General features: G+C 43.7%; 2 pseudogenes; one reads left to right on the plus strand and one right to left on the minus strand.

Moving 5' to 3' along the window:
- Positions 1 to 2,542: 2,542 nt before the first annotated feature.
- Positions 2,543 to 3,428, minus strand: LOC113875327 (annotated as a pseudogene).
- A 21,158-nt stretch (positions 3,429 to 24,586) lies between these two features.
- LOC113875328 lies at positions 24,587 to 25,559 on the plus strand (annotated as a pseudogene).
- Positions 25,560 to 72,089: the final 46,530 nt, after the last annotated feature.

Here is a 72,089-nt window from a genome sequence, read left to right on the forward strand (position 1 = left end):
AAGAAAGGCAATGCCAAAGAATGCTCAAACTACCACACAATGGCACTCATCTCACACGCTTGTAAAGTAATGCTCAAAATTCTCCAAGCCAGGCTTCAGCAATACATGAACAATGAACTTGCAGATGTTCAAAGTGGTTTTAGAAAAGGCAGAGGAACCAGAGACCAAATTGCCAACATCCGCTGGATCATTGAAAAAGCAAGAGAGTTCCAGAAAAACATCTATTTCTGTTTTATTGACTATGCCAAAGCCTTTGACTGTGTGGATCACAATAAACTGGAAAATTCTTCAAGAGATGGGAATACCAGACCATCTGACCTGCCTCTTGAGAAATCTATATGCAGGTCAGGAAGCAACAGTTATAACTGGACATGGAACAACAGACTGGTTCCAAATAGGAAAAGGAGTTCGTCAAGGCTGTATAATGTCTCCCTGCTTATTTAACTTCTATGCAGAGTACATCATGAGAAACCCTGGGCTGGAAGAAGCACAAGCTGGAATCAAGATTGCTGGGAGAAATATCAATAACATCAGATATGCAGATGACACTACTCTTATGGCAGAAAGTGAAGAGGAACTAAAAAGCTTCTTGATGAAAGTGAAAGAGGAGAGTGAAAAAGTTGGCTTAAAGCTCAACATTCAGAAAACAAAGATCATGGCATCTGGTCCCATCACTTCATGGGAAATAGATGGGGAAACAGTGGAAACAGTGTCAGACTTTATATTTTTGGGCTCCAAAATCACTGCAGATGGTGATTGCAGCCATGAAATTAAAAGACGCTTACTCCTTGGAAGAAAAGTTATGACCAACCTAGATAGCATATTGAAAAGCAGAGATATTACTTTGCCAACAAAGGTCCATCTAGTCAAGGCTATGGTTTTTCCTGTGGTCATGTATGGATGTGAGAGTTGGACTGTGAAGAAAGCTGAGTGCCGAAGAATTGATGCTTTTGAACTGTGGTGTTGGAGAAGACTCTTGAGAGTCCCTTGGACTGCAAGGAGATCCAACCAGTCCATTCTGAAGGAGATCAGCCATGGGTGTTCTTTGGAAGGAACGATGCTAAAGCTGAAACTCCAGTACTTTGGCCACCTCATGCAAAGAGTTGACTCATTGGAAAAGACTCTGGTGCTGGGAGGGATTGGGGGCAGAGGGAGAAGGGGACGACAGAGGATGAGATGGCTGGATGGCATCGCTGACTCGATGAACGTGAGTCTGAGTGAACTCTGGGAGTTGGTGATGGACAGACAGGGAGGCCTGGCATGCTGCAATTCATGGGGTTGCAGAGAGTCGGAAACGACTGAGCGACTGAACTGAACTCAACTGATTGATGAGGCACATTCTCTGCATCTGTTATTTGAGATTTATAATTGCAAGCAAAGAAACATACTCCTGCCAATTTAAGTAGGAAGATAACTTATTGGAAACCTATCAGAATCCCTGGAAAGCTAGAGAACTGAATTCAGCAAATAGGAATGAGGGAGGCCAGACAGCCAAAGCATGCTAAAAAACTACTTGTTGGATCTCTACTGTCCTTGCTTCTCTGGGGCAAAGTCTGGGGCAAGTCTGGCGCAGAGGTATCTGGTTGTCAAATATAGGTCAAGTGCCTACATCCACACCAAAGCAGAACCTGGACATGATGAATGACACTCACTTTCTAAAAGAAAAGGATAGTACTGTGATGGTATTTTATTTGGACTAAACTGTGAAATCACTGATTGTTGAAATTAAAGTTTTCTAGTGGTAAAACACATAGGTTGCTAAGTGCCAGGAAAGAGGATCTTGATTTTGGCATTGTGTTCTCCTCCTACCTCACACTACAACTTATTTTCAACTTCTGAGAATTGTTAGTCGCTCAGTTGTATCCGACTCTTTGCGACCCCATGGACTGTAGCCTGCCAGGTTTCTCTGTCCATGGGATTCTCCAGGCAAAAATACTGGAGTTGGTTGCCATTCCCTTTTCCAGGGGATCTTCCCAACCTAGGGGTCAAACCCAGGTCTCCCGCAATGCAGGTAGATTCTTTACCGTCTGAGCCTCAGGGAAGCCCAGAAGAGGAAGGAATTTGGCTTAAAGCTGAAGACTTTCTTGCATCTGCTTGGCTGAGGCTGAGGCAAGTCCTGTGAGCCTCTTTGTCACAGCAAACAGGAGACTGTGTGCCTGGGGCCACCTTCCTTGTTCTGGAGAAGATGTCATCTCTGATCCCTTGTTTGGCAGGATAGACTGAGATTGCCTGCCTCCTCCTTCCTGAAGGGTGTTAGGAGTACACTGTGAGAAGCTAAAGATGGGGGCGGCTCTGGGAACTTACCTTAACCCAGGAACCAGGCCAGCCAAAACCGTGGTTGGTAGTGGGAGGGAGGGAGAGGGGACGGCACTGGGCCTGAATACATTTGGGGAGGTGGTGCTAGGCTTCAACCAGACAGTAAAAGGAAGCAGAGTTACACCTTTTCTGCTAAAACTGGTTTTAATGAAGGATGGCGCCAAGAGGAATACTGAGGCTAGATGAGCACGGCCCCTCTCTGAGCCATTCCTGGAAGCTTTGCTCATCAGTTTTTCTTCTTCGTGACCCTAAATCTATACCAATGTACAGCGTAGACCAAATTCTGCACCTGATTTGACTCCAAATAATTGAGTATTTGACTATCCCACATGTACTCAGGGGAAAGGACCTTGGTGGGTTTGTGATAAAGCAGGTATTTGTTCAGGTGGCTCTCATCATTTCATGTGGCCTCGATGTGATTGGCCTGGTCAACCATCATCGCCTCATGGCAGGCCTTGGCAAGTCTGTAAACCTCTGGCATGGACTCCCCAAATAAGGCCCCTATGTAATAAAAGTCCTCCTTATCTTCAGGAATATGGGCCTGTGATGGAAGCTGGTGTTCATATTCAAAGTATTTCCGAGTCAATCCATGGAAGCCAGGATGGAGGATGCTGAACAAGGAGGACAGGATCTCCACGCCCACATCATCACTAAACTTCATGTCCACATTTGCACACACAAGGTAATCCACTTCCTGGTGGAAGCGCTACTCAATAAAATTGCTGATCACCTTCATGCGGTGTGTGGAAATCTTCTGCCAGTGGGCATACCTCTGGACCTTGAAGATGACCATCTGCCGTCCTCTCTGAAGGCGAATGAGAGGAACGTAGTCTGGCCGATCAGTGAAGATATAGTAGTTCACCCTGTGTCCCACCATAAAGTACATCTCTGCCATCTCCAGGAAGAGCTTCAGGTGGAAAATGTATTTTTTTTACAACAAACACAGTTAATCCAATGGTGATGTTCTGAAGCCGGAACTGCTCATTCAGGATGTCAATGTTGAAAGTCCCATTCCAGATGATGGGAGCCAGCCAGGGGGTCATAAGAAGGACATCTTTCGTAGGTGGTACAAGCACATCTGGTGGGGAATACACCATCCTTGATAATCTTACATTTTGTGGTGTGTGGTGTTCTTTAATAGTTATGCTTGCCTCAGTTGGGATGTTTTCCAGTTTCTGGTTTCTGGGGTTCAAGTAACAATAGCCAAGAAAGGCTATGATGAAAACTGTTAGAAGAAAGTTCACTCAATGAAACAAGCAGCATTTTTGTGTCCCAGCCAATATTTATAGTACCTGAATGTCACCTCTTGTCTTCTCCACCATACGGGGGCACTCATCTCTCCTGACCTTCCACCCTCAGTGTTCTCCCCAGGGCAGGGTGAGGCGGAAAGGCCCCCACTCCCTGCTCACTCCTCCAGCAGCGCAGTCTCCCTTGAGGCCTGACACCAGTGCAAGGGGGCACCTTGACCCAAGGGCATTTTTTGGGGTGCCCTGTGGAGAAAGATGGGATCCTGGCAGGACCTTTATAGACTCAGTTTCTGTCTGAGGTGCTGTCAGAGTAACCAGGTAGCAGGAATTAGTCTACGGACTGCTGGAACTTAATGACCTGTGTGTAGAAGTCTGGGCATGTGAAGCAGATTCAGGGCACTGGCTCAAGGCAGTTCATTGAGTAGGTCAAGGACAGAGATTGTGATGAAAGCGGGGCAGAACAGTAGCCACCAGAGTGCCTGGCCAGGGGGTCAGGGCTTGTGCACTGGCTTACCATTGACACTTACTGTCCATGAGCTAAGCACCGGGTTTCCTAAAGTCTATTAAGTCAAGATCAGACTGTCTTCATGATCACATCCACATAGGCTAACATGGGCCAGCCTTTGGGAGGCCTGACTTGGGACCCACGATTCAGGTGGAGAGGAAAGACGACCTATAGATCAAGGATTGTTTTCCTTTATCCTCTTTATAATGACTTAAAATCCATTGAGTATTTACTTCTTTTTTGATACCTACCTTCCATTAGTGTTAGGATTAGACTACTAAGCTTTATGCACATTATCTTGTTTAATCCTTTCAAGTCTAGAGGATAGATGCTACGTTATCCTCATTGTACCGATGGAGAAATAGGCTCAGGGAGGTGGGTCTTGGTCCACAAATACAAAGCAGCTGTACTCCAAAATATCCTGCATTTTTACCCTCTGACTCATTTGTGCCTTCTCTGAGGTTTCCTTTATTGAGGTGGTTTTTGTTTGTTTTGTTTTTTGTCGGGTTCTTTTGGTTTTCTTCCTTAGGGTTTACATGCAGCTGTCCCTCAGACTTAAGGCCTGAAGACAGTGAAGAGAGGCTAAGACAGTGCTCCGTGCTAACTCAGGGTTCAACACATTACCATTTCACACACCTCCTCCCTCTGATATCCTAGGCAGCTCCAAATATATACCTCCCAGAAAACGAAGCTTCAGACACAGACCCCTCTTACCACACTGTGGAACCAACCACAGGTTAAAAAAAAAAAAAAAATGGTCTCATGGCCAGTGAGGAGTACCTGCCACCTGACCATGGAATGGGCTGGTGCTCCTATATTGTTCTGTGATACCTTGCTCCCACCTTCCTTCAGAAGTGGGTGGCTGGGACTTCCTTGGTTGTCCGGTGGTTAAGAATCCACCTTCCAGTGCAGAGGATATTGGTTCAGTCCCTGGTCCAGGAAGACTCCTCATGCCACGTGGCAATTGAGCCCGAGCTCCTCAACTACTGGAGCCCACGTGCCTAGAGCCTGTCCTCCACAACAAGAGATGACACCTCAACAAGAAGCTTGTGTGCCCCAACTAGAGAGTAGCCCCCACTTGATCAACTAGAGAAAGCCCAGGCTCAGCAAATGAAGACTCAGTGCAGCCAAAAATAAATAATTTTAAAAAATTTAAAAAGAGAAGTAGCTGGTTGGAGATGGGAGTTGTCCGGGCATTATGAAGTCTTCTCAGTAGAGTTATGAGCATATTGGGAGGAAGAGTGTTCTGATTAATGTCTTTTACTGGAGTCATCTCTTTATGATATAGATTGTGCCTTTTGCTTTGCTGTGCATAAAGATATAGCAGATTCCTGATGAGCACTCCTGGCTGGAGGGCCCTCCCTAGGAAGTTTCAAAGAGGGTGCAGTGTGGCTTGTTTCTTTTATCCCTTGAGGCTTTGAAAGGTTGTTGTTGAACCACAACCTCTGGGCTCCAGAGGAGAAGAATTCAATCCAGGGCCAGAGACAAGGCTTGACCGCTCAGAGCTTTTGTGTAATAAAGTTTTATTAAAGTACAAGTGAGATGGAGAAAGCTTTTGACATAGACATCAGAAGGGGGCAGAAAGAATACCTCTCCTGCTAGTCTTTAGCTGGAAGTTATATAGCTACTAGCAGTCTGCTAATTAAAGGAAGGAAATGTCTCAAAACTCAAAACTCAGAGAATGGCACCAGGCCCTTCACCCACAAGATGCATTTTGAGATTATCTTGGCACCAGGTGAGTCGTCCTGGGCCATAAAACAACTGACATGAATCTTGAAGAAAAGCAGATTCCCATACAAATATATAGTTTCATTAACATAGATTAAGAGAACAATGTATGAGTATAACATACTGGTTTGTCAAGTCAGTTCTGAGCCTTTAGGCGAATCCACTTGAAGACAGAGTCTGGGGTAACATTAACATAGCTTAAGAGAAACTTTCCATAAGAAAAATGCATTGATTAGCTCAAAGTTTAAGAATAGTTAAGTTCAGGTGGAACGAGGTGTCATGGCAACATAGAATTTTAAGAGAAACCTCTATCTTTTTTTAGAAGAAAAATTTGCAAAAGATCTTTCCAAAGATAATGTGCCACAGATCTTTTGTTTATTGTTTTCTGTAATGAGGATTCATTGCTGTTTAAAAAAATGTGTAATTGACTTGTTCGTCTTCAGATTCTTTACTTTTCATTAGAGGATCGAGCTGTAAAAAAAAAAAAATTAATAAAAATTTAGAGAAATCAAAAAAATAAAATCTGTATAGAGAAGGGGAAATATATATATATACATATATATATATATATACACACACCACTAGTTTGTTTCCTCCTGCCGCTTAAGAGAGAGATTAAAAAAATGTTTGACACTTGCAGCCTATTTCCTTCGTTTGGAGACCCCTGGCCTTCCTGCCTGTTACCCTCTCAGCTTCACCAGGTTTACTAACCTCCTTTCTGAATAAAAGGTACTGAAGTGCTTTTGTGTTAATGGAGTCATCCTTGCAGGCATCCCAAGGAAACCACTTGACTGAAGAGAAGTAGTCAGCCATGTCCACATATCTGACTGGAGGATTCCAGCAATAAAGCCTTGCAGTTCATTAGGAGAGAGCTTATTCCATGAACTGGAGTTCCAGCATTCTGGAGAGGTATGAGGTACAGTGGGGGTACAGTCTCCACCTGTGATTTTTGACAGGGGCTGGGTTTGAATGTCCTCAGGATGCTGTTTCACCTCTGAACTAGGTGGTGGTCTTATGGCATTGGGAGGAAGACAACACAGCAGCTTGAGTGTCTGCGCGTTTCTGTAGACCATGATCTACAGTCACAAGCATTATCTACCATATTTCAGCCTCCTAGCAACCTTGAGAGATGAGAGTAAAACCTAGCATTATAGATAAGGAAACTGAGGTTCAGTGTGTTACAGTGTATGCTAAAGTCATACAGATGCTGGTCAGCAGAATCTGCTCCCACTGCCCATTGCTGGGGAGACAGGCTTGGCTAATTCACCATGTGCCTGTGTACATATTACAGTCATTTTCCTCTGAATTCCTCTGAATCCTATCTAAGGAATGGGAACAATGCCCCACCCCTTACACATTAAATATAATTATTTTAAATGAAAATGCCACTATCTGAAGTATTTAGGGACTTGATTTTTTCCCTTTTCTTCTGTTGATTCTTGTTCATGGTGCCTTACTTCATTCTGTGTTTTGTGTTTTAAGTTTTTCTGAGCTCCTGCCATTGGAGGATTCCTTGGTAATTCTTGGAGATTTCTCTTGAGGCTGGATTGAGAGAGATTTCTTCCAGATTTTATACATATGCTTCTGTCAGGTGCTTCCAAAACCAGCATCATCTTAAAATGAATTGTTAGCTTGAGGTTTTTTTTTTTTCGGGGGGGGGGGGCGGGTTCCTCTCAGTTAATTTATATTCAGATTCCAAATTCATCTGAAGTCCTACTGATTGAATTTCAAGGGAAATGTTTTCCACTACACTTATTATTACTTATGAAACAAAAGATTGGGGAGTTTTTTGTCTCTTATTTTCTTCATTTTATTCTTAGATTAAGGGTATTGCATGCTGGGATTAGAATTTTATTAGATTTTTATGTTGTTGGATTTTCTACCTTGATGAGGCCCTAAGATGTCTGGTGCTGCCCATACCCCATTAGTTAATGCAAACTAAAGGTCAGTTTCCCTGAAGCTTGACAAATTCCTCCTTGGAAGAAGTTATCCTACCTCTGTGGGTTCCTGCTTTCTTTAGATTTTGGCTTCCTTTCTATACTTCTTATCTTTTTGCAAACTCAGTGATGTACTCAAAACATGGAGAATCTAAATTATTAGCTAAACTAATAGTTAAACTAGATTAATAGTTTTCAATGGGAACGATATTCAAGGTAACCAGATAATCATAGTGCTGAAATCCAAATTCAGCACTGAATACTCGTTTTCACTGTAGATAAGCATAACTTTGTGACTAACACTAGTTTTCTTCCAAGAGTAATTTTATTTTTTATTTTACTGAGCTATTATAATATTGACTATAAATAGTGATGCCAACAACTTACTTTGTTTCTGATTTCAAAAGGACTGCTAACATTTTACCATTAAGTATGAAGTCTGATATAGCTTTTAAATTAATTTATATTTTGTGGTAAAAAACATGTAATGTAAAATTTCCCATATTAACTACTTGTAAGTGTACTGTTTGGTAATGCTGCTGCTGCTGCTGCTGCTGCTAAGTCGCTTCAGTAGTGTCCAACTCTGTGCGACCCCATAGACGGCAGCCCACCAGGCTCCTCCGTCCCTGGGATTCTCCAGGCAAGAACACTGGAGTGGGTTGCCATTTCCTTCTCCAATGCATGAAAGTGAAAAGTGAAAGTGAAGTTGCTCAGTCGTGTCCGACTCTTAGCAACCCCATGCACTGCAGCCTACCAGGCTCCTCCATCCATGGGATTTTCCAGGCAAGAGTACTGGAGTGGGGTGCCATTACCTTGGTAATGCTAAGTCTATTCAAACTATTGTGAAACAGATCTCTATAACTTTTTCATCATATAAAACCAAAATTCTATCCATTGAACAATAAATTCTGATTTCTCCCTCCTTTTGGTCCCCAGATAGCACCATTCTATATTCTGTTTCTATGAGTTTGACTATTGGGTTCATAAAGACTGGGAGAGATGACTGTTTTTTCATTGCCCAAATTTCAACAGAAGGTCACAAAGCATACAAAGAAAATACAGATCCTCGAATTACCTTACAAAGAATTTAAAATAACCACCTTAAAGGTGTTCAATGAATGAAAAGAGAACACAGAAAATTAAATGACATCAGAAAAATCATGCATGAAAAAACAAGAATATCAACAAAGAGAAACTCTAAAAAAGAACTATCAGTAATTCTGGAGCTGAAAAATACAATAACTACAATGAAAAATTCACTAGGGAATTTCAACTGCAAACTTGATAAAGCAGAAGAAAGAATTTGTGAACTTGAAACAAGTCATTTGAAATTATCAAGTCAGGGGAACAAAAGAAAAAACAGTGAAGAAAATAATTGCCTAAGGGATTTAAAAGATACCATCAAGTGGAACAATACATGCATTATGGGAGTCCTAGAAGAAGAAAAGAGAAATAAAGGGGCAGAGAGACTATCTGAAGAAATTTGCTAAAAACTTTCCAAATCTAGGGAAGAAAATAGACATATAAATTCAAGGAGCTCAGCAAATTCCAAGTAGAGTTAATTCCAAAATATATGCACCAACATACATTATAACAAAACTGTCAAAAATCATAGACAAAGAGAGAATCTTCAAAGCAGTATGAAAAATAGTGACTTGTCATGTACATAGGAGCTGCCATAAGATTATCAGTGGATGATGAGAGAAATCAAAGATGACACAAATAGATGAAAAATATACCATGTTCGTGGATTGGAAGAATCAACATAGTGAAATTAAGTATACTACCCAAATCAATCTACAGATTCAACGCAATCCCTATCAAAGCTACCAATGGTATTTTTCACAGAACTAGAACAAATAACTTCACAATTTGTATGGAAATACAAAAAACCTCGAATAGCCAAAGCAATCTTGAGAAAGAAGAATGGAACTGAAGGAATCAACCTGCCTGACTTTGGACTATACTACAAAGATAAGAAAGCCTTCCTCAGCGATCAATGCAAAGAAATAGAGGAAGCAACAGAATGGGAAAGACTAGAGATCTCGTCAAGAAAATTAGAGATACCAAGGGAACATTTCATGCAAAAATGGGCAAAATAAAGGACAGAAATGGTATGGACCTAACAGAAGCAAAAGATATTAAGAAGAGGTGGCAAGAATACACAGAAGAACTGTACAAAAAAGATCTTCACGACCCAGATAATCATGATGGTGTGATCACACACCTAGAGCCAGATATCCTGGAATGTGAAGTCAAGTGGGCCTTAGAAAGCATCACTATGAACAAAACTAGTGGAGGTGATGGAAGTCCAGTGGAGCTATTTCAAATCCTGAAAGATGATGCTGTGAAAGTGCTGCACTCAACATGCCAGCAAATTTGTAAAACTCAGCAGTGGCCACAGGACTGGAAAAGGTCAGTTTTCATTCCAATCCCAAAGAAAGGCAATGCCAAAGAAAGCTCAAACTACCACACAATTGCACTCATCTCACACACTAATAAAGTAATGCTCAAAATTTTCCAAGCCAGGCTTCAGCAATACGTGAACCGTGAACTTCCAGATGTTCAAGCTGGTTTTAGAAAAGGGAGAAGAACCAGAGATCAAATTGCCAACATCCGCTGGATCATCAAAAAAGCAAGAGAGTTCCAGAAAAACATCTATTTCTGCTTTATTGACTATGCCAAAGCCATTAACTGTGTGGATCACAATAAACTGTGGAAAATTCTGAAAGAGATGGGAATACCAGACCACCTGACCTGCCTCTTGAGAAACCTATATGCAGGTCAGGAAGCAACAGTTAGAACTGGACATGGAACAACAGACTGGTTCCAAATAAGAAAAGGAGTACGTCAAGGCTGTATAATGTCATCCTGCTTATTTAACTTATATGCAGAGTACATCATGAGAAACGCTGGGCTGGAAGAAGCACAAGCTGGAATCAAGATTGCCGGGAGAAATATCAATAACCTCAGATATGCAGATGACACCACCCTTATGGCAGAAAGTGAAGAGGAACTAAAAAGCCTCTTGATGAAAGTGAAAGAGGAGAGTGAAAAAGTTGGCTTAAAGCTCAACATTCAGAAAACGAAGATCATGGCATCTGGTCCCATCACTTCATGGGAAATAGATGCAGAAACAGTGGAAACAGTGTCAGACTTTATTTTTTTGGGCTCCAAAATCACTGCAGATGGTGACTGCAGCCATGAAATTAAAAGACACTTACTCCTTGGAAGGAAAGTTATGACCAACCTAGATAGCATATTGAAAAGCAGAGATATTACTTTGCCAACAAAGGTCCATCTAGTCAAGGCTATGGTTTTTTCAGTGGTCATGTATGGATGTGAGAGTTGGGCTGTGAAGAAAGCTGAGCGCCAAAGAATTGATGCTTTTGAACTGTGGTGTTGGAGAAGACTCTTGAGAGTCCCTTGGACTACAAGGAGATCCAACCAGTCCATTCTAAAGGAGATTGGTCCTAGGTGTTCTTTGGAAGGACTGATGTTGAAGCTGAAACTCCAGTACTTTGGCCACCTCATGCAAAGAGTTGACTCATTGGAAAAAAATTCTGATGCTGGGAGGGATTGGGGGCAGGAGCAGAGGGGATGACAGAGGATGAGATGGCTGGATGGCATCACTGACTCGATGGACATGAGTTTGAGTGAACTCTGGGAGTTGGTGATGGACAGGGAGGCCTGGCGTGCTGCAATTCAAGGGGTCGCAGAGTCGGACACGACTGAGCGACTGAACTGAATACTATGGTACTGGCACAAGACAGAAATATAGATCAATGGAACAAAATATAAAGCCCAGAGATAAATTCATGCACCTATGGACACCTTATCTTTGACAAAGGAGGCAAAAAAATACAATGGAGAAAAGACAATATGTGTAACAAGTGGTGCTGGGAAAACTGATCAATCACCTATAAAAGAATGAAACTAGAACACTTTCTAACACCATACACAAAAATAAACTCAGAATGGATTAAAGATCTAAATGTAAGACTAAAAAATATAAAATCTTAGAGGAAAACATAGGCAGAACACTCTCTGACATAAATCACAGCAAGATACTCTATGACCCACCTCTCAGAGTAATGGAAATAAAAACAAAAATAAACACTTGGGACCTAATTAAACTTAAAAGCTTTCACACAACGAAGGAAACTATAAACAAGGTGAAAAGGCTGGCTTCAGAATGGGAGAAAATAATAGCAAATGAAACAACTGACAAAGAATTAATCTCCAAAATTACAAGCAGCTCATGCAGCTAAATAGCAGAAAAATAAACAACTCAATCAAAAAGTGGGCCAAAGAGCTAAACAGACATTTCTCCAAAGAAGACATACAGATGGATAATAAACACATGAAAAGATGCTCAACATCACTCATCATCAGAGAAATACAAATCAAAACCACAATGAGGTACCATTTCACACTGGTCAGAATGGCTGCGATTCAAAAGTCTACAAGCAATAAATGCTGGAGAGGATGTGGAGAAAAGGGAACCCTCTTACACTGTTGGTGGAAATGCAAAATAGTACAGCCACTATGGAGAACAGTGTGGAGATTCCTTAAAAAACTGGAAATAGAACCTCCGTACAACCCAGCAATCCCACTGCTGGGCACACACACCAAGGAAACCAGAATTGAAAAAGACATGTGTACCCCAGTGTTCAATGCAGCACTGTTTTCAATAGCTAGAACATGGAAGCAACCTAGATGTCCATCGGCAGACAAATGGATAAGGAAGTTATGGTATATATACACAATGGACCATTACTCAGCTATAAAAAAGAAAGCATTTGAGTCATTTCTAATGAGGTGGATGAAACTGGAATCTATTGTACAGAGTGAAGTAAGTCAGAATGAGAAACACCAATACTGTATATTAACACATATATATGGAATTTAGAAAGATGGTAATGATGACCCTATATGCAGGACAGTGAAAGAGACACAGATGTAAAGAACAGACTTTTGGACTCTGTGGGAAAAGATGAGGGGGGGGGTGATTTGAGAGAATAGCATTGAAATATGTATATTACCATGTGTAAAATAGATGACCAGTGCAAGTTTGATGCATGAAGCAGGGCACTCAAAGCCAGTGCACTGGGACAACCCAGAGGGATGGGATGGGGAGGGAGGTGGGGGGGGCAGTTCAGGATGGTGGGGGGACATATGTACACCTGTGGATAATTCACGTTGATGTATGGCAAAAACCACCACAATATTTTAAAGAAATTAGCCTCCAATTAAAATAAATAAATTAATTTTTAAAAAAGATTATCAGTGAAAGTCTCAGCAAAAATCTTTCAGATGAGAAGGAAGTGGGATGATATATTCAAAGTGCTGAATAAGAAAATGAACAAAAAAAACCCTGCCAAACACAAAAGTTATATCCAGAAAAACTGTCCTTCAAAACTGAAGGAAAAACTTAGGTGTCATTGATAAACAAAAGCTGAGGAAGTAAATCACACTGGACCTGAACTAAAGAAAAGTAAAGGGGATGTCTTTAAATTGAAAAGAAAGTTGATCACACAGCAATAGAAAACCATACGAAAACATAAAGCTTTCTGATAAATAATAACTCAGACAAATATAGTCTTTTAGTATTATAATGATGTGTAAACAACTTTTAATTTTGGTACAGAATTTAAGGGACAAAAGCATAAAAAACTAAACTTATATTAATAAATATACACTATAAAATATATAATTGTGACCGCAATAACATAAAATGGGGGTGGAGAAGCAAAGGAGTAAAGTTTTTGTGTTCCACTGAGATTGTTATCATTTCAAAATAGATTGTTATAACTTTAAAATGCTCATCTTATCCCTATGGTAGCGAAAAAGAGAGTATCTACAAAAGATACTTGAAAGGAAACAAGAAGGGAATGAAAGCATGTCACTACAAAAAAAAAAAAAATCAATGAAATACAAAAGAAGACACTAAGAGAAGAACACAGGGAAAAAATGGATGGAGATTAACAAAATGGTAATTAAATTCCCTATGAGTAACTAAGTGTAAATGGATCTAACACTCCAATCAGAAGATACAGATTGGCTGAATGAGCTTAAAAATAAAACAAACAATCCAACTATATGCTGCCTACAAGACTCTCTTTAGATCTAAGGAAACATGTAAACTGAAAGTGAAATATTGCAAAAATATATTCTACACATATAACCAATAGAGAGCAGGGTGGCCACACTGTACAACACAAAATAGTTTTTAAGTAATAACAACATGGAGAACAGTGGAGAAATAACTCCAGAAAGAATGAAGAGACAGAGCCAAAGCAAAAACAACACCCAGTTGTGGATGTGATTGGTGATGGAAGTAAAGTCCAAAGCTGTAAAGAACAATATTGCATAGGAACCTGGAATGTTAGGTCCATGAATCAAGGTGAACTGGAAGTGGTCAAGCAGGGGATGGCAAGAGTGAACATCGACATTTTAGGAATCCCTGAACTAAATGGGCTGGAATGGATGAATTTAACTCAGATGACCATTATACCTACTACTGTGGGCAAGAATCCCTGAGAAGAAATAGAGTGTCCCTCATAGCCAACAAAAGAGTCCAAAATACAGTACTTGGGTGCAATCTCAAAAACGACAGAATGATCTCTGTTCATTTCCAAGGCAAACCATTCAATATCACAGTAATCCAAGTCTGTGATACTGTGATATCACAGTATATACTGTGTATCACAGTATACTGTATCACAGTATATATTGTATATATACTGTGATACTGCCCTGACCAGTAATGCTGAAGAAGCTGAAGTTGAACGGTTCTATGAAGACCTACAAGACCTTCTAGAACTAACAGCCAAAAAGATGTCCTTTTCATTATAGGGGACTGGAATGCAAAAGTAGGAAGTCAAGAGATACTTGGAGTAACAGGCAAATTTGGCCTTGGAGTACAGAATGAAGCAGGGCAAAGGCGAATAGAGTTTTGCCAAGAGAACGCATTGGTCATAGCAAACACCCTCTTCCAACAACACAAGAGAAGACTTTACACATGGACATCACCAGATGGTCAATACTGAAATCAGATTGATTATATTCTTTGCAGCCAAAGATAGAGAAGCTCTATACAGTCAGTAAAAGCAAGACTGGGAGCTGACTGTGGCTCAGATCAACTCCTTATTGCCAAATTCAGACTGAAATTGAACAAAGTAGGGAAAACCACTAGACCATTCAGGTATGACCTAAATCAAATCCCTTACGATTATACAGTGGAAGTGAGAAATAGATTCAAGGGTTTAGATCTAATAGACAGAGTGCCTGAAGAACTATGGATGGAGGTTTGTGACATTGTATAGGAGGCAGTGATCAAGACCACTCCCAAGAAAAAGAAATGCAAAAGGCAAAATAGTTGTCTGAGGAGGCCTTATAAATAGCTGAGAAAAGAAGAGAAGTTAAAGGCAAAGGAGAAAAGGAAAGATATACTCATTTGGATGCAGAATTCCAAAGAATAGCAAGGAGAGATCGGAAGTCTTCCTCAGCGATCAATGCAAAGAAATAGAGGAAAACAATAGAATGGCAAAGACTAGAGATCTCTTCAAGAAAATCAGAGATATCAAGGGAACATTTCATGCAACGATGGGCACAATAAAGGATAGAAATGGTATGGACCTAATAGAAGCAGAAGATATTAAGAAGAGGTGGCAAGAATACTCAGAAGAACTATACAAAAAAATCTTCATGACCCAGATAACCACGATGGTGTGATCACACACCTAGAGCCAGACATCCTGGAATGTGAAGTCAAGTGGGCCTTAGAAAGCATCACAAATAACAAAGCTAGTGGAGGTGATGGAATTCCAGTGGAGCTATTTCAAATCCTAAAAGATGATCTTGTGAAAGTGCTGCATTCAATATGCCAGCAAATTTGGAAAATTCAGCAGTGGCCACAGGACTGGAAAAGGTCGGTTTTCATTCCAATCCCAAAGAAAGGCAATGCCAAAGAATGCTCAAACTACCACACCATTGCACTCATCTCATATGCTAGCAAATTAATGCTCAAAATTCTCCAAGCCAGGCTTCAACTGTACATGAACCATGAACTTGCAGATGTTCAAAGTGGTTTTAGAAAAGGCAGAGGAACCAGAGATCAAATTGCCAACATCCTCTGGATCATAGAAAAAGTAAGTGAGTTCCAGAAAAATATATACTTCTGCTTTATTGACTATGCCAAAGCCTTTAACCGTGTGGATCACAACAAACTGGAACATTCTTAAAGAGATGGGACTATCAGACCACCTTAGCTGCCTCCTGAGAAATCTGTATGCAGGTCAGGAAGCAGCAGTTAGAACTGGACATGGAACAACAGACTGGTTCCAAATTGGGAAAGGAGTACATCAAGCCTGTATATTGTCACCCTGCTTATTTAACTTATATGCAGAGAACATCATTCGAAATGCTGGACTGGATGAAGCACAAGATGGAATCAATCTTGCCAGGAGAAATATCAATAACCTCAGATATGCAGATAACACCACCCTTATGGCAGAAAGTGAAGAAGAACTAAAGAGCCTCTTGAAGTTGAAAGAGGTCAGTGAAAAAGTTGGCTTAAAACTCACCATTCAGAAAACTAAGATCATGGCATCCAATCCCATCACTACATGGAAAATAGATGGGGAAACAATGGAAACAGTAACAGACAGTGGAGACAAAAAATAACATAAGGATTAGAAAGTCAACTTACTAGGAAGATATAGCAAATATAAATATGTATGTATCTAATATAAGAGGTCTCTAACTTGAGACAACAGACAGAAATGAAGAGAGAAATAGTAATGCAGTCATAGTGAAAGTTAAGTTAGTTGCTCAGTTGTGTCTGACTCTTTGCAATCCTATGGATTGTAGCCCACCAGGCTCCTCTATCCACAGAATTCTCCAGGCAAGAATACTGGAGTGGGTTGCCATTTCTTCGTCCAGGACATCTTCCTAACTCAGGGATTGAACCTGCATCTCCTGAGTCTCCTGCATTGGTAGGAGGATTCTTTACCACTGAGGCAGCCAGGAAGCCCAAATCAACAGCTAGGGATTGGGTAAAATAACTTGCTTGGACCTCTGGATATTAGTCAAAGATCTATAGCAACCAAGTGAATGCCCTATCAAGAAAAAGTCACTCTCTGGGAATTCCCTGGTGGTCCAATGGTTAGGACTCTGTGCTCCCATCTATGCTCCATTGCAGGGAGCACAGAGTTCGATTCCTGGTCGGGGTAGGAAGTTTTGTGCCATCTGCCTCTGAGTCTTACACCATCTCCTCCCCAGCACATCGCGATGCACTTTGAGGAAGTGATGGTCAGTTCCCAGTTCTCTTGTGTGATGCACAGAGAGTAGAGTGGATCAAATAAGCAACATTTGAACCTATCTGGGAATTGCCTGACAGACTATTTTCTGGGTCACCTAACTCAGACCTCATACAGTCAAAAATGGCATAGCTAATACTTCAGGCTAGAAGAAGCATAGGGAATCAGTGGGCATGGCTTGTGAAAACCACAGGGACTGCAGACCTTCAAACACTTAGGGCAAGAGATTATTAATTGATGGATACAGTAGAATAGATAAGAACCCAAGAAGAAGCAGGAGTGAGAATCTCAGGGAAATTAAGACATTGAGATGCAGCTATGTATATGGAGCAATCAGACAAAAAGCATACAGCTGAGCCTAGAGAGGGTGCAGGCTTTGAAAAGGTCTGAGAAAACCTTAAATTTTTATACCAGGCTGATTGGAGGTCTTACCCAATACCTGACAAACTGCCAACACAAAGGGAGGTGACTATTTTTACAAATTAACGTTTTTCAACAAAAGATCACAAGGCATATATAAAAAATGAGGAAACACAGCTCATTCAAAGGAACAATTTAAATCTCCAGAAACAGTCCCTAAAGAAATACAGGCATCAGACTAACTATTAAAAAGACTTTATAACAATCATTTAAAAAAAATAGAAGAGCTAAAAGAAAGACACAAAAAATTAAAGTATTTTTTTAAATAATACATACATACAATTGGAGTACCAAGAAAGTATAAAAAAAGACCTAAACAAAGTCTTGAGTTAAAAAATAAAGGCATTGAAAAAACGCACAAATGGTTTAATAGTAGACTCCTTTCTAAGGCGGAGAAGGCAATGGCAGCCCACTCCAGTACTCTTGCCTGGAAAATCCCATGGATGGAGGAGCCTGGTAGGCTGCAGTCCATGGGGTCGCCAAGAGTCGGACACGACTGAGCGACTTCACTTTCACTTTTCACTTTCATGCATTGGAGAAGGAAATGGCAACCCACTCCAGTGTTCTTGCCTGGAGAATCCCAGGGACAGCAGAGCCTGGTGGGCTGCCCTCTGTCTATGGGGTCGCACAGAGTCGGACACGACTGAAGCGATTTAGCAGCAGCAGCAGCCTTTCTAAGGAAATAAAGAATCAGCAAACTTGAAGATAGATAATTTGGAATGAATAAGTCTGAGTTATAAAAAGAAATTAAAAAATATTTAAGAAGAAATTAAAAAAGAAAATTTAAATGAACAGAGCCTAAAGGTCTAATGGGACTCTGTCAAGTGGAATCGTGTACACATTATGAAAGTCCTAGAAGGAAACGAGAAAAGGACAGAGGGCTCATTTGAAGAAATAATGGCTAAAAACTTACTAAATGTGATGGAAGTCCTAATCTACAAATTCAAAAAGCACAACATATTCCAAATAGGATAAACCCAAAGAGAATCACACTGTCATTATAATCAATTGTCGCATATTATAATCAATCACACATTATAATTAAGTTGGTAAAAGACAAAGAATTTTGAAAGCAGCAAGACAAAAGAAATTTTTCTTGTACAAGGGATCATTAATAAAATTACAAGAGAATTTCTCAGGAGAAACCTATCCAGCAAGACTGTCCTTCAAAAATGAGAAATAAACACATTCCAAAATAAAGAGAAACTGAGAAAGTTCATTACCACTAGATCTGCTGTATGAGTAATGCTAAAGGGGGTCCTTAAAGTTGAAATATAAGAATGTAAGACTACCTAGAAGACATAAAAAATATAAGGTTCTTCTATAATGATGAACAGACAAATATAAAAGCCAGTATTATTAAAATGAGTGAGTGAGTGAAGTTGCTCAGTCGTGTCTGACTCTTTGCAACCCCGTGGACTGTAGCACCCCAGGCTTCTCCGTCCATGGGATTCTCCAGGCAAGAATACTGGAGTGAGTTGCCATTTCCTTCTCCATTAAAATATTAAATATTAAAATCTCTCTTATTAAAATATTAGATTATAATGCCAGCTTTATTTATTTATGTATTGAAGTGCAATTCATTTACAAAGTTTTATTAATTTCAGGTATACAAAAGAGTGATTCAATATTTTTATAGATCATGCTTCATTTAAAGTTATGAAATATTATATTTCTGTCCTATAACATAACTTCATTTTATCCTATGTATTTTATACCTAATAGTGTGTACCTCTTAATTCCCCTTCCCCTATCTTGCCCCTCCCCACAAACCTCTCTAGACCAGTAACCACTATTTTGTTTTCTGTATCTATAAAGTTGCTTCTGTTTTGTTATATTCATTTGTTTTATTTTTTATATTCCATATTAGCAAAGACAGTGTTTGGCTTTCTCTAACTTAAGTCACTAAGTATAATACTCTTCAGGTATATCCATGATGTTCCAAATGACAAAATTTCATTCTTCCTTATAGCTAAGTAATATTCAATCATGTATGATTGTTATATTTTTCTTATCTATTCGTCTGCTGATGGGCCTGGTTGTCCATATCTTGGCTATTGTAAATAATGTTATGAACGTTGGGGTGCATATATCTTTTTGAATAACTGTTTTTATTTTCTTAGAATATACTCAGGAGTGGAACTGCTGGATCATATGATAATTCTGTTTTTATTTTTTAAGGAACATCCATACTGTTTTCCATAGTGGCTGTACCAATTTACGTTCTCACCAATATTGTTTTCTTCACTGTACAAAAGCTTTTAAGTTTAATTAGGTCCCCTTTGTTTATTTTTGCTTTTCTTTCCCTTGCCTGAGGAAACAGATCTGAAAAAAAAAAAATGTTACTAAGACTTAGGTCAAATAGTATACTGCCTATGTTGGCAGGTAAGTATTGGAGTCACATTCATTAAAACAGCTCCAAATAGTAGCAGATGCTTCTTGTAGTTTATCAGATCATACCTCTTTAGTCTATCAATTCAAGGAAAACATCCCCGTTAACCTTGGGTGATGGGATGGTTGTAGGAGGGTTAGATGCCCAGTATCCCTAAAAGATGATGCTGTTATTATGCTGCACTCAATATGGCAGCAAATTTGGAAAACCTAGCAGTGGCCACAGGATGGGAAAAGGTAAGTTTTCATTCCAGTCTCAAGGAAAGGAAATACCAAAGAATGTACAAACTAACAAACAATTGCACTCATTTCACATGCTAGCAATATTATGCTCAAAATCCTTCAGGCTAGGCTTCAGCAGTATGTGAACCAAGAACTTCCAGATGTACAAACTGGGTTTAGAAAAGGCAGAGGAACCAGATATCAAATTGCCAATGTCTGCTGGATCATAGAAAAAGCAAGAGAGTTCCAGAAAAACATCTACTTCTGTATTACCGAGTAGGCTAAAGTCTTTGACTGTGTGGATCACAACGAACTCTGGGAAATTCTTAGAGATGAGAATACATACCACCTTACCTATCTCCTGAGAAACCTGTATTCAGGTTAAGAAGCAACAGTTAGAACCAGACCTGGGACAACAGACTGGTTCAAAATTGGGACGACAAGGCTGTTTATTGTCGTCGGACTTAGCAACTGAACAACAAAAATCTCCCTCATGGCAGACATTGCACCCAACCACTAGGTGGCAGTACAGCCACACCTCTTCTCATTCCTCTTGAATAAGACAGAAGCTCAGTAATGTGTTTACATCAATGTGTTCACTGCTTGTTTAACACAGTGACTTGACCAAGCCCTTCCTTTCAAACTCCACCCTTACCGAATGCCCCAGTCACATGAACCAAACTCTCAGTGACAAATTAACATACCACACACCTCTATTAATAGATCCCATCCTTGATGTGTCATCCTCTGTGCATTTCTCTTACTTTAGGACTCTTCCTTGGTATGCAGAGCTAATATAAATCCTGCTCTTCTGCAAGATTTAAGTCCCAACCCATCAACCTACTCCCATGTGCCATCACCAACTAGGCTACCAAGGCAAAAAGCATTATGGTTGGCAATGCAGCCATAACACAATTATTGGACCAATAACACATGATAGAACTTTTAACGTATTAATCCTGTAAATGAAAAGTATGAATAAATATTATGGGCTATTTGAGCCCAGGAACGTTTTTTAAGCATGGATATTTTGGACCAAGGACCATTTGGTATACAACAGAGATGCTCATGGACACTTTCAACAGGTCCCACTTCTGGGTATATATCTAAAGGAAATAAAAATAGGATCTTAAAGAGCAACCTCTATTCATGTTGCAGCATTATTCACAGTAGCCACAAAAAACAGCATAAATTGCTCATTACTGTATGAATGGATAAAGAAGATGTGATACACACACACACACACACACACACACATATAATGGGATGTTATTCAGCCATGAAAAAGGGTAGTAGGGTAAAGAAACAGGGTTTGAACAATGACAGTGGCCAGCGGTAATGGCTTGAACAAGATCCAGGTACTTGTGTTGAACAGGCTGGAGTCAGGGAGGTTATAGCCTAGGGCCTGACACATGGGCCAGTGGTGCCATGGAGACAGGAAAGCCTGGAGGTTCTCAAGCTCGTGCCCTGGCAGATCTGTTAAGTAGTCAGGACCTACTTAAGTGGTCAAAAGCTACACTGAGTCTCTCTCCCTGGTTCTATGCCATTGGTGACTACTCCATCCTCTCTACGTCTTCATCTGTAATGTTCTTTAACCTCCAGGATTCCCAGAGAAGTGCTATGAACAAACTCATGGATTCCCTCTTCCACCGCCCTGGGATAAGCATATTTCCCAGACAGTCACCAAAGCCACAAATACAGGGCTAGACCCACAAGCACATGAGGCCCATGCTCCTTATGACTAGAGAGTGTCATAACTAGACAGACTTAGAGACACTACAGAGTGTCATTTCCTCATCAAAGCAGTTGTTCAGTCTTCTGGCATTCACAACATCACAGTGTTGTCTACAGGTCTGCCACTACATCAGCATTATGACTAGGCATGACAATCAAGATCGTACTAACATTCTTATGCACACTGGGCAAATGTCACAATCTGGATCACAAAGGCAATGTGTCAGTCCCTTAAAAGACACTTATTAAAATTCACTCATCTTTGCCTCCTAAAATGCTAAGAACAACCCTGAGAAGGTTTCAGAAACCATGGCTCCAGCCACCTACTTCTATGGGAAGGCAGAAACAAGGTATCACAGAGTAGCACAAGAACACCAGGCAGCTTCAGGGTGCAGACGGCAGATGATCCCTACCCACCATGGGACTTTTATACCCACTGTTAGTCTCATAGCAGGCGGGCAGGAGTGTGTTTTAGAGGAGACATATGCTTGGAGCAGCCTAGGACTGCAAAGCAAAGTACATGTGTTGGCAACACGAGAAGCCAAGAGTCAAAAATGGCATTGGATCAGGTTCCCATACCCATCTTAAGGACTCTGCCTCAACTGCTATTGGAAGCATATGGGAGAGACCCAAAGGCACTTGACTGAGAAAAGAGCCCAGAAAAAGGAAACTGCAAAGAACACACAAATGAAGCCATGGATCAGAACACAGAGTAGCCTGGAGTCTGGCTACTTAGCTGGCTTCAGCACTTAGCAGCGGGTCATGCGGTCATGGGCTAGTTACCCACCTCTCTGAACTTGTCTTACCATCTGGACCATGAGGATAATGTAGCATCCACCTCCCAGGATCACTGTAAGGAGTCAGCAATATAATGTACACAAACTTCAGCAGCATAATCCTAACTGTAACACAAGACCTAGGATCTCCATAGTAAATGTCCAGCGTAATTTTAAATGATTATTAGAGTGATTATTAGAGTAAATCAAGGCTGTATATTGTCACCCTGCTTATTTAACTTATATGCAGAGTACATTAGGCAAAATGCCAGGCTGGATGAATCACAATTTGGAATCAAGATTGCTGGGAGAAGTATCAACAACCTCAGATATGTAGATGATACCACTCTAATGGCAGAAAGTGAAGAGGAACTTAAAGAGCCTCTAGATGAGGGTGAGAGTGCAGAGTTAAAAAGCTGGCTTAAGACTAAACATTCAAAAAACTAAGATCATGTTATCTGGTCCCATCATTTCATGGCAAATAGAAGGGGAAAAAAGTGGAAATGGTGACAGATTTTATTTTCTTAGCCTCCAAAATCACTGTGGATAGTGACTGTAGCCATTAAATTAAAAGACACTTGCTCCTTGGAAGAAAAGCCATGACAAACCTAGACAGTGTATTAAAAAGCAAAGACATCACTTTGCTGACAAAGGTCTATATAGTCAAAGCGCTGGTTTTTCCACTAGTCATGTATGGATGTGAGAATTGGACTGTAAAGAAGGCTGAGTGCCAAAGAATTGATGCTTTCTAACTGTGGTGCTGAAGAAGACTCTTGAGAGTCCCTTGGACTGCAAGGAGATACAACCAGTCAATCCTAAAGGAAATCAACTCTGAATATTCATTGGAAGGACTGATGCTGAAGCTGAAGCTCTAATACTTTGGCCACCTGATGCGAAGAGTGGACTCATTGGAAAAGACCCTGATGCTGAGAAAGGTTGAGGGCAGGAGGAGAAGGAGGTGACAGAGAATGAGATGGTTGGATGGCATCACCAGTTCAATGGACATGAGTTTGGGAAAACTCCGAGAGATAGTGAAGGGCAGGGAAGCCTGTTGTGCTTCAGTCCATGGGGTTGCAAAGAGTCAGACACGACTTACTGACAGAACAACAAAGAGTAATACAGGAAAACAATCCTTGATCTAAAGATCTTTTATCTCTTCCACTACAATTACCATATAAAGCCTCCTGAATGATTGCCCACAACAGCCTGTATGCATGTGACCTTGAAGACAGTCTGTTCTCAACTTTATTGACTTTTCAGGAAATTAGTGCTTATGTAAATTTCTCACAGTCAGTAAGTATCAAGAGAAGGCCAGAGCACAAGCCCTCTGAGGTCCTGGTCAGGTCCTCTGGTGGCTGCTGCCCTGATCTGCTTTCATCACAATCTCTGTCCTTGACCTGCTCAGTGGCTGCCCTTCGGCTAGTCTCCTGAGCCTGTTTCAGGAGCCCTGCCTTTTCTCCTACAAGCTGGCCTGGAAGTTCTAGTAGACAGTTGACCGAATCCTACCACCTGGTTACTTTGACATGATCTTATATCAAACTTGAATTTATCAAGATTCTGCCAGTCCAGAAGTCTTACTCAGTTTGGTGGTCCTAAACACCCAACTCCCAGGAGCCCCTGGCAGGTAGAATCTCAAAAGGACCAGGCAACATAAGCACCTTGTGGTCAATGCATTCTGCCTTCCTGTGCCCGGGAGAGACCGCTGTGAGTGGAAGAGTGAGAAGGGGCAGCTTCTCAGCAGCATTTGGTGATCCTGGCTTTAACAGTCTGAAGTGGAGGCATGGCCCGGCTGGTCAAGACATTGTCAAAGAACCCAATATGTTACTTACTTCATCGAATGAACTTTCTTCTTTTAATAGCTCTTGCCTTGGCCTTCTTTGGCTATTGTTACCCGAATCCAAGAAGCCAGACGTTGGAAAGCATCCTAACCTGGGCAAGCAAGGTTCTTAGAAAAACCCATGGTGAACAAGGTGTAAGATTATCAAACATGTTGAATCTCCAGCCAGATGTTCTAACACCCCCTAGGAAAGATGTTCTTCCTGTGACCCCCCTGCCTGGCTCCCATCATCTGGGACAGGGCTTTCAACACTGACGTCCTGAATGAACAGTTCCAGCTTCAGAATATCACCATTGGATTAACTGTGTTTGTTGTAAAAAAATACATTTCCACCTGAAGCTGTTCCTGAAGACGGCAGAGATGTACTTCATGGTGGGACACAGGGTGAACTACTATATCTTCACTCACTGGCCAGACTATGTTCCTCGCATTCCCCTTCAGAAAGGACGGCAGATTGTCATTCTCAAGGTCCAGAGCTGTGCCAACTGGCAGGAGATCTCTATGCACTGTATGGAGGGGATCAGAAATTTTACTGAGCAGCGCTTCTACGAGGAGGTGAATTACCTTATATGTGCAAATGTGGACATGAAGTTTAGTGATCATGTGGGCATGGAGATCCTCTCCTCCTTGTTTGGCACCCTCCATTCTGACTTCTATGAGCTTAGTCAAGAAAATTTCCCCTATGAATTTCCCCTATGAACACCGGCCTCAGTCACAGGCCCATATTCCTGATGATGAGGGGGACTTTTATTACATAGGGGCCTTATTTGTGGGGTCCATGCCAGAGGTTTACAAACCCACCAAGGCCTGCCAGGAGATGATGGTGGTCGACCAGGCCAATCACATAGAGGCCATGTGAAATGATGAAAGCCACCTGAACAAATACCTGCTTTACCACAAACCCACCAAGATGGTCTCCCCTGAGTACATGTGGACTGAACAGAAATCAAAGGGTATCTGGGATGAGCAAAAGCCAGGCTTGCCTTACAACATAAAGAGGATTAGATTTAAAACTGTCAATTTAAAATTGCCACAAAATCAGGACTTACCAAAGGAAGCTTCCAGAAAGGACTCAGAGAGAGGCGATGGCCAGGCAGTCATCTTCCTCCAGACATTAAATTAAAACCAGTTTTATGAGAAAGGGTGTAACTCTACTTCCTCCCCCCCACCCCTTTTTTTGAGAGAAACTGCTAATGCCTCTCACAGTCCCCTGCAAATTCAGACAGGCCTGTCCTCTCTCCCCAACTCTTCATACACCAAACACACACATTTAGTCTGGCCTGATTCCAGAACTCAAGCACAGTTCTTGAGTTGGCACCACCTTTAGCTTCTGTGTGCTCCTGGCACCCTTCAGGATGGAGGAGGCCGAGGTCGGAGGCTGGGGTCGGGGGAGTGGGAAGTCTTAGCCTGCTCTGGTGTTTCAGGGATCAGAGATGAGATTTTTTTCCAGGACAAGTAAAAATGCTCCTAGACACAAAGGCTCTTGTTTGTGTCTAGACAGGAGTCTGTTGTGGTCTGTGCATGAGTTGGAAAAGAATTTCCAGATGTGAGGCAGAATGAAAGGAGAATAAAGTTTATTAGAGTCGGAGACACAGAAGAGTGGGCCAGCTCAAAGGAGAGCTGAACCCTTTTGCAGGCTAGCAGCCAATTTTTATGGCCTCAAGACAGAGAAAATTCCTATTGGAATGGTGGCATTAGGTGATTGGTTAGGATGCCATAAGGTGGGTAATATGGTAGGCATTTTACTTAGTATGAGGTCAGGGAACTGGCTGGCTTAGATCCAGAGGCTCATGGCAATGGTTGCTATGGGGCTTGGTCAGTTCCAGAGATTTTTATCCTGTAACCTTTGTATAGGGCTCCAGACACCCCTCTTTGGCTACTGCTCTGGTCCTGACCTCATGGTTACTCTTGGATACAGGCCAGCAACTTTTTCTCAGGATCTCCCACTTTCACTCTCATTACCACCCCCATGTCCACTCTACCCTAAGCTGCCTCTGGGAACCTTTTATCTTTTTAAATGGGGTTCCCCCCAAATGTTTTAATTGCTTTTAGAATGAGAGCTGATTTTTACTGTATACTTTGTTGCATTTTCTTTTCTTTTTTAAAGAAAAAGAAGAGAGTGAAGTCGCTCAATGGTGCTCAACTCTTTGCAACCCCATGGACTGTAGCCTGCCAGGCTCCTCTGTTCATGGGCTTCTCCAGGCAAGAATACTGGAGAGGGCTGCCATTTCCTTCTCCATGGGATCTTGACCCAGGGATCAAACCAGGCCTCCCGCATTGCAGGCAGACTCTTTACCTCCTGAGCCACCAGGGAACCCTTAAAAAAAAAAAAGTGTATAATTGCATTACAATGTTGTGTTGGTTTCTGCTGCATAATGGAGTGAATCAGCTACATGTATACATATACCCCTTCCCTTTTGGACCCCCTCCCACCTCTGGGAACCTTTTAAAGCCCTAGCTCTAGGTTCAAAAGCCTCCATGTCTACCATCACATTCAGATAAAGCCCTAACTGCTCAACATGCCAAGCCACTCCAAATCTGTTTCCCGTAGACAGGAGACTTGATAGGAGACTGGCCCCAGGTTTCCCAAATACTCCACTCAAATGCACTTCCAAGCCTTTGCACACCATGGTCCCTCTGCCTGTAACATTATTTCACTTTAATCACATCCAAGTATCTGAAACGGGGGACACCCCCTGCCCCCCGGGACACTCCCACCCCCACCACCACCATGTGTCAAGTCCTGCAGAAACGGCCTGACTTGAAAGTGAAGGGGCAGGCACCACCCATTTGGGTCTTTAGGATTCAGAGGTGGCAGTTCCCATGGGTGAAGTTTTGGAGAATGCAATTTCCATCAGGGAAAACACCACCAGCCACGCCCATTGGCAGAGCTGAGCGGGGAGGGGCGGGTCACCAGGCCTGGGTGCTCAGCCAAACTCTAATCCCCGCCTGCCTCAGCCAAGCAGCCGCCTGCCTCAGCCAAGCAGCCACCACAAGCAGCACTCTCACCAAGTCCTGAGGTTCTGAAACCACCTCTGTCAGCGGGGACACATTCATTTTCATACCTCCAGTTCACTTTATCTTGGGCCCCACAAAGAATGCTCAAACTACCACACAATTGCACTCATCTCACACTCTAGTGAAGTAATGCTTGAAATTCTCCAAGCCAGCCTTCAGCAATACATGAACCATGAACTTCTAGATGTACAAGGTGGTTTTAGAAAAGGCAGAGGAACCAGAGATCAAATTGCCAACATTCGCTGGATCATCAAAACAGCAAGAGAGTTCCACAAAAAAACATCTATTTCTGCTTTACTGACTATGCCAAAGCCTTTGATTGTGTGGATCACGATAAACTGTGGAAAATTCTGAGAGATGGGAATACCAGACCACCTGACCTGCCTCTTGAGAAACCTGTATGCAGGTCAGGAAGCAACAGTTAGAACTGGACATGGAACAACAGACTGGTTCCAAATAGGAAAAGGAGTACGTCAAGGCTGTATACTGTCACCCTGCTTATTTAACTTCTATGCAGAGTACATCATGAGAAACGTTGGGCTGGAAGAAGCACAAGCTGGAATCAAGATTGCCGGGAGAAATATGAGTAACCTCAGATATGCAGATGACACCACCCTTATGCAGAAAGTGAAGTACTAAAGAGCCTCTTGATGAAAGTGAAAGAGGAGAGGGAAAAAGTTGGCTTAAAGCTCAACATTCAGAAAACGAAGATCATGGCATCCGGTCCCATCACTTCATGGCAGTTAGTGAAGTGAAGCAGTGGAAACAGTGTCAGACTTTATTTTTTTGGGCTCCAAAATCACTGCAGATGGTGATTGTAGCCATGAAATTAAAAGACGCTTACTCCTTGGAAGGAAAGTTATGACCAACCTAGACAGCATATTAAAAAGCAGAGACACTACTTTGTCAACAAAGGTCCATCTAGTCAAGGCTATGGTTTTTCCAGTAGTCATGTATGGATGTCAGAGTTGGACTACAAAGAAAGCTGAGTACCGAAGAATTGATGCTTTCGAATTGTGGTGTTGGAGAAGACTCTTGAGAGTCACTTGGACTGCAAGGAGATCCAACCGGTCCATCCTAAGAGAGATCAGTCCTGGGTGTTCATTGGAAGGACTGATGCTAAAGCTGAAACTCCAATATTTTGGCCACCTGATGCGAAGAACTGACTCATTTGAAAAGACCCTGATGTTGGGAAAGATTGAGGGCAGGAGGGGAAGGGGATGACAGAGGATGAGATATTTGGATGGCATCACCGACTTGATGGACAAGAGTTTGAGCAAGCTCTTGGAGTTGGTAATGGGCAGGGAAGCCTGGTGTGCTGCAGTCCATGGGGCTGCAAAGAGTCAGACACGACTGAGCAACTGGACTAAGCTGAGACTAAAGCTTAGAGTTCAATTTTGTAAGCCTCAATTTATTTGGTCAATGACAAGAGAGAAAGAGCTCCAGACAATGTCAGGAAAACATTTTTAATTTAAGCACACCAAATTAAAACTTGTGGGATGCAGCCCAAGCAGTACTTAAGGGAATGTTGCTGATTTAACTGCTCATATGAAAAAGGAAGTGAGCTTGAAAAACAAGGATTTAATTTTCAATTCTAAGATTAGAGACAAGGAGAACAAATTAAATCCAAACTATAAATAAATAATAAAGGAGTAGAAATAGAAAGTATACCTTAGAGAAAATTAACAAAATGGATTTTTAAAAATATTAATAAAATTGATAAAACTCCAGCAAGTTGGATCAAGAAATAAAAAGGGAAAAAAATCAAATGGCCAGTATGAGGAATAAAGAAGGGAGCTTCACTACAGTTTTGACAGATGTTGCTTCAGTCATGTTCGACTCTGTGCGACCCCATAGATGGCAGCCCAACAGGATCCCCCGCCCCTGGGATTCTCCAGGCAAGAATACTGGAGTGGGTTGCCATTTCCTTCTCCAAAAGGATAACAAGTGACCTTAAACTCCTTTTGTTGATGAAAATTGCAGATCCAGATTAATTTTATTAAACATGTAAGGATGATACTTTCAGTTCAGTTCAGTTGCTAAGTCGTGTCCGACTCTTTGTGACCCCATGAATTGCAGCACGCCAGGCCTCCCTGTCCATCACCATTTCCCAGAGTTCACTCAAACTCACGTCCATCGAGTCGGTGATGCCATCCAGACATCTCATCCTCTGTTGTCCCCTTTTCCTCCTGCCCCCAATCCCTCCCAGCATCAGAGTCTTTTCCAATCAGTCAACTCTTCTCATCAGGTGGCCAAAGTACTGGAGTTTCAGCTTTAACATCAGATACTTTACCAGTGTTATATAAACTCTTTCAGAGAGTATAGGAGTAAACATTTTCTACTCATTCTACAAGGCAAACATGACACTAATATCAAAGCCCAACAGTAAAGAAATTAACAGTTTAATATCCCTCATGAACACAGACATTAAAAATCTTTAACAAAACTTTAAAATTGAATCCAACCAGAGAGCAAAGGTTGATCTAGGGGTACCAGTGGGATTTGTCCCAGGTATGCAAGGTTGGTTTAACACTCAAAAACCAATCAAAGCAATTCATCATATTAAGAAAATAAAGAAGGAAAGTCATGTGATTATCTTAAAACTGTGGGCAAGGTAATTGACAAAATACAAGGGCCTCTTCAGAAAAATCTTTTGACAAAATAAGAATTGGAGGAAATTTCCTTTAAGTGATAAAATGCCTCTGTTAATATAACAGATTTCATTTAATAGCACACTGAACACTTTCCTCTAAGACCAAGAAAATGATGTCTCTTTTTTCAATATTTTAGGTTGTAGCAAATGAAGACGGTAAGCAAAATAAAGGCATACAAAGTAAAGAGGAGGAAATAGAACTATCTTTATTCATTGACAACATGATTGTGTAAATACAAAATCCTAAGGACTCTGCAAAGAATCTACTAGAAGTAAAGAATAAATTTAGTAAGGTTCCCACATACAAGGTAAATACACAAAAATCAATTGTATTTTCTGCTAATGAATGACTGAAAATTAAAATTTAAAAGTAAAATTTATGATACCTTATAAAATGCTTAGGAATTAGCCAATGTTGTATAATACCTATACACTACAAAAGAGTTGTTGGCAAATTTTTCTGTAAAGAGCCAGATAGTAAATATTACAGGCTTTACAGGTTACATCTTGTTGTATTTTCTTCTGTTTTTATTTATTTTTTAAATTTAGTAACTGTTAATACTATTTTAAGCTCACTGGCATTACACACCCACATTTTACATCCACAAAAACAGGCTGTGGACAAAACATGGCTCATGGGCTATCATTTGTCACCTCCTACTACAAAACATTCTGAAAGAAAATTTAAAAGTCCTAAATATAAAGAAAATATGTACCAATCTGGTAGAATGGAAAAATTAATATTGGTAAGTTATCAATTCTGATCATGACCCTTAAAGTGAATCTATAGGATTATTACAAGAGATACTGTGTCCTTGAGTAATAAGACTTTTCACCCAAGGTGAATCCTGCAATAAATCTGTCCTGCACCCAGGAGAAGACAGCTCACAGCTGCTTAGTTTGCTGCATGGCTCACTGGGCAGAGAGATGCCTGAGGGGTAATTCTGACAATTTCTGCTCTCTGTCCTCTCTGTTCTCTCCTTCTCCCAGAAGATTCTGAAGATACTAGAGCCCACTGTGGCCTGTGGGTACCTTGAGTCTGAATTGGTTGAGTTGAACCAATTCAGACCTCCTACTATGCATTGCATGTGCTCATCAGAGGTGTGCCATGGTGCTGAGTCTCCTAAGGACTATAAAAATGGTCACCCACAATGCCTACATGAAGAGGAGGCACCACAGTCAAGTGGATAACGCATGAGCTCTGGAATCAGACTGAGTTCAAATCCTGGCTTCTCCACTAACATGCATGTGAGCTGAGGAAGGTTCTAAGGGTTAAATGCTGTTTGCAATCTGTAAAGTATACGAAAAGAATTGAAGAGAATTTGCCTGCCTGGAAAGTTATGTTGCAGGGTGCAGTGTCTACCTGGTCAGGTCAGGTCTGGGTGCCCCATCTCAGAAAACTCCCCAGCTCAGGATGCTGGGGACTTGCTCCTTTCCAAGGTGGCCACAGAGAAGGCATGCCTGCTCCTGGACTTGGAACAGTGATAGAGAGGTCCCCCAAGGAGGCACATCTGGTAGCCCTGAGCTACTAGCATGAAAAGTGGAGAGTGTGGAGTAAACTGTGGTGGGTGGTGACCACCTGAAAGGAAGAGGCTGGGACAGAAGCTGCTCATCCTTTCCTCTGCACCTTAGCACCCATTCTCTTGCAGCTATCCCAGGCCTCCTGGACAATGACTGGAACAGAGCTGAACCCTGGTCCCCCAAACCCCCTTTCTTTTACCCTGACTCCTTCCTGCAAGCCAGTCCTGACCCTGGCAGGATCCAGGTTGCTCTGGCACTTTGGCCTCTGGCTTTGGCAGGCTCTGCTCGGCAGTGACCATGGGGAAAGGGCTGAGGGACTCATAGGGACTGGTTGCTGAGCCTTGGTGTGGAGGAACCTGCACACCTGGGGGTGACAGTTGTGTAGGCTCTGGGAGTTCACAGTCCTGAATAGTCCTCCAGACCACAGGGCACATGTGGTGCCAAATACTTGCAAAGGGCTGCTTTGAAGAGTTAAAACACTCCTCTGGGACTGGGCAGCTGGGCTTCGCCCTCTGCCCTCTCGTGCTTTTCCATCACTCTCCTTTGCTGGAGGGCCCTTTCTCTGTCAATGCATTTCAGCACTATGTCACAAGCATCAGGCTGATCTGTGCACACCGTACCTTGGAGGAGCTGGTAGTGAGGAGAGCTCAAGTTGCGTACTAAACTCTCAGGTTCAACTGCCCTCCATGGGCAACTTCCTCAGCAATTTTCACTCCTTCCTGTGCCAGCCCAGCTCGCCCTCCCCATTCCCGCTTTGGGCAGGGATCTCTCTGGAGCACCTGTGCCCTTCCTCCACCCTGTTCCCAGCAGGTTCTACCCAGATCTAGGGTTGTTACCTCCTCAAGTTTTCTATCACCCTGAAGAGGTGTTACCCAGTCCAGTAGGCTCGGGGCTCCTCTCCAAGATCTTTCCCTTGGGATCCTGGTGGCAGTGGTCTGTGGTGGTTTAGTTGCCAAGTCATGTCCAACTCTTGTGACCCCATGGACTGGAACCTGCCAAACTCCTCTGTCCATGGGATTCTCCAGGCAGGACTACTGAAGTGGGTTGCCATTTCCTTCTCCAGTGGATCTTCCTGATCCAGGAATTGAACCTGGGTCTCCTGCTTTGCAGATTCTTTTTTTTTTTAACTTTTATTTATTGGGCTGCATGGGGAGTCTTCTGTCTTCCCTGTGGCATGCAGGATCTTCAGTTGCAGCATGTGGGATCTAGTTCCCTGACCAGGGATTGAACCCAGGCCCCCTGCACTGGAACTTGGAGTCTTAGCCTCTGGACCACCAGGGAAGTCTCTGCAGACAGATTCTTTACCGAATGAGCTGTGTCCTGGTAAGACTCTCCAAGTGACAGTATTGTGTGCTTACAGTTCAAAGATGTGTAGCCACTCGAGAATAGTAAAGAGCCCTCCTCCAGGGCCAGAGGGACTCCCCTTGCTTTTCTCCCTGAGCAGGCCTGCCTGTATGAGGCCTGGGCCATCCAATCCATCCCTAGATCCTTGCCTAAAGGAGATCAGGTTGATGGCACTAGGAACTCATGGAAAAGGGACAGCATAGGAGGATGATCAAACAGTGATCAAAAGGCAGACTGTCAGGAAGGAGCCACCACAACAGGGGGAATATCCTGTCAGCATCTAGACCCCTTTGGGTGGTGGCAGTTTTGGGGTCACTGTGTTCATCCCAAACGCCAGTACCATGTCTGGGGCAGGCACCCAGCTTTGGAACTAGGCTTGGGAGAACAGCCAGCACTACAGCTCACACTGTATAGGCTTAGACTTGCTACCTGTCAGCCTACAGCACCTGCCACTGAGTTTACAGCGACCAGGTTGTATGGAGTGAAAACTGTCCTGGGAGACCTTTCCTTCCTGCCTACAGTCAGAGCACCTGAGGCCCACTCTGCCCAGTGCACCTGTTCCTACTGAAGGAGACAGCAGCCCTGAGAACAAACTCACTTCTGAGGCATGGCTGCTCCTGCTGAAGTCTGGGTCACCTGGGTGCTGGGCTGCTGGAACACAGCAGATGCAGTAGGAGGGGCCGGCATCATAACAGTGCTTGGGAGATGCCTCGGTTCCCACCCACAGTCAGACCACCTGAGACACACCTGACCAGAGGACATCCGTGGTGCTGAAAGGTCCAAAACCACACCTGTGTCAGAGGCCCTTTTGTTCCCCTACAGTCAGAGCACCTGGTCACTACCAGAACACACGTGTCCCAACAAGCAAGGACAGCACAATACCTATGATGGAGGATGATCAAATAAATGGCCGAAAGGCAGGACTATCAGAGGGTGGGGCACCCCATCAGCATCTAAGCCCCTTTAGGTAGTGGTAGTTTTGGGGTCTTTGTACCTGTCCCCAGACCCACTTCCATCTTTGAGGCACCTCGTTCTCTTCCCACAAATGGACAGAGCATTTGGGGCCCATTGAGCCAATAAACACTTCCAGCCTTCTGTGAGACACCCAGGGGAGCCTGGCTGTTACTATCAGAGGGGCTGGCACTAAACCTGTGGCTGGAGATACTGCTGTTCATGAATCCAGTCAGAGCACGAGCGGCTTTCCAGTCCGGAGTATAGGTGCTGCAGTGGGAGGAGACAGCATCATACCTGTGTTTAGAAACACTTCTGGTTCCACCAGTATTCAGGGCACCTAAGGTACTGATGGCCAGAGCATGTCTGTTACAGCCAGAAGGGACAGTACTGTACATTTTAAGGAAGATTCTTCTATTCTCGCCTTCAGTCAGAACACCTGGGGCCTAGCCAGCCAGGGTACCCACTTTTGACTTTGTAGGAGCTGACACCACTGAGAAAATACACATAATTCAGGCACACTTGTTCCTACCTAAATGTGCCTCTGAGGTGGGCAGAGTCAACAGCGGCCTGCCTTTGAGGCTTCCTCGTCACCTGCCCAGGTCTTCACTGGAGATGCAAAGTGTTGAATCACCAACCTATTCATTTTCTTCTAGTGAAAGAGCCAGGAATTCAACAACCAAGAGGCCAAAGCTTCCTGTGGAAAAGGCAGCAGACGACCACTGTCCACCATGAGCAAACCTCCCTCTGCTGGGAAGAGGCTCAGCACAGACCATGCCAGTGATGACGACACATGGAACCGCCGGCTCTTTTTCCTCCTACAGAAAGCTGGAGGCTCATTGCCTCCAGGTGCTTTTGTACAAGCCGTAAGGTATGGATTCAGATGAGCCAGGTCAGAGGTCAATTCTGGCTTGAGAAGTTCACTGGGGAGAGGAGAGAGAGATTTGTAAGTTTCAACTATGCTGCATTTCATTCTTAGCCTGGAATACCCAAGCCCTGGGCCAGTTTTCCTCTAGTCTTGATATTGGTGAGACAATCCCTTCCCCTGCTGCCTACAGATGTCCCCTTTCCCTTTACCCATTTTGCTTCATGGTTCTTTCACTTTTCTTTCCAGATTAAATATATAAAGCCTTCTTTTAAAACTTATTTTTTTAAAAGGAGTATAATTGCTTTACAATGTTGTGTTAGTTTCTGTTGTGCAAGTACGTGAATCAATTATAAGTGTGTACTTATCCTCTCCCTCTTGTGCCTCCCTCCCCCCACCCCCATCCCACCACTCCAGGTCATCACAGAGCACCAGGCTGAGTAAAGCCTTCTTCATATTAATTTATCCCATGTCTACGAGCCTTTGTTCTTTGACCAGTCCGTGGAAGAACTGACCTGTATGAGTGGCAACAGGTGGAGCCTGACTTAACTTTTTCAAGTTTTCTAGGTCTCAGCAAATATAGCGACATTTATGACTTAATGTGCCGACTTCTGAAGTCCCAAGGGGAAGACAGGGTGACTCACCCTTGCTTCTTTCTTCTATGCTTTTCCCTAACATCTGGCCTGTTTGCCAGATCATCCCCACTGTGCAAAGCACATTTTACAATTCTAGTCTTTTTAAAACATTTGAATATCTCTTTTGTATCTTTTTCTTTAAATTAGACTTAGGTCAGGCATTCTACCACATTCACACTGCTCAGAGAGGATGGGCTTGGCATCTACCGTCCTGGGCCTGGAATGGAAGAAGGAATTCATGCCACTCTGTAATTACTGAAAATGTTAAGTCTAAGATAAAATATGTGACTCATCAATGATTTTCGGTCACTGGAACTATGGAAACAAACTAGGGAGGAATTCATAGACCGGGAAGATAAGAATGGAGAATATACAGGGATGACGCAATTCTCAGTGCATATGGTTGAGATCGTTGGCTCTGTGCATGGGGGTGACATCCTCACCTCAGATCATCACAAAAAACAGATTCTAGAAGGATCCAAGATACCAGATATTAAAAGTGAAGTTATGAATGTTTTAGGACAAAATGTAAGAGACCCTGATTATAGCCTTGGGATATGAAGGAGTTCCTTTTTAAAATAGTTTTTCAATTTTTAATTTAAGGATAATTGTTTTACAATATTGTGTTGGTTTCTGCCATACAACAGCAAGAATCAGCCACGGGTGTATGTATGTCTCCTCTCTCTTGAACCTCCCTCCCACCTCCCACCCAACCCTCTAGTTTGTCACAGAGCACTAACTTGAGATCCCTGTCTTATACACAAATTCCCACCAGTGATCTATTTCACATATGCTAGTGTATATATTTCCATGTTACTCTGTCCAGGAGTTCTTTTTAAATTTTTTTAAAAATGTATTTATTTATTTATTTTTTGGTGATGTAAGCAGCATATGGGATGTTAGTTCCCTGACCAGGGATCAAACCTGAGCCCCTTGCACTGTAACCTCAGAGCCTTAACCACTGCACCACTTCAGGGAAGTCCTGAAGGAGTTCTTAAGAACAAAAAGATCATAAAATAAACCAAGAAATAAAATTTAACCAAAACAAAAACCTTTTATTTAAAAACCATGTGTTGTTGTTTAGTGGCTAAGTTGTATCTAACTCTTTTATGATCCTCTGTCCATGGGATTTCCCAGGCAAGTATACTGGAGTGGGTTGCTATTTCCTTCTCCAGGGGTTCTTCTCAACCCAGGGATCCAACCTGCGTCTCCTGCATTGGCAGGTGGATTCTTTACCACTGAGCCACTAGGGAAGCCCTTTAAAAACCATACACAAAACTAAAGGACAAAACATTGACTTAAAAATACTTTTCCAAAAAGATATAATTCAAAAGATGAAAAAGTAGGGCACAGATCAGGGGAAATGTTTATAAAATATATATCTAACAAAGGACTGGTATGAATAAGCATATGAAAAGATGTTCAACATCACTTATCATTAGGGAAAATAAAACCAAAACCAGAATGAGATATTTCACACCTATTAGGAGGGCTCTACCAATGAAGCAGAAAATAACAAATGGTGGCCAAAATGTGGAGAAATTGGAATGCTTGTACATTGCTTGTGGGAGTGCAGATGCTATAGAAAACATTATGGAAGTTCCTCAAAAATTTAAGCATATAGTTACCTATGATTTAATAGCTCAGTTTGGTAAAGAATCTGCCTGCAATGCAGGAGACCCCAGTTCGATTCCTGGGTCGGGAAGATCCCCTGGAGAAGGGAAAGGCTACCCACTCCAGTATTCTGGCCTGGAGAATTCCATGGACTGCATGGGGTTGCAAAGAGTTGGACACGACTGAGTGACTTTCACTCTCACTTTCTTTCAGCAGTTTCACTCCTCGATATATACTTAAAACAATTGAAAGCCAGGACTTAAACAGGTATTTACACACCCATGTTCATGTGGCAGTAGTCACAATAACCAAAAGGTGGAAGTAACCCATGTCCATCAACTGATGAATGGATAAACAAAATGTGGCATATACATCCAATGGGATATTATTCAGTCTCAAAAAGAAATTCTGATACATGCTACAACATAGATAAACCTTGAACACCTCATGCTAAGTGAAATAAGCTAGACAGAAGGACAAATGTTGTACAATTCTACTTATATCAATCAGGTAGTTAGAATAGGCAAATTCATAGACAAAATAGAATGTGGTTGCCATGGGCTTGAGGGAATAATGGGGAACTATTGTTTAGCAGGGACACAGTTTCTGTTTGGGATGATGAAAAAATTCTAAAGATGGATAGTGGTAATGGTGGTACAACAATGTGAATGCACTGTGTTACGATTTGTTAAAATGATAAATTTTGTTATTAACATATATATATATATATATGTTAGTACAATTTTAAAAAAGCTTTATGGTAAATGAGAGAATTCAAATACAAAGAACCACATATTCTATGATTCTATTTACATGAAATGTCCAGAATTGGTAAATCCATAGAAGTTTTCATTCAGAAAGTATGTTAGTGTTTTTTTGGGTCAGGATCAGTGGGAGGTAATAGGGGTACAAGGTTTCTTGGGGTGATGAAAATGTTCTAAAACTGATTCTGTTGCTATTTGCACACCTGTGGATACCCTTATAGCCCTTGAATTCTACACTTTAATGGATGGATTGTTTGGTACATAAGTTATATCTTTAAAAAGTTATGACAAAAGTCAATGTAATTCATCATGCTCGGAAATTAAAGGAGGAAAGCCATGCAATCATCTCAATAGCTGTGGACAAATTAACTGACTCAGTTTAACATTCCTTTAAAAAAATCTTTTAACAAAGTTGGAATTTGGAGTGAATTTCCTTCCTATGGTAATGTGTACATCAAAACAAAACACAACAACCTCAGCTAACAGCATACTGCTCACACTTCCCCAGAGACCAGAACTGGAAAATGGTGTTCATTGTCTACTACATTTTACTGGAGGTTGTGGCAAATGTCGCATGTAAGAAAAGTAAATAAAATCATACAGATTAAAAAATAAGAAGTAAAATTGCCTTAGATTCAGAGAAGTCATGATTGTGTACATAGAAAATCTTATGGAATCTAAAAAGAAACCAGAGGAAGAAAGGAGTGAATTTAGCAAAGCTCTGGCATAGAAGATATATACATATATAAAACATTTTTTTCTGCCTACTACCATATGCCAGTACATGTATGTGTTTGTTTATATGTGTGTATATGAGTGTACATGGGCTAGTGGAGTGGAAAACTAATATTGGTAAACTGTCAATTCTGATCATGACTCTGAAAGCTGGTCTATTCTGTTATTCAAAGAGATATTGGTACCCTTTGGGCATAAGACTTTTCAGCCAGGGTGAACCTTGCACCCACCTTATATGCATCTCCTGTTCTTGCACCTGGGAGAAAAATCACTCACAGACAGCTGTGTGATCTGCAGCAAGATGGCAAGACTCAATCACCTGATGGTGCTATGTTGACAATTGGTGCCTGCAAATGTAAAGGTAAGGAAGAGAAACTCAAGGACATGCAGATTAAAACAGAAGAAATTAAAATGACTTTAATTCTATGAATGCAATTCATAGAAAACCTTCTTGTGGGTGTAGAAAATCCTAAAGAATCAAAGAAGAAGCTATCAGTAGTCAAAAGGGAATTTACCCCAGGTCTCAGCATGCAAATCAATATATTTTTAAATGTATTTTCTATATACCATCAAAGAACTACCGAAAGCTAAAATTGAAAGGATATAGTATTTGAAAATCTCATAAATTTCTTAAAGATAAATTAACAAAATCTCTGCAAGATCTAGTTACAGAAAACTACAAAACAGCAGTTGCAAATTTTCTCTTCAAGGGCCAGATAGTGAATATTATAGGTTTTGTGGAACTGATGGTCTCTTTTAAATATTCTTTCATTTTTTAAAACTCTTTAAAAATGTTAGCACAATACTTAGTCATTGGCCTTATTAAAACAAACGGGGGCCTAATTGAGCCTATAGGTCATAGCTTGTGGACACTGCTACAAAACATCGCAGAGAGGAATATATATGCATACGACTTCCCTGGTTGCTCAGACGGTAAAGCGTCTGTCTACAATGCGGGAGACCGGGGTTCGATCCCTGGGTTGGGAAGATCCCCTGGAGGAGGAATGGCAATCCACTCCAGGACTACTGCCTGGAAAATCCCATGGACAGAGGAGCCTGGTAGGCTACGGTCCATGGGGTCTCAAAGAGTCAGACACAACTGAGCGACTTCACTCTCTCTCTCTCTCTCTCTCTATATATATATATAAAGACACACACACACACACACACATATATATATATCACATGGTGCTATGCTGTGCTTAGTCACTCAGTCATGTTTGACTCTTTGCGACCCCATGGACTGCAGCATGCCAGGCTCCTCTGTCCGTGGGGATTGTCCAGGAAGGAATACTGAAGTGAGTTACCATGCCCTCCTCCAGGGAAGCTTCCTAACCCAGGTCCCCACACTGCAGATGGATTCTTCATTGAGCCACCAGGGAAGCCCTCATGTATCATGGTACTCTACTGTAAAAATTAATATTGATAAATTATAAATTTTGGCCAGAACCCTGAACAACAAGAGATACTGGTACCCTTAGGGCACAAGGCTTTTAGGGCAAGATGGACCCTTGACCCACCTCATGTACCATCTCCTATCCTTGGCCTTAGAAGAAGACAGGTCATGGAGATCATCACTGTTTGCAGAGCAAACACTTAGAAATGTCCTAAGGAAAGGTGCCAACAACAGTGATGCCAACTCTACATCTTCTGGGGAGACCGAGGCCCCCTTGTAGCTAATGGTGACATCTGAGTTGAACTAAAAGAAAGACTTTCTAGTAAACTCTGTGTGTGTGTATGTATTCAGTCATGTCTGACTCCTTGATACCCCCATGGACTGTAGCCCGCCAGGCTCCTCTGTCCATGGGATTTTCCAGGCAAGAGTACTGGAACAGGTTGCCATTTCTTGCTCCAGGGGATCTTCCCCGCCCAGGGATCGAACCTGTGTCTCTTGGGTCTCCTGCATTGGCAGGTGGATTCTTTACAACTGAACCACCTGGGAAGGCCAGTAGACAGTGTGTGTGCTCATTATATTAATAAGTGTGCCATGGGGCTAAGATTCCTATAGGTTATGAAAAAAATGGTTACCCAGGAGGCCTCCATGATGAGAGGGCACCACAGTCTGGCCACTCCACCTGTGTGAGTGAATAAAGTTATAGAACTAAATGCTGTTTTACTAAATTTGTAAAAATAAGCAAACAAACCCTTCTTCCCAGAAAGGAATGATGTGTCATTCAGGCAGGTCAGAACTCAGTTCCTCACCTCAGACACCCAGAAAGCCTAGATGGTGAGGCTCCAGGCTCAAGTCTCTCCAGGGCAGCTTCAGAGAAGTTGCCTGACTTGAGGATTTTGGGAGCTGACTTCAGAGGAGGGAAGAGAACAGGGTGCAGGACAAGGAGAGCAAAATGATGACATCAGTGGCAACTGCCAAAAAGAAAAAGGCTCCAGCTTCTTGTGCCCCATGGCACTCTGGTGTCTCCTTCCTCAGCACCTGTCCTGCAGAAGCCTCCCTGGCCCTCTGGGTGGGTAGTCACCCTAGGAGACAGTGCAGCCCTCCTACCCTCCATCATCGGGCTTCTCATACTCACCTATCCCAGTGAGCTGGGTCGCCATCTGGATCTGGGCTGCTCCTCAGACTCGGGGGCAGCTTCTGTCTTCCCTGGTGACCCCGGAGAAAGAGCTGCAGGAAGCTCCGCCACTGACTACAGAAGCCACTGTCCCCAGACCAGGCGCTATGGGCCTGCAGACCCGCGCACCTACGCAGGATGAACGGACGCTGGCCTGAACGGTTCTTAGGCTTCCTCCCGGCGCACTGGCACGTCTGAGTCTGCGCACCCGCAACACTTTGTACCTGCGTGGAGTTCCAGAGGGGCAGAGGCCCGTTGAGGTTGGGCCGTTGGACCTCGCCCTTTGCCCTCTGTCACTACTTCATGCCCTTCTCTCGCGCACCTTCCTCTGTCACGTGTCCCAGGGGTGTTACCCTCGTTGTCGAGTAATCGGAAGCCAGGAGACCTCTCTGAGCTTCCCAGCCCGCTCGGAGGATCCCTCAGCGCGCAGACTTCTCTTCACCGGCAACTTCCTCAACTAGCTCCACACCCCGCTCCCCACTCTGATGTCCCGCCCCCGCATCCCCTTGTCTGGTCGGAATAAATCTCCTCCACCTGGGCTGTTGACTGAGATTATCACCCCAGTTTGACATCACAGCTAAGAGGCTAAGCTAAGACCTGATCTGGCAGGCTCAGTGCTCCTCTCTGTGGATCCGTACCTAAGTGTGGTGTGTGTGTGTCTGTTCTTCTGGTCTCAGAAGCTATCACTGTCTGCTTGCTCTTCCAAGATGTTCCTCCACTCAGGAACACTGAAGACTCCTCCTGCAGGGTGCAAAATAGCTCTTGAGCAGGCCTCTGTGAAGCCTGGGCCATCCAGTCAGCCCTAGATCTCTGCCTGAAGGTAACTGAACTGAACGCCCTACAAAAGGAAGGGCGGAGGAGGACACAAAATAGCATAGCACAGATGATCAGAGAAGGGCTCCCGCCCTGGCTCAAAGCAGTGGGAGTGTACCAGCACCATGCAGGGCCCTGGAGACCAAGAGGGTCTTCACCTGCTTCTGGTAGAGTCCTGGGCTTCCTAAAGGAAACCTCTATACCCAGAGCCTGGAAGACAAGTTGAGTAAGAAAGTGAAGACAGGGACTTCCCTGCTCATCTAGTGGTTAAGAATCCACCTTGCAATGCAGAGGCTGCGAGTTTGATCCCTGGTCAGAGAACTGAGAACCAACATGTCATGAGGCAAACTCAGCAGCATGCTGCAACTGCTGAGCCCAGGCTCCAAAATGAAAGATCCTGCATGATGTAAGGAGGATCCTGCATGCCTCAACTAAGACCAGATGCAGCCATATAAGAAAAAAAAAGTGGAAACACCGTCTATGGGTCCATCACCAGAGGCCATCTCCAGCTCTTACAGCCCTGCTGAAGACTTTATCTGTCTTTGGAGGACTGATCTGGGTGCAGCAGGACTGTCTGGCCCACTCTCATCCTGCCCCTGCTGCCAAAGAGGTCAGCAAAGAAAGAGCTTGATGAAGGCTTTACACCCAGATGTCCAGGCTCTCTTAAGTCAGAGAAGATACAGGGAAGAAAGCTTCCAGATGCTCCATCCAAAAAAACCTCTCTACTCATAGCTGCCAGTTTTAGGCTCTGTACACAAAAATTCCCAACCCCTGCTGCTGCCACTGCCACTGTCTTTGGAAGAAGGAGTGCTCTCTCTCCCTCCCAGGTTCCCTGCATACTAATTGGTGAGGCCCTAGGCTTTTAGGAGAAAGCTGAGCTCCAGTAGAACCACATGGTGTCTGGAGATAAATCTGAGGCCACTGCAGACTGTACTGCCACCCAGCCTGCCTGTTCTCTCTTCCTTTCAGTGGCAACTGCAGACACTCCTGCCATTGGTCATTTTCACCTCACAGATTCTAGCTATTGCCTTATTATGAGACACTGACCTACTGTCCCAACTGCCAGGCTTCCACCTGTCTGCCCCTGTACCTGTCTTCACACAAAATACTGATCATGAAATGAGATGCCTAAACCCTAACTCTCATTTTACTTGTCCTGCTGAATCTCTTTTCCCTTAAGGATAATAATTTAAAATAATAATAATAAGACAAACCACTTGCTATAAAATGGACAAACCATTTGAACAATCTCTTTCCAAAAGGTGATTCACAAATATTCAATAAACCCTTTAAAAAATTGCTCAACACCATTAGTCATCAGGAAAATTAAAATTAAACCACAGTGAGAGATACCATTACACAACCATCAGAAAGGATAAAGGTAACAAGTTGAATACCTCCAAATGTGCTCAGGGGTGTGAAGCAGCTGAAACCCTTCTCACTTCTAATCAGAATATAAAGTGGTACAACCACTTTGAAAAAAAAGTCATGCAGTTTCTCATGAAACTAAACATACATCTATTTTGACACCATAATTTCACATCTAATAATTTAACCAAAAGAAATGAAAAAGTGTGTACACAAAAATGCTTGCACTTTTGCAAAGAGCTTAATTTTTAATAAAATCTGGAAATACGTCTGGTGCCAACCCACAAGAGGATAGAAAAGCAAATCACAAAGAATTCATACTGCTCAACTATCAAGGAAAGAACTCCTGATAACAGGCAACAAACAACAGGGATGAATCAAAATAACAGTTTACTAAATGGAAGATCATGGCATCTGGTCCCATCACTTCATGGGAAATAGATGGGGAAACAGTGGAAACAGTGTCAGACTTTATTTTTTTGGGCTCCAAAATCACTGCAGATGGTGACTGCAGTCATGAAATTAAAAGACGCTTACTCCTTGGAAGAAGAGTTATGACCATATAGCATGTTGAAAAGCAGAGACATTACTTTGCCAACAAAGGTCTGTCTAGTCAAGGCTATGGTTTTTCCAGTGGTCACATATGGATGTGAGAGTTGGACTGTGAAGAACACTGAGCGCCGAAGAATGGATGCTTTTGAACTGTGGTGTTGGAGAAGACTCTTGAGAGTCCCTTGGACTGCAGGGAGATCCAACCAGTCCATTCTGAATGAGATCAGCCCTGGGATTTCTTTGGAAGGAATGATGCTAAAGCTGAAACTCCAATACTTTGGCCACCTCATGCGAAGAGTTGACTCACTGGAAAAGACTCTGATGCTGGGAGGGATTGGAGGCAGGAGGAGAGGGAGACGACAGAGGATGAGATGGCTGGATGGCATCACCAACTCGATGGATGTGAGTCTGAGTGAACTCCGGGAGTTGGTGATGGACAGGGAGGCCTGGCATGCTGCGATTCATGGGGTCTCAAAGAGTCGGACAAGACTGAGTGACTGAACTGAACTGAAATGGAAGAAGCCTTACATGAGTCCACACTGCATGTTCCCATTCATGTGGAAATCTAGAGCAGCTAAAACTAACTTATATTGGAGCAATTTTTGAAGAACTAGGGTGGGAGGGGTTGACTGAATCCAGAGACACAGCAGTGAGCAGATTGGGGAACTGCCAGCCATGAGGAGCCAGGATAGCCCACCCATGAGTGATCCTCCCCAAGGGCTGAACTGCTCTTTCTCTGTGCTGACCTGCCTGCTGATAGGGGAGGGGTGTGTGTGTGTGTGTGTCTGATTGACCTGGCTGAGATCAGATTCCTGAAGTCTAGACATGGGTCCTAGGAGTTTCGGGTCTCATGGCCCATGAAGTTTTTATTAGAGGATGTTGGCATGGCTCTTAAAAGAGCCTGTGGCTCTTGCCTGTATAGTCGTTCACCAAGTCTTTCATCCACTCAAGATTGCTTGCTGATTTGCTTCTTTCTTACCTTGTTTTCCCCTGCTTTCCATCTTCCTATTCTCTACTACACCTCTACATTAACATTATTAACTTCATTGCTCAATAATTTTTTAATGTTTGAAAACTTTTGTAACAGTTATGAAGAAAATTTAGCCTTCTCTGCCACAACAATGGTCGATTTCATCTGTGTAGTAAAAATCTACTCATAAAACAATGACTTTAGGATGATACTTCTTACTCTTGCTTCAATTTTTTCCAGTTAAGTCTTCGAGGTAAAATGTATGTAAAATAAAATGTAGTTATTTTAAATATAGAGTATGGTAAGTTTTGCCAAATATATTCACTGGGGTAAATAACAGGGTATTTAAGATAAAAATCTAGTAATGTTTAATCTTCTTAAAAATTCTCTTTTGCTCTTTTGCTGTCAGTCCCTCCACATATCTAGCTTGATCTGATTTTTGACATTATAGTTAGTTTTTCCATTTCCATTTCATACAAATGGAAGCATTCCTTAGGGTAGCCTTCTGTGTTCCTCTCTTTTGGGTCAGTATAATGATTTTTAGATCAATCTAAGTTCTTACCTAAGTCCATCATTCATTCCATTTTATTTTGTTCTGGTGACTCATTGTATGGATATACCAGAGTTTGTTTATCCATTTTCCTGGGAGGAGGGACCAACTGCCACAGGAGTCTGTGAGGAGTCCCAGCCCTGGCATCACAAAGCAGATTATAGAAAGGAAAGTTGGGAGGCCCACAATAATAACTAAATAATTAACACGACAACTTTAGAGCTTTCTTGTAACCTTGTTTTTGTGATTATTTTGTGTTTGGTTTGCACAAAAAATTCAATTTAGGAATTTCCCCTTTGATCTGGAGGTTGTTCATGAGTGTTTAAAAATTTCCAACTGTGTGGATCACAACAAACTGTGGAAAATTCTTAAAGTGCTGGGAATACCAGACCACCTTATCTGCCTCCTGAGAAACCTGTATGCAGGTCAAGAAGCAACAGTTAGAACTGGACATGGAACAACAGACTAGCTCAAAATTGGGAAGGGAGTGTGTCAAGGCTGTGTGTTGTCACCTTGCCTATTTAACTTATATATACAGAGTACATCATGCCAAATACGAGGTTGGATGAATCACAAGCTGGAATCAAGATGGCTGGCAGAACTATAAACAACCTCAGATATTCAGATGATACCACTCTAAAGGCAGAAAGTAAAGAGAACTAAAGAGCCTCTTGATGAGGGTGTAAGAGGAGAGTGAAAAAGCTGGCTTAAAACTCAGCATTCAAAAAACCAAGATCATGGCATCTGGTCCCATCACTTCATGGCAAATAGAAGGGGAAAAAGTGGAAGCAGTGACAGATGTTGTGTTCTTGGGCTCCAAAATCTCTGTGGAAGGTGACTGCAGCCATGAAATTAAAAGACACTTGCTTCTTGGAAGAAAAGCTATGACAAACCTAGACAGTGTATTAAAAAGAAGAGATATCACTTTGCTGACAAATGTCTGTCTAGTCAAAGCTATGGTAGTCATGTATAGATGTCAGAGTTAGACCTTTAAGAAGGCTGAGTGTGGAAGAATTGATGCTGTTGAAATACGGTGCTGGAGAAGACTCTTCAGAGTCCCTTGAACAGCAAGGAGATCAAAGCAGTCAATCCTAAAGGAAATCAATCCTGAATATTCATTGGAAGGACTGATGCTAAAGCTGAAGCTCCTGATACTTTAGCCACCTGATGGGAAGAGCCAACTCACTGGAAAAGACCCTGATGCTGGGAAAGATTAAGGGCAGGAGGTGAAGGGGGCAACAGAGAATGAGGGGCTTGGATAGCACCACCATCACCAAAAAAACAAAACAGTAGCAGTGACAGCAATAGAGGCATGGGGATTTTTGTTTACAGAGCTAACGACTGGCAGATGTGGGAGAAAAGTTCCTTCTTAACAAAGCATCTGGAAGCTTTACTCCCTGTGTCTTCTTCTGACTTCAGGGAGGTGGGAGAGCTGGGTGGCCTTCACCAAACTTTTTAAAATATCTGTTTAGCAGCATGAGCAGGATGCATGTGTGCTCAGTTGTGTCCGACTCTTTACAACCCCATGAACTGTAGCCCACCAGGCTCCTCTTTCCATGGGATTATTCCAGCAAGAATACTGAAGTGGGTTGCCATTCCTTTCTTCAGGGAATCTTCCCGACACAGGAATTGAAAAAGCATCTCCTGAGTATCCTGGGTTGCAGGCAGATTCTTTACCACTAAGCCACCTGGGAAGCTGAGAGCAGGCCAAACAACCCTGCTACGTTCAAGACTGTTACTGACTAGGGTTCTTGGCCTTCTTCAACCAATAGAAATTGACTAGAGGCCAGACAAGTAATTCAGGCAAGGCTCTACCGGGGCTACCACTGTAGCAGAGTGGAGTGAGAACAAACAGCAGGTCCCCTTGCTTGCTTGCTCCCTGAATTTGTTCCTTATACGGGGTGCAGGGGACCTGGGTTCAATCCTTGGGTGGGGAAGATTCCCTGGAGAAGGGAATGGCTACCCACTCCAGTATTCTTGCCTAGAGAATTCCACGGACAGAGGAGTGTGGCAGGCTGCAGTCCATGGGGTCGCGAAGGACACGACTGAGCAACTAACACTTTCAGTTTCACTGGAAGTACCCTGCTTTTGCTACCGACTCCCTGCTTCTGTTCCAGGCTCTTCAAAAGTGGTGAATTTTCTAGGCACTCTTTTTGTCTTTTGCCGCGAATTTGTCCCAAAGGTGCATGCATGAAGTTGTTTTTAGTCCCATACTGTTTCTTTGTATTTTGCTGCTTGAAGAGAGCTGTGTCTAAGTTCAAGCATTTCAGCAAAGAGTCCCAGGTCCTAGCCTGTCTCAAGATCAGTCCTCTAAAGGAGAGGTGAAGCCTCCAGCAGGGCTATAAGAGCTAGGGATGGCATGACCTTTGGTGATGGGCTCTCTTACTCAGTGTCTTCTGGGCACTGGAAATGGAGGTTTCTCTTAAGGGGTGCAGGACTCTACCAGAGAGAAATAGTCTCCAGTCTCCAAGGACTTAGATGCTGATGGTACTCCTCCTGCTTTGGGGCGGGGACGCTTCTCTCACCAAGCTTCTCTGTCATTTTTCATTCTCCTCCTTATACACCCCTTTCCTCCCCTATCCCTGGGATCTCAGGTCAGTCTCATTTGGACAAGGTCTGGAAGGGTAACTGGATTGCAAAGACTTCACCTGCTCAGGTGGCAAACAGGAGAGGATTTGCGCCTTTCTGGAAGGATCTTTATCCCTCCCGTGTGACTGAACATGTGGGTGGTGCAAGTGGACAGCGGCTGCTTCTTCCGAGAGTCCGGACCCGGAGAAAAGGGCCCCAGGGAGGAGCACTGAGGCTGTGGAATCGGACACGGCCTCCTAGGGGCGATGAAACACCAAGAGGTGAAGACCTGAAATTGCCATAGAGGAATCTGCAAGCAGAGCCGAGGTGAGAGACAGGGACGCGGTGTGGGTGGGGGTTGATCCAGGCCAGATGCGAAACACCGGTGAGCAGTGAGCGGAGGCGGGGAGCGAGGCTGGCTAAAGAAGTTGCCCTGAAGAGCACTGTGGCTGCCGGCAAATCCTTGGAGTGGAATAAAGAACTGCGAGAGGTTTCCTAGCTTCAGACCCCTCCGCGGCCAGGCACGCGCCCAATGCTTATGAGATACCACTGGAAAGCGTGACAGCGGCGCGCGAGTAGAGCGCGCGCGCGAGCCGAGCGCACACGAGCCATGGGCTCGCAGAAAAGATGACAAAGGGCAAACGGCGAGGCCAACGGCCCCAACGGGACTCTCCGTCGCGTCAGAGTTCCAGTACGTGCTTGCAGGTCTCTGGTACTAGATGTACCCCGGCGCTATATAGGGACTGTTCAGGACTGTGGATGCTCCGACGCCAGCAGAACTGGGTTTGCCCACCTACCCGGGGCCCGGGGTTCGCAGCCTCAGCGACTGGCCAGGCGCATCACTGCCTCTGGATCTTCCAGCTCTTTCCCTCCGGGTAGCTGGAGGGCAGTGTCAGCTCCGAGCTAGAGTCCTGGAGCCGCCCAGACCCTCCTGGAGTCGGGGACCAGGCTCACCGGGAGGGCTAGGTATAGGTGCCCGGATTGGGAGGGGGAAAGGGCCGCGTTGTCTCCCGGGTGACTGATGAAAGCAGGGGGCAGGGGAGGCTGCCGCAGAGCAAGTGCTGAGGCGTTGAGAGACACTGGACAGAGCAGCACCGGGCGAGAGCCCCCGATCCCCAGCCTCCTCATTGCAGTCGACCGCCACAGAAAACCCCAGTTTATGTCAACGTCCCACACACCGCCCCCAAGCTTGCCCCCCACCCACATGCAGGTAGCTTGGGGCTCAGGACACCAACCTCTAGGAACCTCTGTATGTATATGTATGTTAGTCACTCAGTCATGTCTGACTCTGCCACCCTGTGGACCAGTAGCCAGCCAGGCTCCTTTCCATGGAATTCTCCAGGCAAGAATACTTGAGTGGGTAGCCATTTCCTTCTCCGGGAGTCTTCCCCACCCAGGGATCGAACCTGAGTCTCCTGTGGATTCTTTACAGTCTTTCCCCACCAGGGAAGCCCTAGGAACCTCTGCAGTGCCTCTCCAAACCCTGAAGGTGAGCACCTATGTGGCCACCCTGGAAAGGTGCCAGCCTAGAGTAGCACCAGCTGGGCTGGGATGGTTTCTGAGGTAGCAACCAGGTATTCTGACCTGCCGGGATGCCACACTCCACACCAGCCCTCCCTGGAGGGCAGGGTCTCTTATTTTTACAAATTGGATAACACTATTTAAATCCTAGAACTTTCTTCAGCTCACATAGATGGCAGTAACCCTGGTAGGACTTCACACAAGCTGACTAATTCTATAGACCATAATACCAACCATCAGACTAGGGTGCCTCCTTGTCATGTACATGTCATGTATTACTTTTCACTTTTTAAAATACTTTTCTGAGACTTATTTATTTTTGGTTGGACTGTGAGGCATGTGGGATCTTAATTCGCTGACCAGGGATTGAACCTGTACACCCTGCATTGGAAGGCAGAGTCGTAACCACTGGACTGCTGGGGATATCCATATATTATTTTTTAAGTAGTCCTTTGGATGCTTAGCACTATGATTCACCTGTAACAAGTACATGCACTGCCCACTAGGAGGTCAGATTTGGTTCAACTTGTGAGTGAACCATTGGCTACACTGGGCCTCAGTCTCCTCAGATGATGTAGTGAGGGACTACTAATTGTCAGTGCCTCCCCATGGCAAATTATTTCTTCTAATTGACTCTTGCAGGAAATCATGCAGCTGTCTGGGAGTTATCTTCTTCCAGGAGATGCACATTAGGTAGGTACAGGATCTACTTGTCTTAAAAACCCTTATGTCCCAAGGGCACCAATATTTCTTACAATAATTCCATAGACTAGGTTTCAGAGTCTTTGTCAAAATTGGAAACTTACCAATATTAAGTTTTCCAGGGCACAAGGATGGTATATGTCTCCATATATTTAGGTCTTTTTTCTTTCCTCTCAGCAACATTTTGTACTAGGGGCTCACACCAAGGCCGTTGGGCCAATTCAACACATAGCCTGCTTTGATAAGAGCTAAGGATCGTGTCAAAATTTTAAAGAGTTTTAATACACACAGAGAGGAGATTATGTGACAGAGAACATGTGATCCATGAAGCCTATAATATTTACTATCTGGACTTTTAAGAAAAAGTTTGCAACCACTGTTTCATAGTTTTCTGTCTATAGCTCTTCCACGGTTGTTGTTTAGCCACTCAGTCGTGTCTGACTCTGCGACCCCATGGACTGTAGCCCACCAGGCTCCTCCGTCCATGGGGATTCTCCAGGCCAGAATACTGGAGTGGGTTGCCATGCCCTTCTCCAGGGGGATCTTCCCAACCCAGGGATGGAACCCCAGTCTCCCGCATTGCAGGCAGATTCTTTATTGTCTGAGCCAGACATGTATATGATCTTGTATACTGAGACCTTGCTAAAATCACCTCACTTTTGTAGTTTCTTTATGGATTTCTTAGGATTTTCTACATACCCAACAATGTTTACTATGAATGAAGCTAGTTTCACTCATGCTTTAATCTCCATGCCTTTTATTTTTCTTTCTTACCTTCACATTTGCAGAGGCCAACAGCTGTCAGCATAGTACCTTCAGGCATTTTTTTTTTTCCTAATTAAGACATGCAGCCGACTCTGTGAGTGATCTTCTCCCAGGTACTTGGACAGGAGACACACATCAGGTAGCTATGGGGTGTAGCGCAGGATCATTGCAGGCAGTTTCTTTACCATCTGAGCCACCAGGGAAGCCCGGATATATATGAATACATATAACTGATTCACACATTGTTGTACAGCAGAAACCAACACAACCTTGTAAAGCAATTATAGTCCAATTTTTAAAAAAAAAGAGCAAAAACACCTGAGCTGAGAACCAATTAACAAGAACAATTTATGTATAACATTATATCTGGGAAAGAAAGATAACAACCCATTGAAGCCAGTGGGTAAGAGGAAAGGGGGACAGTTGTAAGTAGCAATGGCTGTCCTGTCAGTTCCAAGACTAGAGGAAAACTGACCTAGAGCTTAAGTCTTCCAGGCTAACAGTTGAAACCAGTATTGCATAGTTGATACATACATATCTGTCTCTTCTTTCTAGAGTGGAACTTCTCAAGCCAGTGTGCTGATTTGTAACAAGTACACCTGGATCCACAAACCTTTGATATAGACACAGACATCACCCTGAGATGTCTGGCCTCTAGCTGGTTCTCGGAGAACACAGAATAGGTTATGTTTGTTTGACATAACTAGAAGGACTGAGACTGTTCCCGGCAAAGCAAGATCCATTTATGGGGAACAGAGTTCACCTGCCATTCTAGAGGAAACTTTCACTTCCTAGTTGCTGAGATCCTAGTTCTTGCACGAGAAGAAATGGCTTTGTCCACCACACTTCTGTTCCCAGAGATCCCTGGGTAGGTGATTAAGATGCCCCATAGGCAAGACGACTGCTTGCTGGATCCACCAAAGAGGCACATTTGATCTGGTCAAAGGTAGGTGAAAAAAATGCCTGAAACTGGTATCTTCTCAGTGATTTCAGCTCCTACAAAGTCAAAGAGAGTACCCTGGCTGGATAGACCCCTGGTATTCTGACTGAGGGCAAGACTAGAGGTGTCTTTCTGAAGGTGTATGATGTTGTCCCATCTGATTGCAACAGATATGCTCTGGTCAGGAGTATACCACCCTCTCCCCCCACATGCCGCCACAGCTCTGAATGATGATGGAACTAGAAGTGTGTCCAAATGCAGGTGTGGTGCTGTCTCCTCCCATTGCACCACCTATACCCTGGACTCATGCACCCCAGATGCTCTGACTGTATTCATGGACAGTGGTTTCTTCAGCTACAGATGTGGCACCAGCCCCTCACATTGCAATGGATATTTCGTGGCCATTGGCCCTGAGGTATCTGACAGAAGGCATGAAGAAAAGTACCTCTGGGTACGTGTTTCCTCTCAGTGATGCAGGCTTCTCCAGGAGTAACAGGTTTGCTCTGGCCCTATGGGTCTGAAGCACTCTGACCAGACACAGCAAGAGAAGGCTGACTGCATCACAGTTACTGTTCTGGCCTCTTCCGTTGCAACGCCTGTGTTCTCATTGTAGGGAAATGTAGGGCCTCCAAATACAGGCAAGGTGCTGACCCCACCCACTGCAACTGATGTACTTTGGCTGCATGGTTTCTGGGTGATTTGAATGCAGGAAGGAGGCTGATACATGCTCCTTCTCAGTGATGCTATCTCCTCTAACAAGAACAGGGGTGCTTTGGCTGGGTGAGTCCCAGGTGGTCTGACTTTAGGCAAAAAAGAAAAGTGTCTCCCAGGAAAGTTTTGCTTTTAGTAGTGCTGGCCTCTCTAATTGGAACAGAGGTGCTATAGGCTGGCAAAACCCTGTTGTTCAGGTCCTAAGCCTTCCCCCAACAAGAGTGGTGGTGCTCAGCTCTGTCCTAAAGCTGAGTGCTTCAGACATGGAGCTGGGGCCTGGGGCAAACACAATGACCCCTGAGCTGTCATTACCTGAAGGAGCTGTATGTGCCATGAATAGATTTGAGTCTGGAGTGGTGTTAACTAAAGGTGAGCTGTGCCTGGTGCTGGGCATCCTGCTGATGGCTTGGGGCAAGAAGTAGCAGGTGGGCAAATGGGGAAAAACACCAGATGTACCAGCAAAGGCTGGCTAGGTGTTGACAGTGATGCCAAAGATGGAACATAGGGATGTCATATATGCAAAAACTGAGTTAAGTCCCCATGGGGTACCTGGGCTGCAGTAGAGGTTAAGTTTTGAACTTGTAATGGGATTTCTATGTTTCCTAAAGGGGAAGTGATATCAAAACTGTTCAGGGGGCAGTCTGTCAGGAGGAGCCTGGAAAGGGGGCATTGTAGCCATACCAATTTAATCAGAGTCAAAGGTGGGCTTGGATGCCCAGTTGGCTGACTCCTTGTCTACTGAAAGAGCAACTGCAAAAGCAGTGATGGATAGGCTAGTAAAGTCAGAGCCAATGGGGAGAGGGACTCCCTGCTGTAGCCTGTCAGGGACTTCAGATGTGAACGAGGTGACTCCTGAGCTAAAGGAAAGGTTCAAAGTTGGGGACAGGGGTCCTGGCGGAAATGCAGGTAGACTGGTAGAGGCTAGAACCTGTTCCACACTGGGTTGGGCCTGGTCAAATGGGAGGGAGCTGACACTAGATCCTGGGGGCAACCAGGAGATAAAAGCCTGGAAGAGGAGAGCTGTGTCCTTGTTGGTTATACAATCCCAGAGCAGGCTGAGTCTGAAGACTGGCTGACTCCAGCAGAGGAAGTGATGAAGCAATGAGTGGCTGGCTAGTGGAGTGAGGGAGGAACATGGTCAACTGGGTGACAGCTAGTCTGGAACAGGAGTTGGCAAGGGGGAGGGCAGAACCATGCTAAGAACGTTACCCTTGGAAAGCACTGTGCTTGCTGTCTGATCCTGGGGGTGCAGGACTCAGTTTGGAGCTGCCTGCTAGATACTTGCCCTACCAAGCCAAACCATGCATTGTTTGCCTTGATGCTGTGACACAGCATTGAAATGGGTAACTGAGTGGGGTCATGCCAGCAGAGGACGGGGAAAAGGTGCCAGAGGGCAAAGGGCAGGACCCAGTGGCCCTTCCCTTGTCCCTTTGAGATTCCCATTCCTGGTTGCAGTTGTTTGGGACCAGATGCCCTCTGTGCTAAGTGGGAACTGCTCAGGACTGCTGATGCTTGATGCCAGTAGAACGGGGACCACCAGGGCATGGGGTCTTCAGCCTCCTCAGCACTTGACCTGGGACAGTAGTCACTGCCTCTGGGTTTGCTGGCCTTTTCTCTGTGAATCATAGGAAGGCAGAGCCTGTGTAGAGCCAAGTGCTGGAGCAACCTGGATCTTGCAAAAGTGGGGCCTGGCTTACTTGAGGTCAGTGTAAGAGATACAGTGATGGACAAGACAGGGGTGGGCTCTGTTTCCTGCGGATACTGCAGCACCCAGGTGGCCCAGGATGGCTGCAGCAGGGCACGTGCTAAGTTGGGGAAGGAGTGACCAAGCAGCATGGGGTGCAATAAACTCCAGTCTCTACCTTTCAGTTGGCCACCACTAACCACACAGTTTACCTCCACACCCTCCCAGTCTCATGCTAGTAGCTCAGGGCTACCAGATATCACCCCTTTCTCGGACCTCTCTAGATGTGCCACCTCCATGGTCACCCTGGAAAGCTACAAGTCCCTAGCATCCCCAGCTGGGGAGTTTTCTGAGCTGGGGCTATAGCACCCAGACCTGACCTGACCAGATGCTACACCCCACAACATCCTTTCCAGGTAGTCAGGTTCTCAATTCTTTTTGTACAGTTTACAAATTAAAACAGCATTTAACCCTTAGAACCTTCCTCAGGTCACACGCATGGTAGCAGAGAAGCCAGGATTTGAACTCTGTCTGATTCCAGAGAGACGGTGGTGCCTCATCTTCATGTAGGCATCATGAGTGACCATTTTTATAGTCTTCAGGGGACTCAGCACCATGGCACACCTCTGATGAGCACATGCAATGCACAGTAGGAGGTCTGAATTGGTTCAACTCATAAGACACCCACTGGCCACCTCTTCTCTGCTCTTCTCAGATGTAGGACAGAGATCAACAATTGTCAGCATAATCCCATCAGACCTTGTCTTCTGTTTGAGTCCTTTGGCCAACCACATAGTTATCTGTGAGCGATCTTCTCTCACATGCAAGGACAAGATGCACAGCAGTTTAAAAGTTTTATGTTTCAAGGCATAATCTCTTGAAATTTGTGATAACTCCACGGCCCTGCTTTGCTCTGGGACAAAGGAAATCCTTCCAATTGCTACTTTCCTGAGAGAATTTTTTTTTGTTTTTTTTTTGCAAGGGATGTTAAACTTTGTCAGTCACTTTACACATATTTGAGATATTCACTTGGCTTTTCTCCTTTATTCTCTTAAGATGGTAAATTACACTGATTTTAAATACTAAACTAACCTTGCATTCCTGCTACAAATTTCATTTGGCCATGGTAGATCATCTTTTCATTTTTGGTTACATTTGATTTCCAAAAATGTTAAAAGACTTTTTATATCTATGTTCATAATGTACATTAATCTGTATGTTTTGTTACTGTGTTTTAGTATTAGTCTAATGCTAACCTCATTGAGTTAGGAAAAGCTGCCCCTTTCCCTATTTTCTGAGAGTTTATGTAACACTGGTAAAATATCTTCCTTATATATTTGATGACATTCACCAGGAAAATTATCTGGACCTGTAAGTTTCTTCCTGGAAGAATAATCACTTGTTATGCTTTTCATCCTCTAGATCGGTAGCTATGCCCCCCCTTTTCTTCCTTGATGTTGGTAATTTGAATTTTCTTTTTATATCTTGATCAATTTTAGTAAATATTTATAAATTTTATTAATCTTCAAAAAAATCCAGCTTTTGCTTGTTAATTTTCTCTAGGTTTTCTTCTACTTTTATATTTGTTATTTCTTTATTTCTACTTTGGATTTAACTTGATTTTCTGTTTTTAAAATGGAAAATTAAATAATTGTTTTTAGATCTTATTTTTAATATAAATACTTAAAGTTTCAACATTCCCAGGACTTCTCTGGTGGTCCAGCAGTTAAGACTCTGCATTTCCAATGCAGGGGGTGCAGGTTCCCTGTTTTGGGGAACTGAGATCCCACAGGCTGCATGGGTGGCCAAAAAAAAAAAGCTGCAACATTCCCTTAAGCACTGCTCTAGCCACACTCCACAAATTTTGATATGCTGTTTTAAATTATCATTCATTTCTAATTTCCTAATTTTCCTTGTTATTTCTTTGACCCATTGGTTATGTAAAAGCATATCTTGCTTGATTTATAAAGGATTTTCTGGATATGTTAGCTTTTGGTTTCTACTTTCATTCCACTGTATGTATTCTGTCTTTTGAAATTTGCTGACTTATTTTTTCACCCACCTTTGTGAACATTCTATCTTTACTTGAAAAAGAATGTATGTTCAGGTAATGTTGATGAATTGTTTATATAAGCCATTAAGTCAAGATAAAATTTTTGTACTTTTTTTTTGTCCACTTGTTTTTTTTTTTGGAGAAGCAGCAGAACAGATCTTTATTCAACACTGTTAGCACGAGGCCAGTCCTGGAGCCCCCTTGTGTTGGAAATTTCAATAATCCTTTAGTGCTCAATGGAAATCTTACTCCAAGAGCAAATTGTCCACTTGTTATAACTGTTCATGAGAAAGAAATGTTAGCATCTCCAATTATGGTTGTAATTTGTACATCATCCTTTGGTTTGGCCAGTTCTTGCCTTATTATATTTTGAAGCTCTGCTATTAAGTTCATAAATATTTAAGATATTTATATCTTCCTTATGAAGATATAAACAGCTATAAAAATACACTTTGTAAACTGGAGAGTTTGTAAAATGCTATAAAAATACATTTTTATATGCATCAGAATTCATGGACAGAAACTTTCACAGTAGCATCATTATGATTACTGGTAACTGAAAGCAATACAAAGGTGCATCAGCAGTAGAATGGATAGTTATTTGCTTGCTCAACAGCAGTGAAAATGGATAATACACAGATACATGGAATAACATGGACAAAGCTTACAAGCATTTATTTTGAAGAAGATATAGGGCCAAACAGAGGACATAATACATGATTCCAGTCATACAATGATCAAAAACAGCTACAACCAAATTCTATTTTGGGGACTCATAAACTGTAGGAAAAACTATTCAAAAGTCAGATAATACTGACTTTTAAGATTAGGATATTGGCTTCCTCTTGGTGTTGGGGGAGGACCCCATGGTGACTTGGATGGACCACTCAGGACAGTGAAGCTCAGTTGCTTTAGTTGTGTCCAACTCTTTGTGACCCTGTGGACTGCAGCCCACCAGGCTCCTTTGTCCATGGGATTCTCCGGGCAAGAATATTGGAGTGGGTTGCCATGCCCTCCTCCAGGGGATCTTCCTGACCTGGGGATCGAACCCACAACTCTTGCTTCTCCTGCATTGCAGGCAGATTCTTTACCCACTGAATCACCTGGGAAGCCCAGTCAGGACAATGGGTACTGCTGATATTCTTTTATATTGCCTTTAGTGCTAGTTAGTTACATAGGTGTCAACTTCAGAAAGATTCATTAAAATCTAAATATTTTAAAATTTCCTATGTGCATGTCACATTTCCCTAGGTTATGGGTGAAACTGTGTTTCTCCAAAATTCATATGTTGAAGCTTTAACCCCTAGTGTCTCAGAATGTTTGGAGATATGTTTGGAGATAGGGCTTTTAAAGAGATAATTAAGGTAAAATGAGGTCATATGGGTGGGCCCTAATCCAATATGACTGGCGTCCTTATAAGAAGAGGAGATTGGGACACAGACAACACAGACTGAAGGACAACCATGTTGAGGACACAGCAAGCCAAGGAGAGAGGCCAATCTGCCAATAGCTTAATATTGGACTTCCAGGCTCCAGAACTGTGAGAAAATAAATTTGTGTTGGTTAAACCACCCAATCTGTGGTACTTTATCATAGCAGCTCTAGCAAACTAATGCACAGACAGTAAGTCCCTTCAAGTTGCAAACTTTCAAAGACGCGAATGTGCATGCCAGCCCCTTATGCCAACTGTTGTACAGAAACTACTGTACTTCTCAAGGTACTGTAAGATTAAAAATGTTTCCTTTATTTTTTGTGCTTGTTTATTTTTTATGTACATATTTGTGTGAAAAGTATTATAAACCTATTACAGTATAGTACTATCTAGCCGATTGTGTTAGTTAAGTACGTAGGCTAACTTTGTTGGATTTATGAACAAATTAGACTTATGAATGAGCTCTTGGAATAGAACTCATTCATATGTAGAAGACTTTAAGGGAAAGATTGGTATGAATATAAATGTGGTTCTTAAATGCAACCACTCTATGAAAACAAATAAAAGATGTAAATTTTAATGCAGCTTAAAAAATACCTGACTTAATGCAATGAAAACAGGGAGAAAAATAGTTGTGTGAATGAAATATTGATTAAAAAACAAAAGGTTGTATAAGATCTGGTGAGAACAGTTTCTGGGGGCTGAGTGCTGAATGGAGATTGCAGAGACCTACAGTGTGCAATTCATTTGAATCCTGACCAGCCAGTGGGGACAGACCTCCTCTCTGAACACCCTGAGCATTCCATGGAGACCCCAGAGAGACCACTTAGAAGTAACACTGTGCCTTAGCATGCATGCCCTTTCTCCAGAGGGCCAGCAGCTGACAGTTGCTGGTAGAAGGGTTCTGAGTGACTAGCCGCAGGCACATCAGACCCACAGAAGACTTTAAGGTTGTTCTCAACTTTTCCTATCAGTTCTTGTGGATAACCTGCTAGTAGGGGTACCGACAGGCCCCTGAGAGGGCGCTGAGCCCTCTCAAGGGTGCCCTCCCAGGATAGGGCGCCATCCCAAGTCCCTGGCTCCTCTGGGCACCAGGCCTAACTCGCCCAGTGCTAGTCTCCATAGCTGAGCTCCCAGCACTCCCTCAAGAGCTGCGTCCTGAGACTAAATCTTGACCTTTGGCTCCAGAGGTTGAGTCTCCACATCTCCCTTAACAGGCCAAATGCTCCAGGCTAGCTCCTAGACCGAATCCCGACCTTGACCAGCGGCTGCCAGGAGGCGACCGAGGAGCGGCCAGCCGGCCAGAGACAGCCATCCCGCCTCGTGACTTTTCCAACAGGTTCTAGCAGTGAATTTCGATCTAAGACTCCAGAGAAAAGCAGAAAAGTATTAGAAAGGGACTTCCGACGCCCAGGCCCAAGCAGGGTCAGGTCAGAGCGGCGGAAGACCTTCCCGGGGGACCTGTGACAGCCTGGCCAGTCCCTGCCAGTAGAGGGCGCCCACGAGCGCGTATCGAGCGGCCCCTTCGCCCTCACACCTGTCCGCACAACCTCGGAAACCTGGCCAGGACCGCAGGGCGCAGCCGCAGTGAGGTGATGCGACGTCCCTGCCAGGCTCCTGGACGTGGAGATGGGGACCGCAACGGAACACGAAACCAGTAGGCCAGACCCGGATCCATCTGAGCGCTGAGACCCGAAAGGCGTCCCAACCGGCCTCCCCGACTCTCTCAAACCGCGTTCCCCACCCCTTGGAGGTCGGAGAACACCCGCCATTCACAGGACCTCCTGTTTCATGGCTTTGGCAGAGCGGTCCAGCGGATTTAAGCCACCGTCGCAAAACCCCAACCACGGCTAACCTCACCGCTTCTGGGCAGCCATGGTGCATACTGGTAATGACACGAGGCAGCTTTTAAAAGGAGGAGGCGGCTTGTGGCGCACAAGGTGTCCGTAAGGAGATTTGGGGAGTTAAATAGAGGTAGCTTTAGGTTGACCAAGATAAATGGAGAAACGGGAACTGCAAATCAGCATTCAAAGTATAACTTTATTTTTACTAAGAAAAACAATGTGTATAGGAATGTACCTGAACGTACATACACATGCATAGAGCAAGACTTACATGTGAAGACTCCGTTCTAAAAGGACAATAGAAACTTGCAAACATTGCTCCAGAAGCTAAAATTATCAGACTTTTCACTTTGTATTTTAGAAATGTGTATAGGGTTGACATTTTATATGTTAAAGTATTAGGAAAAATAACATTCACAAACGCATTTTGCAACCTCAGTTCAAAACTCCTGTGCCTTTAGAAGTGATTCCTGTTAGTAGCAAAAAACAAACAAAAACCGCATGATTCTCATTCATAGGAATCACAGCAGAAGGACACAATGTTGTTAAACTTGCATGAAATTACCCAAAGCCCCTTTAAGGCAGATTTTTGGACTTTAACCCTAGAATGTCTGATTCAGTAGGTCTAGGTTCAAATAACTGAGAGTTTGCACTTCCTTAAGTATTCTCATGTGGGACTTCCCTGGTGGCTTAGTGGTAAAGAATCTGCCTGCCAGTGCAGGAGACACAGGTTTGATCCCTGGTCTGGGAAGATCCAACAAGCCTCAGAGCAAGTAAGCTCCTCCATCACAACTACTGAGCTTGTGCTCTAGAGCCCAGGGAATCACAACTACTGAAGCCTGAGTGTCCTAGTGCCTGTTTGAAGCAACAAAAGAAGCCACCTCAATGAGAAGCCTGTGCACTTCAATAAGGAGTAGCCCCTGCTCTCCACAACTAGAGGAAAAACTCAAGAAGCAGTGAAGATCCAGCACAGCCCAAAACTATTAAATAAATAAAATAATAATTTTAAAAATCCGTAAAAAAAAAGTGTTATCATGTGATGCTCTTGCTGCTGGTTCACAGATCAAACTCAGAGAAGCAGTGTTCTAGGAAAGGCAATGCTGCCTCATGCCCCAGACAACAGGGCTGGAAGTTTGCAGACTCCACAGGGTAGATCCCAGTGTTCTCACTGACATCCCTGGAGGTCTCAGCAGTGAGCAAAACAGAGAAATGTCCCTCTGGAGGTCCTAGTCCCTCCACTGCTAAGGAATCCAGTGAGGAAGCCCTAGGATGCAGGTAACCACAAACCCCCACCAGGCTCCACCCACTGAAGCCCCCAAAACATTTGTTTCTTCTGCCTGGAACTGCCTGAAACAATAAACCCAACAGGACTCATTCCTCACCTTCAAGTGTTTACTCAGTTATCTTCTTACTAAGGAGATCTCCCTTACTGCACAAATCTGCATAAAAACAAAACCCTGAGTTGTTAAAAACCAAATTAAAAAAATCCCCGTTGGTGTCAAAAGGTCCTATTCTTAAAAACTAGCAGGTGGAGCAGGTGGGAGAGGGGTGTGGCCATGCTGGTGGCTTCAGTCCTGCTCCTCCTTGTGGTAATGTTACAGACTACCTCCCTACTTCTCAGCACATAAACACTCCTCTCCATTCTGCCTACTACATTCTACTTATATAATTTAGTATTTCTTCTCTGTCTTTTAAAAAAAATTATGTATTTGTTAGCTGTGTCTGGTCTTAGTTGCAGCATGTGCAATCTTAGCAGAGCTCAGGTTTCTCTAGTTGTGGCACATGGGTTGCAGAGTGTGTGGGCCTGAGGCATGTGGGATCTTAGTTCCCCAACCAGGAATCAAACCCATGTCCACCACATTGGAAAGTGGATTCTTAACCACTGGATCCCCAGGGAAGTCCTCAAGTACTTCTTTCCTGTTGTCTGTCTGTCTTCCTTGAATATAATATAAGCTCCGTTGAAGGCAAGAGTTTTTGTCTCAATTGTTTCATGATGTCTCCCATGCACCTACAATACATCTTCAGTGAACATTTGTTAGATCAGTGAATAAACATAACACTATAGATCCCTGTTCACTTTCACTGTTCTGGTAACTCTACATGTTCTCTTTACAATATTTTCAAGAATGAAAAAGAATCACTTTTGGAAATACCATCCTCAGTGTGGCTACTTCTTTGAAGGGCCTCCAAACATCCCCTTGCATTTGACTTGATCTGGCTTTTTTCCCTTTAGTTCCTGACAGAACATACTGAAATGCACAGAACTGATGAACACTTTAGGCTACATGCATTTGAAGAGCAACAAGTTAAGTTTATTAGCTTCCAGCTACGTGTGGAAGCACTCTGAGTCTCAGTGACACCATGGAATGATCATTTGGATTTGCAATCTTTGGAGCATCGGAAAAAACGCTTAGCCTCTAAGAGTATGCTGACCTCGATGAACTGTGAAATAATCTTTATCAACACTTTGGTGATCGACTGCAGACAACACTGCTCACAAATCCATGTGCCTTTCTTTTGAGACAAAGCAAAGCGCCTTTTCCACCGCCTGGAATGGATGGGACACACGGTCTTCGCTGCGTGCGGAGAGGTGACTATATTACCCAGAGTGCTCTGCGCTGAACAGCGACAGTGCTGACCCAATGAAGGCGCGGGAGAGGGGAGAGCCATGTTTGGCAAAAGATAGGGGCGGGACTTCCGCTCTCTCTTTGTGGCGGTCGTTTTGGCTGGCTTGGGGTAGGTTCACCAGCTCTATAGCTCCTGATCGCTGAGTCGGGTCTGAGGCAACCAGATACTGAAAGGTCGAGAAAAACTGTTGTCCTCAATGCACAGAGGTGAATCTAAGGCTTGGAGTGGGGGCCACCTGGGAGGACCTCACGTTAGGGCTGGGCTGGAAGGGGTGATGTTGGAGTTCTCACACTGGTCACCTGTCATAACCGTCCCTGTTCACCCACAGGCTCAGATCACAGAGGCCTCACTGATGGACCTGGCATGAGTTGGTGCTGAGATCTTCAGGCCCTCACTTGAACCACTCCCACTTTTGAATCCTAAAGCCCCACATATGGGGAGCACGGTCGAATTACCACAGCCTAGGTCAGAGGGTCCAGCACCTGCAGGGGTGTGAGAAGGGAGGGCCCATTTCCGAAAGTCAGTGTGATGAGATGTGGGAGTGTTACAAGCAGAGAGATTGCGTATGCAAAAACCTGGAGGAGCTTCTGGTCCAGGACTATTGGGGAAACCTGGGCTTCATGTCCTGTCTGTACAGAACAGAGTGTGACTGGGGAGTGGACCTTGGAATGGCAGGTGGAGGAGGTGTACTTGGGTTCTAATGGTGCTTGGAACCATGGAGGGTTGTGAACAGAGAAGGAACACAGTTTGAGTTAGAGTTTTTAAAGTTTTCTCCCAACTGGAAAAGGGGTGATGAGGACAGTGAGTCATCTGAAGGTTGAGCCCTTCTCCAAAGTCACACAGCTGGTAAGAGGTATTACTGAAGACTAGGATACAGAAGTTAACAATAAGGCTTTCCCGGTGGCTCAGTGGTAAACAATCCACCTGCCAATGCAGGAGACCACAGGTTCAATCCCTGATCCAGGAAGTTACCACATGCCTCAGAGCAACTAAGCCCATTTGCTGCAACTTTTTGAGCCTGTGCTTTGGAGCCCCTGTTCTGCAACAAGAGAAGCCACCACAATGAGAAACCCTTGCTCTGCAGTGAAGAGTAGCCCCTGCTCTCTGCAACTAGAGAAAAGTCCACACAGCAGGAAGACCCAGCACAGCCAAAAATAAATAGAATTTTAGAAAAGAAGTTAACGGTAAGCCCAGGTCACTTGGCCCCAGAACTAGGCAAGGGTACAATGGAGGTTTGAGCCCATGAGCCCTTCCATGGTGATTTGCTTCTCACAGCCTCCCTCTTCCCACAGGTTCCATGGCCACAGAAGTGCTTAAGGACCCTAGCGAGGTGAGTGGGATCTCACCAGTCCCAAATTCCTCACACAAAACACACAGGTTCTCTGAGACTGTGATGCTCTAGGGTGCAGACTGTCACTCTCTAGCCCTTTGGCCTGGGGACTCTTGAGAAACCCCAAGCCCTAGGTCATTGTTTATGTGAAATAGTTTCTATGTCTGGCAACCAAGGGAATGAGGTGGGGCAGGTTATTCCAGGCACAAGTAGCAGTATGTCCAAATTCTTGAAGGTAACGTTGAGCTGGGAGTGTTCAAAGAACCACATTTCTCTTTCCTCTGGTGATCAGGAAAGAAACATTCAGACCTGAAATGGCAGCCTGAGAAGTTGAATGTTTTCCTGGAGAGGATAGGAGCAATGATATAGGAACAAGGAGGTTATGTGACTCAGGTCTTAGAAGGCTCTGTCAGACTGCAGAGTGAAGAACAGATTTAGGGGAGTGAGGGAGGAGGCAGGAAGACCAGGGATGATGTTACTATAGTAGTCCAGATGAGTATTGGTGGTAACTGGACAGTCTGGTGGCCATGAAAGTAGGAGAAGTGGTTGGATTCTGGATCTGTTTTTTTTTTTTTAGTATATGAGTGAGTGAGTGAGAGGGATGTGTTAGTCACTCATTTGTGTTCGACTCTTCGACCCCATGGACCATATAGCCACCCCACCCCACCCCCCAGGCTCCTCTGTCCATAGAATTCTTCAGGCAAGAATACTGAAGTGAGTAGCCATTCCCTTCTCCAGGGCATCTTCCTGACCCAGAGACTGAAGCCAGGTCTCCTGCATTGCAGGCAGATTCTTTATTCTCTGAGCAACCAGGGAAGCCCCTTTAATGTATGACTGACTGGATGTTCTAATGTTAAAGATGAGAGAGAAAAAGGTAGGAGTTGGGGATTACTCTGAGGTTTTGGAAGGAAGAAAAAGAAAGCTGGCAGTAATTTTCAATGGGAATATCAGGAGTTTTTTGTTTTATTTTTTGGTGGGAGGCAAGCCATGTTAAGAATCTGAGATGTTTCAGAAAATACTGCTTGAAGGTATTAAACTGGCAGTTGGACATAAATATCTGAAACTCTGGGGAATGATTCAAGGTGGAGACATCAAAATGGTGGTGGTTACTCTGTGTATCCAAGATGAGGTGGAGATGTGGGTCACATTTGAGAGGAGGTTATGGTGGTAATGCTATTAGCAGGCCAGGAAAGGGAAGGTGGTGCCCTAGGACTGGGTCTCTTGTTTGCGTACCTGGTTAGGGTAACGTGCAATCACAAGCACTGTTGAGGGAGAGAACTGGCCATGAAAGGGGGCTTGGGAAGAGGATGGTCTGGCAGGTGGCCAAGGCTTCCAAGGGAAGAGTAGACATTGAAACGATGTAGAAGCCTAGATATAACTGAGGAAACATGACGCTAAGGCTGAGGCTGATTCATATGCTCAGGTCTATGGACTTACTAGGATTTTGGGTGACCCTGGAGTGTTTCAGTCAGGCTGGTGGATTCAGTTAGGGGAAAATGTGGTTGTTTCATTGAGTCACTAAGCTGTAGGAGGAGAGCCATGAGGTTGGGCTTTGAATGAGTGTTAGGTTGAGAGAAGGGGATTGTGACTAACAAGGGGACAGTAAGTGCCACACGGAAGTGGAAGAGGACCAGTGGGATCTGAATGCATGTGGCTCTGAATGGCTGAGGGTGACACAAGCAATAAGCCAGGAAGTGAGGATGGGATAGCAGGATTCAAGGCTGCCCCTGGCAGTGGGAGCCAATGAGGGTCTGGAGTAGTGCTGAATCCTGTTTGCATTTGCATAATCTTGACACCATGAGGTAAGTAACACATGGGGAAACCAGGGAAAGGTTTACAGGATGGGACAGAGAGGTGCTGGTGGTGGCAGTAGGGTCTGGAGATAGAAGAGAGGTACAGTCTAAAGTATGATATGCACATGAAGAAGTATGAAGTGATGTCACCAGTGTCTGGGTAATAGGGACTGAAGGATGAAAGGTGGGCCCAAGTTTGGTTGTGCTTGGGAGGCACCATCTTGGAGACTTCCCAGGAATTGCCTGGCAGGACAGGTGGAGCCCTGCATGGGAGGCCTGGATCTTAACGGCATCCTTGTGCCCACCTGCCTAATGTTGCTGAGGGCTAGACACAGTAACTAATGGGACCACTAGGAGGGAACAGACACAAATGGCACCAGGGTCTGATAACTTATCTGAGTTGTGGAGCTGGGGAGAAGTATGAGCATGAATACATATGGGGGGATCTGGATTGGGGATCCTTGACCGAGAAGCTGTTCATGATTTCCTCTCTCCTCATCATGGCAGGGCAGCATAACCTTTGAGGATGTGGCAGTGTACTTTTCCTCGGAGGAATGGGCTCTCCTTGATGAGGCCCAGAAACTCCTATACTGCGATGTGATGCTGGAGAACTTTGCACTTATGGCCTCTCTAGGTAAGACCCTCATACCTGCCCCAGTATATTTTCCTTTTCCCCATGGACAGATCAAATCTTTCTCACATCAGGACTACAGGCACTGCTTCCTTCCCCAGTTCCCTGGCTAGGTGCTCTGGTTGCTAGGACTCAGCTGTCTGCAGTGTCCTGTCTTTTTCTCACTCAGTCCCAGTACCTGCTGCCCCAAAGCCTTTCAGGGAAGGAGTCAGAAGTCTCTCGGTTAGCCTTTGGATCCCACCTTGCTTTACCTTTCTCTGGCCAGGTGTCACCTCTGCCCTAGGTTCTACTCCCTTCCTCTAGCTTATGTATCCTCGTTTCTGCCTATGCTAGGAATTGTAGTCACGGATATGGTCACCACTTACGTGGCCCATAGGCTATTCTTGCAAGATCCTCCTCCGAGGTTGATTTTGATAATGTTGAGTTTTCTTCCCTATGTCTGTCGCTCTGAGTTGCTCTAGGCCAGTGCTGGCCACTCACCTGTCCAGTCTTTTCCTTAGAGCTTGTATCATCCAGGCACTATATTTACATGGGGGTCAGGGGAGACCTATGGATGCTTCTCAGGGTGGGCATGACTCCAGCACCACAAAATAGGCTCAGAGGGTCCCTGGCAGTATTGAGTAGCAAGTGAGGGGGCATGCTCTCAGGACTGTGTGTTCAGTTCATACCATGATTCTGTTCTGTTTCCTCTACATTTTGGTGCCAGTACCAGTGGCCACACTTTATTTCTACCTTTCCTCCTCCATTCTTGACACTTTGCTAACTTGTCATTCCTACACTGACTGTCTGTCAGGGTGAATCCTAATTCTCACAATGGATTCCACCCATTCTTCTCCACTGCTTTTCTCACAGTGTTCTCCATCACTGCCCCACACATATTGTGTTGTGAGATGTGCACATATCTCTAAATAGTCTTTGGACAAGAACTACTCTGATGCCTTTGGATTTTCTTGGGCCCAGACACATCCTTCTGCATAGCTCTCCTGTGTCATCAGCAGGGAAGTGCTAGAAACCATTCCGAGTAAGCTGTAGACCTGCATCTCCTCTTTATGCTGTACCCTACCCTTTCTCCTGCACTTGGTTCTTCACTGTGTCCTTTATGTCCCCCATGCTGTGACCTTTAGAGGACCACTGCTGCACAGCAGCTGCTTCCTCAACCTGAACCCAACTCCCTCCTCCTGACAACAATCCTGTGGACGCATGTGCACTCAGTCATTAGTGTGTCGGATGCACTTTTGTAATGGAGGTTGCTCCTTCCCACCAGAGTCAGCTGTCCTTCAGCTGTATTTCTTTGTTTCCAGGTTATTGGCATGGCGGGGAAGACGAGGAGGCACCTTCTGGGCAGAGTGGTTCTGTAGAAGGAATGTCACAGGTGAGGACTCCCAAAGCAGGTCCCTTTCCCTATGAAGCCCACTCCTGTGAGATATGTGTCTCTGTCTTAAAAGACATTTTGCACTTGGCTGAGAAAAGGAGCACACATCCCAAGCAAAAGCCGTTTACTTATGGGGCATGTGGGAAACCATTCTTTTAGTATAAACCTTCACCAGAAGCAGCACAGTAGAGAAAAATTTTCAGAAGGGATGTGGCAGGGCCTTGTTTGTGAAGAGCTACAAACTCCATATACCAAAGAATTCCTTTACCTGAAACAAAGTTGGGAAGTGCTTCCTGGTCAGTTCAAGCTTCCTGTAGCACCAGTCTGCTTACGACAGAAGAAGCCATGCAGCAGCACCGAGTGTGGGGTGACCATTCATAGTAGGAAAATTCATTAGAAGTGTGACGGATGTAGGGAAGCCTTCAACCACAAATACTAGAGACTCCACAAAAAGGAAAAAGTACTTAAACTTTCCACAAATGTGGTAAAATCTTCAGCTGCAAATACAGACCTGTTCTCACCAATGAATTTACACTGAAGAAAGACCTTATTAATGCAGTGAATATGGGAAATTCTTTATCTAGCTTTCTTGAACATCAGAGATTTCATCCTGGAGAAAGACCTTCTGAATGCAGTGGGTATGGGAGAGCCTCTAGGAAAGCTTCAACCTCATTAAATATTGGATAGTTCACATTAGAGGAAGATCTTATCAGTGTAGAGAATGTGGGGAATTCTTTAGCTGAAGCACCCACCTTATTTAGCACTGGAGACTGTACACTAGGAAAAAGCCTCATGAAGTAGAGAAACTTTGAGTTCAAGGTCTGCTCTGATTTATCACTGAAAGCTTTCCTGAAGAGAAAACTTTAGGCCAAAAGTCTATCCTTATTTAGCAAGAGAAAATCCAAGGGGGAGAAAATAGCAAGGGGGAAAGGTGTTACAAGTGCCATGAATGTGGGAAAGTCTTCAGTCAAAGGTCTTCTCTGATTCAGCACCAAATATTCAGTCATATAGGCCTTATGAGTACAGTGAATTAAGAAAGTCTTCATCCAAAGATCTAACCTCATTCAACACCAGCAAAGTCCACACTACAGAGAGACCTTATGAGTGTAGTGAACATAGGAAAGCCTTCAGGTGATAGTTTAACCTCATTGAAAAGCAGGAAATTCACACAGAGAGTCACCATAGACATAGAGGGACGGTGCAGTCTATTTGCTCAATATAACAACACTGGAGGAGAGCCTTTGTGATGAAGACATCTGCCTAATGTTGAACCTTTTATATACGAACGTCCACAATGAGGAGATTCTCCATAAGTTACAAATTTGTGGCAAGCTTTCTTGTGCTTTCTGACCTATCCAAGGCTCTTACCAGATATGTTTTTGCATGTTTCTGTTGTAGAAGCCATCTTACCTTTACACCTGGCAGGTCCCCACAGTGGCCAGTTTCAAGATGCCAAAATGATGTCACTGAACGTGGAATAAGAAGAGATGCACAGTAGCTCATCATTGTATTTTTTTTCCACCATACTGATAGAATTTTCATAAGTAAATCCAAGAGCATACATAATAGTAAAATGACTTGGAAAGACAAGTTTTGAGTATTTAGTGCCTTTGGTTTTTTAACAGCTTTATTGAGGTATGATTCACTTAAAATAAACTGCACAAAGACTGTACAATTTGATGTTTTTGATATATGCTTACACTCCTGAAACCAAAATATTTCCTCCTACTCTTTTTAATCTATCTTATTAACATAAAATTATTATTGCAAGGACATAATCTTCCTTTTGTAATAGATATTTTTCATATACACACACACACACACACACACACACACACACATACACACATGTACATATAACTGGAGAGAACTGTTATGAAGCTCCATGAACTATTCCTCAGTCTTCCATTATTTATCATTTCATGGCCATTCTTTTTTTAAATTAATTAATTTTAATTGGAGGCTAGTTACTTTACAATATTGTGGTGGTTTTGGCCATATATTGACATGAACCAGCCATAGATGTACCTGTGTTCCCCCCCGACCTGAACCCCCCTCCCACCTCCCAGTGCACCGGCTTTGAGTGCCCTGTTTCATGCATCAAACTTGGACTGGTCATCTGTTTCGCATATGGTAATATACATGTTTCAATGCTGTTCTCCCAAATCATCCCACCCTCACTGTCTCCCGCAGAGTCCAAAAGTCTGTTCTTGACATCTGTGTCTCTTTTGCTGTCTTGCATATAGGGTTGTCATTACCATCTTTCTAAATTACATATATATGCGTTAATATACTGTATTGGTGTTTCTCATTCTGACTTACTTCACTGTGTATAATAGGCTCTAGTTTCATACACCTCATTAGAACTGACTCAAATGTGTTCTTTTTTATAGCTGAGTAATATTCCATTGTATATTTGTACCACAACTTTCTTATCCATTCATCTGCCAATGGACATCTAGGTTACTTCCATGTCCTAGCTATTGTAAACAGTGCTGCGATGAACATTGGTGTACACGTGTCTCTTTCAATTCTGGTTTCCTCAGTGTGTATGCCCACCAGTGGGATTGCTGGGTCATATGGCAGTTCTATTTTCAGTTTTTAAAGGAATCTGCACACTGTTCTCCATAGTGGCTGTACCAGTTTGCATTCCCACCAACAGTGTAAGAGGGTTCCCTTTTCTCCACACCCTCTCCAGCATTTATTGTTTGTAGACTTTTGGATGGCAGTCATTCTGACCAGCATGAGATGGTACCTCACTGTGGTTTTGATTTGCATTTCTCTGATAATGAGTGATGTTGAGCATCTTTTCATGTATTTGCTTGTTCATGGCCATGCTTGAGTCATCTATACCCATGCTTATTACTGAGTTATTTATAAGCACACACATCATGTCATTTAATCGTATCTCTTCAGGATGCATCTCTAGGGACTTCCCTGGTGGTCCAGTGATTAAGAATCCACATTCCAGTGCAGGGGATGCAGGTTTGATCCCTGGTTGGGGAGCTAATACTCCACACGCTGCAGGGAATCTAAGCCAGCACACCACAACTAGAGAGTTCATGCACCACAACTAGAGAAGCTAGTGTGCCACAACTACTGAACCCTTGCACTCCAGACCTGTGCTCCACAATAAGAGAAGCCCATGCACCACAACAGAGCCTATGCACCACAACAAGATGCATTTCTAAAATGTAAGGGCTAGATCACACAAAATAAAAATACTTTAAAATCTTATATGTTATCAGTACTCAGTTTTCTCAGTTGTTTCCAAAATATGTTTGTTTTTAAGGTGATGAAGTGTAATCAGTATCTAAAACATACCCATATTACTTTTAATAGGTATGTTTCATAAGTCTGGCACATTTAGTACCTGAAATATTTGTGTTTCTAGACTGTGCTTCAGTGTGCTAGCAAAATACACCGTCATACCACATTTCCAGGTGTGATACTGCAGCAGAGCCAAAAGTCATACACATATATTTGGGGTCATGCGTGATGGGTTTGTGATATGCCTGAGTACAACCTTGGAATCCTTGGGACACTGTATGACAGGTGCTGGATGTTAACACTCTTCAAAACAGACAGGACCCAGACACAATTACCATACTGGTAGAGGAAAGATGTGTGACAGACATCAGACACATTCAACTGACATGTAAAATGTACCAGTGACCTATGAGACAGGATGGAAGTACTGACACATGACAGCAAGTATGATGACACAGATACTCCATGGAGACTCTAGAGACAGGCATATGATAGGAATGCCACATGCTGTGATCACACTGTTCCCATAGATTGATGAGACAGGAACCCCCTAGCTTGGAGAGAACAAAACTTCCTCCATCCCTGAAGATTTGATGATGCACTGATGGGGGTTATAACAGGGAACCAGGACTTCCCTGGTGGTACAGTGGATAAGAATCCAGCTGCCAAGACAGGGACATGGGTTCAATCCCTGGTCCAGGAAAATTCCACATGCCTCAGGGAAACTAAGCCCATGCACCACAACTACTGAGCCCAGGTGCTGCAACTACTGAAGCCCTTACACCTAGAGGCTGTCCACCACAACAAGAGAAGTCATTGCAACGAGGAGCCTGTGCACCACCACAAAGAATAGCCCCTACTCACTGCAACTAGTGAAAGCTTGCAAGCAGCAACAAAGACCTAGTCCAGCAAAAAATTTTAAAAAAGAAAGAAGGAACCATGGTGCACATCATGGCACAACCCAGAGACTCACCCATAGTTGATGACTGAATGTGAGCATAATAGGACACATGGTGGGAAGAGAATAGCTTGAACCAGGTAGCAGAAGCCTTTACTTTGAAATGCCATCTGAGAAGGCCTGGAAGTAGCAATCTGATCAGGACAATAGGGCAGGGATGTCACAGGTTTTCCTGGAGAGGTCAGTCTACATTCAGCCAGTTTGGGAATCATTGGTCAAAGGTGGTTCTAGGATAGAGGCAAGGAAGTTTTTACAGATTAAAAGTCATTGTTGGGCATTTTGCATCCTACCCAGAAGGATAAGTATGAGCACTAAGGGGTAAAGTCACGTACAACAAGGTAGGTGAAGGAACCAACACATGTCAGGGCCACATCAAAAATTCTCAGTCCTTCAGAGTCTCTCCCAGCATCCACAGTGTTAACAGTGATAATGAGAAGTGACTGCTGGGTATTGAGACCTGTGGGGTAAGGTTCCCTGAACTAGCATTTGGGGGATGACCAATAGGACTTTAGAAATGAATCATTGCGTGTG

This window comes from Bos indicus x Bos taurus, chromosome 18, assembly GCF_003369695.1.
Source record: "Bos indicus x Bos taurus breed Angus x Brahman F1 hybrid chromosome 18, Bos_hybrid_MaternalHap_v2.0, whole genome shotgun sequence".
In the NCBI taxonomy this organism is placed as follows: Eukaryota; Metazoa; Chordata; class Mammalia; order Artiodactyla; family Bovidae; genus Bos; species Bos indicus x Bos taurus.